Raw genomic sequence first — 72,089 nt, forward strand, 5'->3', positions numbered from 1 at the left:
TAAATAAGACACGTGGGTCCTTTATTCTCAAAAAGTGTGTTTCAAAGTGTCAAATCAATATAATACTTTCTCTTGAAATTAAATTAACAAAAATGCATTACACCGTCATTTACACAAACTAACAGGATATATCGCTTCCTGCATTAGTACTTACTGCATTGCAGAACTCTGTTTCCATCTTGTTGAACTCTTCGCTACTGTTATCTTTTAGTACATCAGTAAAATTGAATGTGTGGAACTTAGCGCTGGACTCGAAAGTTTCTGATAACAATAAAGAGCATACAATTACTATAGACTTTCCTGCAGCACGTAAGCAAATGGTAAGGGAAATAGTACTATACGTCATAAGTACATACAGAAAAAGATATAACTCGGCTTGTAAAAGGTTGTATAAAGGGAAGAATAAAAGGAATAAGAGTAATTCATTATCTATTTTCACTGCTTAATAGTTAATCGTTTTACCGATAGGAGCAAGGGCACTCGGTGATTTCTTCGGAGATATCGTTTGCTGAACAGGGATTTTGGTTGATTGAACATCGGATGTTATGTCAATAACTCCGGTTGTTGTACCAGAAGTTTCGTCAGTAATATTTGTTTCGGCTTGCTCTATAGGAGAAACAGAGACCGTACGAGCTGTAACATTTTCTGCTAGCAGTTTACTATCATTTGATGTCAATGTGCCGCTTAGAGACACACTTGACGGGTCTTTGACCTTATCAAGTATCGTTGTGGTCGTGTTGTCGCTCAGTGAACCGTTGCTTATATCTTCCAGTGAATGACCCGAGGTGATGAACGATTCAACCGATATTGCACTGCTATTTGGATTTGCGGAAACCATGGTTTCCAACGAAAACACTGCAGCATAATCCGTTGCTACGGTCGTATAATCGAGATACGTGTCTGAATACATTATATCTGCCGTAATGTCAACTACAGTGTTCACTTCCTTGGTTTTAACTGATGTTTCCGTTTGTCTCTATAAGGCCAGATTTTGAATCTAGAAGGGTGGTTGATGTATCGTTTTGAGTCAAAACTGTTGTTAAAACTGGCAGAGGTGTCTGAGTTGTATGCATCAACACAGTAACAGGTTCGATAAACACATTTGTCCTTGGCATTATTTCAGTTGTGAGGGCACTTTGACAGTTGCGGTAACTTGTTTGACTACAATTACTGCCTCGGAATTGTTTGCAATTACCATACGACTCAGTGAAATATTTTTATCAGCAGAAGCTAACGTATAATCCATTTTTGGTGTTGTTATAATAGGTTCATCGGTGAAACCTGGAATTTCCGATGTTAAGTCGGTGAGTACAATATCCGTCGAATCTGTTTTCCTTGGCACAATAAGTGTTGTGGTTGGTAACGTTTCTTTGTCGGAAACAAAGGTAGTCCAGAAGAAGCATCCGCAAACGAAGCGTTGGTTTTTGTCTTTGATTCCGTCTCCAGTGGCAAAACTTTTTCCGTTTGTTTTTTTATGTGTCAAATCGTTTGATGTTGTAGCAACGGTGGTCATTTCTTCGGTGTATTGTTGCATTGTTGTTTTATCAAACATTAAGGGTGTATCAGAAGTTAACTCCTTTAGAAGGCTTGCACTAGATGAAGTTGAAGCAATAGTGTCCTGACTAACAGCTAATGTGGAAGTTGGCATTTCTTCAGAAACATTATATGTCTTAGTTGTCGCAAATTGAGTAAGTGTAGTGTCATTTCCATCACTGGTTAATGAAATTTTAGCATGTTTCGTTTCATTGATAGTTGCATCAGAAACATTCACAACGGTTGTGGTTTCAAAACTTCGGTCCGGTGTTCTTTCTGTGGTCCCAGGTGTGATTATTATTTGTCGGTCTGCTGATTCAGAAGTTATTGGCGAAGGTACCGATTGGGGTAACTGCTTCGGTAGCTGCTTCTGATGAGGATAAAATTGATTCATTCAAATCTAAGCGAGCAGTAAAATTATGTGTCGCAGCTTTTATTGCGGAACTTTGTGTTGTTTCAATGACTGTTTTTTCTGAGGTAAGGTTCATTGCGTCCGCGGACGAAGAGATGGTCGTTGTTTCAGATGTTTCATTAATGACCGCTCCCTGAGTTCCTATGTCCCATATATCGGTTGCAGTAAGCGATGAATCAGAATAAACGGATGTTGTGTAATCAGTTAAATCTAAACCTGTGGTGACGGCATGCGTTGACGCTGGCTCTGAGATGTTAGTAGCAGTTTCAATTTTAGATGGGAGAGGAGACGTTTGTATTTACATATCTTGCCGTAGAGGTCTCATGATCTACATGTTTAGTACTTTCTGATACCATATGACTTTCTGTTGAAAGTAGGCTCAATGTGGTTTGATTCAAAATTGGTCCTGTGTAATTGTCGGTGCTACTTGCCACTTTCTCTGTAACAAGTAATGTTTGAGTGACAACAAAATCTGATGATATATCTGTATGTCCAGTAGTAGTGTTCGGTGTATCAGTTGTAAATGTACTGGTTGTTTCGTTGGCGATAGAAATGGCAATATTTTCAGTTATATTTGGAATAATATTGGTGGCTAAAGTGGTTTGATTGGCTTGATCTGTATTATCTTTTAAAATATCTAATGCACTTGTACTAGTTATTAACGTATCTGTATATGGCGTTCCCTCTTTCGTTTGTAATGATTTCATTACTTCGGTTGATCCTACAGTTCTTGTATATTCATCGATTATAGGTATATCTGTTGCGAGACTTGGGTCCCAATAATCAAGGCTTTTATCCACGTCTTCTTTTCTAGTTCTATTAAGTACTGGCATATCTGAAGTAGATAAACCGGCACTTATTTGAGAAATATCAGTTTTTGAAAATCACCTTTTGATGTTACAACATCTACCGACTGATGCAATTGTTATATTACGGGTAGAAGTATATGTTCCAGTGGTAGGAATAGTTGATGTTTCTTCAACGAAGCTTCTTGTTGATAGTTCATCTCTCACTTTTACTACATCTGTTGTTACATATCCTAGCGTGCCTGGGTTGGTATCTGCAATACGGGATTCACCAGTCGATTTGTCTGTGAGAGAAAGTGCGCCTACGGAGTCAGTTGTAAAAAAGTCTTGAAAGTCTACTGACGTGCTCAAGGAACCTGAAAAAAGCTCGAATCAGTTACAGTATCTGTCATTGAAGTCGTATTCGATGTCCCTGCTGTGGTTGATTCATTTGCCGCCAAAATCGCTGATGTTGTTTGCGAGTACTCAGACGTAATAGTTTGTGTTTGATCAACAGGTGAAGACTTTTCTTAATTGTACTTTGAGTGAAATCCGTAGAAACTGCGTTTGGTGTTGACGTTGCGTCTCTCAGCAATGATGTGGACGTCATTTCTTGTGTTGTTTCTAGACTGGTCACTGGCGAAAGAGTTGAAGCTGTTAAGGGCGGTACAGAAGAAATATCGATATCTCTTATCTCTGATGTCGTTGTGTCGTTAAATCTCTCTGCTTCATTGTGAATGGACAGCGAGTCAATCACTGCTATCGTTGCATTCAGTCTCATTAACCGAGTAATTATGTCAGTTTGGTTTCATTTGTAATGATAAGTGGAATAGGTGTTGATAAATCAGTAAAAGGCCGCCATTGCATCTGTTGTAACTTCAAAATCAAGGGTCCCATCAACTGGACTCGTGTTGATATTGAGGAATTATTCCTGACTCATTTGTAGACGTTGAGGTTACTGCATCTATTACTAACACTTTTTTCCCCGTTTGACATGGTGAGTTCTTGTGCTGTTGTAGACAGTAATGTTTGTGTCGTGTACTCAGTTGTCTGCTTTGTGCTTGTTTTGGTAAAGTCCGTGGGCGTCGGCTGACTTAATTGTTCAACTGAATCGACTGCAGTAGAAAGCTTCATGTTTTCTACTTTGGCAAACACTTGCGTCGTATTTTGCAACAAAATCGTTACTTCTGTTGTGCGCGTTACTGTTTCAGCTGTTATATCAACTGACATATCTGTATTGGAATCAGTACTGAACACAATACTTTGAGTAACATTCATAGTTCTTGTGGTTCCGAGTGTTTCAGTAATATTTTCTTGTACCGATTGGGATGACGACAGTGATTTAGTAGCTTCTGTTGAAATTTCAGGAATATGTGTTGCTTCATCTTTAATTATCTGTGTTGTGGGTGATATTGCTATATCATCTTGAGTTGTCCAAGGCCAGTCCTCTATTGATGTTGTAGTTTCAGCTTCTGTCGACGTGTTTATCTTTTCAAGCGGTTGTTCAGTTGTATGTTTTATCGTTTCAGAAATAATTGTGGTATGATCAGGAATCGGCCAACCTCCGTCGGTGATTTCCAATTTGGTAATTGTCGATTTTGTAACATTCTCTCCAAATAATTTGTCTGTAAAATTGTGTGAACCGTATTGCGTTGATGAAGAGATACTTCGTTCTGTAAAAGCTGATGATGCGGTTGATGTTTCGTCAAGAGTTCGGAGTTGTGTATGTCGATCGATTACGGATGCCTTTTCAGCTACAATTGTTTCTTCCATGACCTGCGTTGATGCGTCTTGTGCGGATTCAGATGATGTGTGCACAAACACGGATGTTGTGAATGTTTCAACAGGAGCTGTGGGGATACTTTCCGCAACCGAAGTGCTTCTAATGGAAGTCAAATTATCGATTGCTTTTATTTCAGATTTAGGGCTTGTTATGGTTGGGAATAAAGTCGTAAAAACTTCAGTATGTGTCGTTCCTATATCTGTCAATGTTGTTATGTTTCTAGTTGTAATTTCACTTGTTTCAGCTGTAACCGTTGGCGTTCTGGTTGTTTCTGTAACAACGTCTGGTACAGCGGTGATATTTACAACGGCTATCGTAACATTCATGTCACCAGTAATCGAAGTTGCATTTTCAGGCGTGATGGTCGTTGCTATGTCAAGCGCCATGGTATTTTCAAAGACAAGTTGCTTAAACCCTCGTATAAATGTTGGATTGAACTTTACTTTCTGCCAAGGACCTTCTTCCTTGACTTTCGCCGCAAAATATTCGTCCAGCTTCTTATTTATTCTTTCCTCTGCCTTAAACCCTTCAGAGCTTCGTGGTCGAAGTTTTATGCGATACTTTGCGATGATACTTCCGTTTCTGAAAGTCATATTAAATATAAGAATATAAGATGCATGAATTTCTAAAGACAACAACAATTAAACACCTATTACAAAATGATGCTGGTAAATGATCAGTTATAAATAATTAATAGGTTGCAAACATATTCCGTTTACTTTTGATTACAACAAAGAAAACACAATACGTATTCATAATTTCAACATTATACCAGATGCAAGATATACATTAATGTTTTATTTGATTGATTATTAAAGAAATACAACATGTTAAACAGTGCATGATTGGTAAACTTACATAAATTCGATGACCTCACATTCATGAAACTCGAGTCGTACCGGTGAATCATGATCAGTGAACATGGCTTTGATCTGAAAAGCAATAAAAAAATCAAATTACAACAATAGTACTAGTTTTTGTCTGCCAAGACGTCGGAAGCTTTTTTCATCTTTCGTTCAAAATAAACAAAACATGTTTTATTTATTTAAATGCAAATGTTGTAATATTATTGTATATGTCTTCATGTTCCATAATTTGTCAGAACATGGAACTATTTTTAAATTTTACATAGGTTTGAATTATTGTCACATTAATTTTTAAAGGTCATGTGAACTAGTGATCCAAATATAATATATGTTGATGGAAGGTTACACAAAGTTGATTATGTGTAATCTTAAAACAGGAATGCGTGTGAAAAAGGGATTGAATGCTGAAGAAAAACGTTTAATTTTATCCTAATGATACGATTTTACCTAGATGGGTTATAAATAAGACACGTGGGTCCTTTATTATCAAAAAGTGTGCTTCAATGTTTACTGACGACTGAATCTGCAAACTCAACGACAAAAATGTTTGATCAATATAAGACGGTCTCTTGAAATCAAATTAACACGAATTGCATTAAACCATCATCAGCCCATAGTAACAGGGTATCGCTTCCTGCTTTAGTACTTACTGCATTGCAGAACTCTGTTTCCATCTTTTTGAACTCTTCGCTACTGTTATCTTTTAGTGCATCGATAAACTGGAATTTGTGGAATTTTGCGCTTGACTCGAAAGTTTCTGATAACAATAAAGAGCATACAATAAATATAGGGTTTTTTTGTTACACGTACGCAAAGGATAAGGGAAATAGTACCATAAGTTTTCAGTACATACAAAAAAGATAAAACTCGTGATATAAAAGGTAGGATAAAGGGAAGAATAAAAGGTATCCTAGTATTTCATTAAATCTGTTTAATAGTTAAACGTTTTACCAATAGGAGCAAAGGCGCTCGGTGATTTCCTCGGAGATTTCGATACTGCAACGAAACAAACAATTTATATCGAAACCTGTCATAACACGCAGAACATAATACTTGAACAGTTAAATTAACCCATTTATGCCCAGTGGACTCTCCCATCCTTCAAAATTGGATCAATTTATTCCCAAAAGTAGGGATGTCTGGTATATTTATTTCTATTTTTAGAATATTTCTTACAGAATTTCGTTTAAGCAAACAGTGTAGACCCTGATGAGACGCCGCATTATGCGGCGTCTCATCTGGATCTACGCTGTTTGCAATGTCCTTTTTTCAGGACGCTAGGCATAAATGGGTTAATGTAATGCTATTAATATGTTTTCAAAAAGATACACAACATTGAATGTTAACATACTTAACTTATATGTTGCAGTTTTTACGTATACATATTATACAACCTCATTAGAATTACACCACCATATTTTGTTGTGATCGCAAAGCTTTTTTCAACAATAAGTCACAAAGTAAAAAGTGTAAGAAAAAATTTTTACACAAAACTGCCAGCGTCACGGCGGCTATGACGACGACTATGAAGCAGAATATGAGGAAGACACAGAGCACCACCCGGCAGGTGGCCCCGCGCCGGAAGCTGTCCCCACCGGAAGTGAGGCCGGAACTACGGGAGTCTCCGTCCTTGTACACTGGGCGGTTGAGATATGGGGGTTCCTGTAATAGCGGATTTCGTTAAATCCGTGTCTTTTAAACAGTGTCTTTCAATCAGCTTTAGTAATTTTAATACGGGTTTTTCTTTCAATATATGTATTCATGTAAATATATTCAAAAACTAAACAAACATCCTTTTTACAGCATCAATATAAAAAGCATCTTTATTTAATATGATTTTATAATTCCTCTCTCAGTAAAATTAAGTCCCGCAAAATCTCGGATTAAACACTGACTAAGAGTGCACTGTTTTTGTTCACAAACACCCTGCTCTTAGGTTATCCATCAACTCGAGCTTAAAATACATAGGTTTCCAAACAAAATTAATTAGATAAAACCCGTATTCTTTTCCTGAGCTGAACTTTAATAGAACTTATAGTGTAATCTAACCGCTTTTCAATATTGATTGACCCCTGACCTCTATGCTGAACTCGGACCTCAGACTGGGCTGGACATAGTATTTGTAGGCGCCGATGGGGTCGCCCCCGGGCTCGAACACGTTGTCCTGTCCCATCATGGGGTCAGGGTGTTTGCCCTCCTCGTCAAGGTGGTGCGTGCTGGCGTAAAGAGACGCCAGGTGGGGCCACTGGAGTAAAATAAGTATTATGACGTATTTTCATTTCAGATAAATGGTGGTGCCATTCGAATATATTATGTTTGAGTCTAGGGATGGAAAAACGAGGCCTAACGCATGTACGTTAAGTTTCGTCCCTTGTTGGACTGTTCAGTTCGCACAGGCTAATCCGGGAAGACACTTTAAACCTAATCTATATTTTCTTTAAACGAAAACCACATAAAAGCGGAAGCGCCTTCCCTAATTAGCCTGTGCAGACTTCACATGCTTATCAGGGATGACCTTGTAAGCAGATGCATTAAGCCCCGTTTTCCCAAAATATATGGCATATTTTTTTGGGATTCGCTGTTTATTTTCAGCGATCCATTGATTGTTTTAAATCTACCAAAGGAAAGGTGAAGCTGATAGGTATCAGCGAACATGAACGCCAAATTTGGTCAAAGGAAAATAGCAAGTTTGTTTGACTGCAAGTATTTCTTGCTAAGAGCAGAATATGCGAAATAAACCATAAATATGTATATCCCTTTCATCTATCACAACTTAAAGCAGCTGTTAATTATAATAAAGCATACTGGCTTCAAACTGATTATTTAGCGTTGAATAATACGTTTTTGCTGCTAGAGCATAAATATTAACTAGTTAAACCAAAGTAAGTATAATTACAAATTAAACTTTGAATCGGCAATATAAAGCAATATCTGCAAATGTTTATTTCGGCATCGGTCTGGAAAAACGGGGCTTTCAGTATCATCCCAGATTAGCCTGTGCAAAGATTAACGTGAAACGACACTCTCCGCCTTAACTGAATTTTCGCTACGGAGAGGTTTCCTTTAAGCAAAATAACACCATATAAGCGGAAAGTGTCGTCCCTGATAATTAACACCATATAAGCGGAAAGTGTCGTCCCTGATAAATAACACCATATAAGCGGAAAGTGTCGTCCCCTATAAGACTGTGCGGACTGCGCAAATTAATCGGGTACGCCACATCATGCACATGCATTAAAACCCTATTTTTTCCAGCGCATGGTTTATTTAAATGATATATGGTTATAAAGCTTTCTAGTTTATGCAAATTAGAATTGAATTTTAAACTCTGCTCTAGACTTACCAATTTGGTATCAACAATTTTGAATGTTGCGAAATAATGAACCCTCAGTAACAGTTTATAGAATTTTTAAATTAAATGCATAGAATTGCTATCTTTAAACAAACTAACAAGAATGTAATTTACGAAATTAAAATAAATAAGATGCGTTTGTGAAACACTATGTTTCCCATATATTTGACCTTAGACCTTGAAGGATGACCTTGACCTTTCACAACTCAAAATTTTCAGCTCCATAAGAGACATATGCATGCCAAATATCAAGTTGCTATCTTCAATATTGCAAATGTTATGGCCAATGTTAAAGTTTGACGCTAACAAACCAACAAACCAATAAACAGAAAGGACAAAAACAATAAAAAATAAAAACGTTCAATTTCAATTGTTTGATCGTTTCGCGTTTGTATCGCTTAAAGAATCAATCGATTTTAAGTAAAGATTACTCATTATCCAATATTTATTTAAAATGTGAGTCAACTTCATTTGTGTAATCGCGCTCTGTGGTTAACAATATTCTTATCATTTTTTGAATCTTTGACAAAAATATAGAAAATTGTCCGTTCGACAATTGTCAATCGACAATCTGTGGACGAGTCCCTTTGAGATTGTAAAATCAGTTTAACCAGCTATTTTCGTATGGTGCATACAATCTGGTATTACAGGTTGAACTTTTGATCATTTTTTGCGAGTAACTTTTAATTTACACAAATACGAAAAAATGTAACATAGAAAGTGGGAGGGCAAATGCATGACACACGTTTTTATTTAAGTGGGAAATCTAAAAAGGAGATTGAGAAAAGGGTATTTTAAACCAAACTGTACTAATACTAATTAATGGCGATAATTTAGTCACATAATGGGTGTGCAAAACACAGACGTTTTCGTGTATAAATTAGCATACATAAATATTACTCAATGTCTCGCTGTCCAAATGTCATCTGTCAAATGTTTGTATCTAGACAACAATCTTGTTACGCCTTCAATCAAGCACATAATTACGAATTAAATCATCTTAACTAATGATGTCTTCTGCTTCTATGTTTGTTAACAAGCGACATGCGTCTACTGCATTACGTTAGGTCGATTAACAAGCGTGAGGACGTTAGATCTGACGGCATGTCATAACGAATGACCTGTGCCAAGGCGCACGGGTCAAACTGATATGCTGTGCACCTTGTCTTTCCGTGAAACATGCGGCAGTTGAGTGCTTGCCTTGTTTTAAGTACATTATTGTTCAACTTTTTTTAAACAATAAAAAGTTATGACATTTTCGGTTCTGTGATGTTAACAATACTAGTTGTGGTGGTATGTGTGTATCTCTCTAGTATGAATATGTATTCAATGAATCAGAGTTCCTATGGAATGGTATTCAATGAGTCACACTTTACTATAACAAGTATTAGGCCTGATCAACTGAACAGTAGGATGTCAACATAATACCGAGATGCGTTGTCTATTATGTTTACTTACAGGCGTGGTCGTATGTCGCAAAATTGTTTATTTTAGTAATAAGTACATTTTAACGAGATCGCTTTGCCTTATAATATGTTTTTTTGTTAATAACAACTGGTGATATAATTTGTATGTAGCTATTATGTTTCTTGCACATTTATTAGACTCAGATCTACGGTAAGTGGGACTTTAACCCTTATAGCGCTGAAACCGAATTTTAAAGGCTTTTGCAAACAGTTTGGATCAAGATCAGACGCCACAAAACGTGGCGTCTGATCTTGATCCAAACTGTTTGCTATTCTGATAGTGGTCTTTGAAAAAAGTGACGAACATGATGATTTTAGAAATTCAGCAGACGACATTTTAGCAGACGACAAATTTCCTAGCATGCAAAGGGTTAACATATGCAATCAGGCTACTGGAAGCAAAACTAAAGCCCTCCATATGCTATATTTTTCTTGCAAAGAAATTCATTTTCCGAAATCCTATTCTAACAGATTTTGAGTAAATCAACGTTTTTTTTCCATTTTTTTTTTTGTTTACAACTATCAAGTTTACTTAATTTAATCTAAAGAAACCACAAATCACTCAAGATGAGTTTTAGCGGAATATCTCTTATATATACAGAATCAAGTTTGCGGTTATGCAAATTTTCAGTAAAATGAAAAATTATTAATTTATATTGTGTTGTCTTCATTTCTGTAAAGCCCATTATCATATTCAGTTTTCTCCGTGCCCATGCATGCTGTCAAACATGGCGTTGACATTTTTTTCTCATTTGTTTCTTTTATACGTTATTTTCGGTACACTTATACTACTTTCTAAGTGATAGAGTCCAGTGTATTAGCAACTTTGGACATAACCGTTATTCAAAAAGCATCTTTTGTGTATTGTTATTGTTTATTTAGTAGTCGTTTTTCTTATTTTTGATTTTCGCTTTGTATGTTTTTTTAATTTATTAAAGAATTACATACATATTTTCATGGGAAGCTTTAAAAATATGACTAAAAATTCCAAAACAGTTTTGATTAAATAAAACACTTAATATATTTCTGGAATGTGTGTACAGAACAGATAAGAACGTTAGAAGTTTGATCATGTAAATGTCTTATATGCCGGCTAGCTAAGTTGGTAGAGCGCTGGACGAATCCGGGACAGATCCCCGCCCCGCCAATATAAATTGTGTTGAAATTTGTAACGACATTCTTGCTGCGGCCATGAACCCTACCTCTAATATGAGTAAGGCAGTTGTCAGTAACAAGCCTAAATAAGTACACATAGCGCTGGTAAACCAACTAACCACAGAAAAGTGTGACTTGATTCGATGACCGTCGTGATTTTATTGAGATACTGTTGAAAACGGCTTAAAAGTACATCTAAACGAACACAACAAATTTGCAAATTATTACTCATCATTTCCACTCACTTGGTCATGCCGCGTATTATAAATGATTAAGTTAAATAGCAAACTTTACGGAAATATTACATGACCACCATCCCACGTTTTCAAGTCATATCTTGCACCAAGCAATGATCCCTTATATTTGCCACAACTGAAACTTACCTGATTTGATACATTTGTAAATGTGCGGATGCTGCAGGAAGTGAGGAATTAAATGCCATGGCAACAATACCGCTACGGCAAACATGCATCATGTATCTAATGCAACACCGGCATATTTGAACACCGACTAATACCGGTACCGATAGGTTGCCATAGAGGTGTATAAAATGCTCTTTTGGTTAGGCCCAAAAATTGTTTTTGTTTCATTCAGCATCTCCAAAAGCGTTGTAAGGTCGACCAATTTAGTTAGTTGTTTTGTACTATACTGAAGTCATTGCCCACTTTAACAAATATGTAAAATTGCAGAAATCGTCATAATATATGTCCAACTTCTTTTTCGTTTTGCTTCTTTTTGCGTTAAGTTTGTTCAAATATTATACTTAATTAGTGTCAACTTAAATGAAGATGCTTATTTGCAAAAAAACTTCACATTATTGGAAAGAAACGAAACGTTTAATGCCATTGGCTGTTTAATTACTTACCGGTATGTGTTAACACATTGTCCGGTGCGTATGATTTTTTCCAACGCTGGAAATATAAAGCGCCCACACTTACAGTGAAACGCTGGAAATATAAAGCGCCCACACTTACAGTGAAACGCTGGAAATATAAAGCGCCCACACTTACAGTGAAACGCAAAAGTGTGTGCAAGACGTAGTTTACTACATGTACATGTATTTCAAAGTTTTATTTCATTAATAGATTGTGCCTTTATTGGTCATTTGTATATTTGGTTTGACCTTTACTTGTATTAAGGGCATGGTTAAAAATAATACTTAGTAATTGTACATGATCTGATGCCCTATAATTTATGAGAAATCTCTATACTCATTTCCAACATTTTATAACAATATGCACCGCAAAACATTTAAAGTCAGTTATTAAACCCAGTTGTGTACAAATAAAGATTTTTACGTTTGTTTCATTGATTAATAGGTCAAAAAAGCTATTAAAATAATTTGTTTGTATTATGCAAAGGTACTCATCGATCTTTGGCGACCTTCATTGAACAGGTAAGTGGTTTGTTGTTAAGATCATTTAATCGCAGTCAGATACATTTTGTGACGTCTATTTAACAAAAACAAAACATAATGAATTGATTCCATTCGCATCTATTATCTGATAGCCCAGAAATAAATCACGCGAAATCTCGGATATGTTGTCATTTAACCGCACGATATAAACATGTGTTCAATCGATGTAAAATTGTGAAAAAATAACATTCTAATGATTTATTTTCATGCATGAAAATTTATTGGAAAAAAAAACCGCATCCGGTTATAAGAATAAACATGTCAATAGAGTTATTATACAATGAAATTTCGATATAAGTATAAACATATACAACGTTAACGAGATCCCTGTATGTAACATTAGATGGAAAAGATTTTCAGCGTTGTTTAGCCATTATTAACGATGGGGACGACAATAGAAGTCGTAAACAGGTTTGTTAGTCAAGAACTACTTTGTAATTGTGATCTGACGAACGAGTAGTTTTTGTGATCTAAATATAGCCAAAAAAATATCGCGTATTTATTTCATTTACTGTAAAAAAAAATATGCGAACGAAAGAAATCGACAAAAAACCACAAAAGTTAAAAAATTCGTAATGTTAGGGCAAAGACAAATAAAAATGTTTAAGAATATTTTGTTGTTAAATTAGTTATTCCTGTGAAATATTTATGTCAACATATTTTTTACGTGTTTATAGTGTCATGGAAAATTTAGAAGATTTGACATCTCTATATACAAAAACATTGCAGTAAGTGATACAACATTTATTGAACAGTTGAACTTTTTGAAGTATTTGACACTTTAACTGTTGAATAACAACGATCACTGACATCTGTATTGAAATGTTTCATTTATCGATTGTCATACAAGTTTCATATTTGTCATACAAGTGTCATATTTGTCATACAAGTGTCATATTTGTCAAAGACGGTAGATTTTACGTAAGATGATTGGCAGGCAAAGAATTGTGAAAAATAACTTAATACATGTGTATAAAATGCCGTCCATGATTAACCCTTTCAGTGCGGGAACCGAATTTTGAAGGCCTTTGCAAACAGTTTGGATCCAGATGAGACGCCACAGAACGTGGCGTCCCATCAGGATCCAAACTGTTTGATATTCTGATAGTATTCTTTTGAAAAAAAATCAAAGAAAATACTAATTTTAGAATTTCAGCAGACGACATTTTAGCAGATAAAAACTTTCCCAGCATGCAAAGGGTTAAGCTGTGCAGTCCGAACACTTAAAAACAAATCAGCGTGACAGAATCGCCATTTTCAGTAGAAATTAACAAAAATAGTACAGCTAACTTAAAAAGCATGCTTCTTTTTCCTAAAATTGTATTACAGTTTCATTTTTCGCAGTGATTAAGCACATGTTGAGTTTTTTATATTCCAAACAACCACAAAATATGGCAGATGTCATCAGATAACATAAAAAAATGCATCATACGTAAAACAAAAGTACGAAACCGAACTTCAAAGAATATTTGCACGAGAAAATGAAAAAACTAGGAAGGTCACGCCCTTTAATGTCACCCTCGGGACATGTCATGCAAATTACCACCTGTTTTACCCAACTGCTTAAAACCATAGCATACACAACATTTGTTTCTTCTTTTTCTTATCGGCTTACATTCAAAACTAACCTTTGTATGAATCCACAAACACGAACATTTTGACTCAGGTAAAAAAATAACTCACGTTGCAAGTAAATTTTTACGTGTTTTAATTTACAAATAATGGAGTTTTGTATTGGCTGAATGACAATTATTATACACTCTACACTTTTGCTAAAAGACATGCTTACTCATATTTATTGTATCGTTTAACCCATTTATGCCCAGTGGACTCTCCCATCCTTCAAAATTGGATCTATTTATTTCCAAAATTAGGGATGTCTGGTATATTTATTTCTATTTTGAGAATATTTCTTACAGAATTTCGTTTAAGCAAACAGTGTAGACCCTGATGAGACGCCGCATTATGCGGCGTCTCATCTGGGTCTACGCTGTTTGCAATGTCCTTTTTTCAGGACGCTATGCATAAATGGGTCAAAATCAGTGGTCCTTTGCCTAAATGATCACTCGAAACGTTCAAGCTAAATACTATTAAATTTTATAGTTTTAAATAGTATACGTCTGTGATCAGTACGCAACTAAAGGTTAGGACAAGTGAAACTTGTAAAAAAAATACGTAATTATTAAAACCGATGTATATACAGTTCGCTTCTTAACAAATGTAATCGAAATGTACAATAATAGAGCCGCGTTTTCGGAAAACAGGCCTTAATGCATTTGCGTAAAGTTTCGTCACAGATTAGTCTGTGCAGTTCGCACAGGCTAGTCAGGGACAACACTTTCTGCTTTTAATCTTACGTTTACAAAAAGTATCTTAACGTAAATACGTATTGGCGGAAAGCGTCGTTCCATATTAGCATGAGTTCACTGCACAGGCTTAAATGGGACGACACTGTACGCAGATTCATATAGCCCATTTTTCCCGGAACGAGGCTCAGTTAGTAAGACGTGTCCCAGGCTACCGATCATTGTTTAAACTTCAGCACACTCCGTTACACCTCACGACTTAAAGACATAAATATCTTTAAAACAAACAACCGCCATCAATCACGTCTCGTACTTATTAATGTCCTATTTGCTTACCATCTGATCTAATTTGCATATTCACAAAATGAAATTTTCGACGAATTTAATAGCCTTTAACGAAGTTTTGGAACACCCAAATGTCATAAAATGATTAGAAAGAATACGTATTACATGTACATATGAGTCGTGTTCTGAGAAAACTTTGCATAATGCATGTGCGTAAAGTTTTGTCCCAGATTAGCCTGTGCAGTCCGCACAAGCTAATCAGGGACGACACTTTTCGCCTAAATTGGATTTCTGCTAAGAAGAGACTTCATTTTAACGAAAAATGTCATTACAGCGGAAAGTGTCGTCCCTGTTCAATCTTTACGGACTGCACAGTCTAATCTGGGATGACACTTTACGCACAAGCATTATGCCCAGTTTTCTCAGAACGCGACTGAAATAGTCTGAATTAACGCACATTTAACCAATGTGCTAATTGTTCAGACGAATTTTGTTTGAAGTAAATACTGTCGTGCAAGTCATACTGCCATTCATTTGACATCTACAAGTTTATCTACGCTGATGTGTATTCATATATGCAGAATTTATTAAACAGCTTGTGAACATTTCATTTAAATCACATGTATATTGTTTTCGTAAAAATGTTTTATTCATATCAATTATTATTCAAGTTCAAACTTTTAACTTATCTTTTTTTATGTGAAATAATATAAATAAATATATATATATATATATATATATATATATATATATATATATATATATATATATATATATATATATATATATATATATATATATATATATATATATATATATATATATTGTAGCATTGATTTTTCCGTTAAAAAATAACACAATTGGTTTAAAAGAAAGTCGTTAAATTACGTATGCTATGCACTTAAGACCATTGTTAAATTATTTAAATTATATAGAGACTTTGACTTCAGTTCGAAACACAACAAAAAATAATAGTATTTAGTTCAACACAAATACTAGCATACTAAAGTACATCACTGGAAAACGAAAGTAAATAAATAGAAACAACTAAACAACAATTTAAAACAACTAAAATGTTTAGATGCCTTAAAAAACAGTACCTTGTCGTGAAAACGCAACCTCCAGGACGCCATAGTAACAATGTTATATCCAAAGAAACACTAACATTAAAGTCTAACTAACGTAACGCAATTAACTGGAAAAGCGTAACGCTTTGAAACCCCAAGGAATGTCGCTTTTTTCACTTAAATTGTCACGATATTTTAACAATAAGGGCGTTGCCTTTAGACCATACCCTTATGGATATAATATCCGAAATTATCAATTTTGCACATAATAACGTAAACTCCTCCGAAAAGGACACTAAGCCGTAACTTCGAAAATAGTTTTTCTGAAAATGTTCGATTGTAAAGTTTACGTCGATTCAAGTTAAATTGTAATTTTCGTGTGTGCATTTGGCGAAACGCCTTAAAATGATGGATCGTTATAAGGCCAAAAAGCTTTACCATAAAACCGGTTTTCGCTTCAAGCACCGTAACGTAACAGTTCACGGTTGCTCAACGCTCCGCTTACGTAACATACGTCACACCGTTACGTTGACGGGATGCTATTTTAAACAATAGGCTTCTATTATGAGCAAACGGCTTATTTCAGACGTTTTTGACAGCGCATAATTTACGAATGGTGTGTGCTTTTCATTCAATGAATTAATACGTCTAGCAAGACAGGCGAAACTAAAGCGATGCTATACCGAAAATAGAATAACAGTGAAACTTGTAAAAACCGAACGGTCACTCGGTCCCGAAATTTTTTTATGTATTTTATGTACACAAAAAACGTAATTAACCGAATCCTGTTTAAAGCGAAAACCGAACGCTAATATAGGAACATTGATTCAGTCTAGAGAAATATCGTTAAATCAAACAATGTGTTGTGTAAAGTGTGAAGTGCGATACCGCACAGGTGACACTATCACACACAGTGTGTCCAAACATCATAGCGATATCCGGACGGATTTGAAAAACAGATAAGTCGGTTGTGTTTTATGCTGCAAGCGATTACTTTTTCAATATTCCACAACACTTTAGTTCATTGATTTCAAAATATACAATATGTAAAAAAAGACTTGTACGTTATTGACAATTTTCTAAGTATTTTTGTAATAGTATTATTGATCGCAACTTTAGCGACAGCACGTCTGAACCCTTCAGTAAATCACAAAAACATTTTTTAAATTTTATAATCGTCCTATTTTAAAAATAAACATTTATTGCGCAAAATAATAATATAACACTTATCAGAGTATTAACCAACATACGGTGAATAAACGCATAAACATGTCAATTCTAGCTGTTCACAGAGAAATATATAGTGCATTTTGCCAAAAACATGATGATCAATTTATAACAGATAAGAGTTTCACATTTAGAATAATAATTATTGTTGGTGTTTATATGTTGGTGTTCTTTTAGTCTATATGAATGTATTTTAGTGTAAATGTCTTCTCATTTTTTTTAATTTGAGTTCAATGTCCGATTGCTATCATTGTCCATTGACGTTAACTAATGTTTGCTGACAGACGACGTAAATCAAACAGAACAATTCTGGTCATATCTTGACACCTCAGCAGAATCCCATCACGCGCTTGATCATTGTTTCGATTGACGTGCATGACAGGTGTTATATTTTTTGGCGTCAATCTTACGAATGAGGCGGGAAAATTGCATGTCAAAATTAAAGCGTATTTTTATTAAATTTCGCGAATATATTGCTTTTTGCACAGTAAAATACAACAAAGAAGTTTAGGAAGAAATAAAAATAAAACGACTGTCTCCAGCTATTTCGTTTTTACTGAAAGATATTTAGTTTTTGTGTTGTCTTGTGGTGTGTGTAGGGGGAGGAAGGAGCCCGAGAACCCGATTGAAATCCTTACTGTCCGGTATGATGACCATGATCCAAGATCACATGCGCCGGATCGAGGATTCAACCCGGGTCGCCTAGGTGACATGCGCGTGTACCAACCACTATGCTATCCGGACAGACACCAATAATGGTTGCAAACAATGTGATAAGCTGATACATTTAAATGAAAATAAACATATCTAACATCCTAAAGTTAAGTACCTGGTTCATTTCCCACTGACTTGAACGGCGAAATCCAATGCGAGGTTCTGGGTAAAGCGTGTGGGCCATGGAAGCGTCCAACCGTTCAACTAGTGAGTCCACTGCCACAACGGTATCCCTGTCAGTCAAGTTTCTGATGTCTGCCCAACTTCCGTCTTAATAACTAGTAATCCGGTAATTAAACACCACTTTTAATGTTCAATTGTGTCTAATTGTTGCTAAGAGACGCGAGTAAGGCGACCAAAATGTTTGTCAATTTAGTTGTTCCATCCAATTCGGTAACGCTGAGATATTGATCATGAATCATGATGGTTAATTCATAAACGGTATTAACATTATTCTGAACGCACACGGTTCTTTAAACATTCAACTTTAGTTTACAGTTTCCGAGCCCTAGTATTTTAACTGTTCAAAGTTTCTCACATCCAAAAACATCCCTGAACTATTGCGCTTCTTTTTGTTTTTCTTCTTTTAACACTTGTCCAACTGTATAAAACACAGGTATGTAGAAAAACAAGCGTTACTACAGTTTGAGTTAGGCGCCAATCGTGTATCACCAGATTTAGACACGTTTACAGTCGTCTTCAACAGGTTTTCCAAACATACATTGTTTATCTGTTTCTTTTTGTATTTTTTAATTACTCAGACAATTAGTTAAAGTTGAACGCATTGGACGAAATATGGGTCACCAATTTTTATATTTGAACAAATATTTGCTTTAAAATAGTACGCAAGTAACACGCACACACAACACACGTGCAAGGTAAGATGTACTCGCCTCTGTGATCTATGAACACAAATATGGATCATATATTCAACACATCTGTATAGATTTATTGGTTTGTGGTGACCATGCCATCAAACATCGATGACAAATATTAATGACTTGCCACGTGACAAACTGAAGCGTTGAAAACTTCAACCAGAACCTCGTTAGGCCGCCAATGACGTTAATAATGGCAGACGTCCTAAATATGTGCGTTTATGACCGCAAGGACAGTTTGATTCGTCTGGTCAAAGGCCGCCGACTTTCATATGAAATTATTTTTTCACGTTTGAGAAATATCTTGTAACACGTCTATGTAAAGAGCAATTTGACAAAGGTTAGACCACAGTAAAAATGTGTGTTTTACGTTACGACACTGAAATCACTACTGATAACTGTAATTAATTGTGTGATGTGTCTTGATTAAATGTATGTTATTATCGACAATGCACGCTTTAGACCATTGTAACCTGATGTAATCCCCAAAAGCTTATTATTTTAATTAAAGCTGCAATTCGAATTTTTTCTCAAACGATGCCATCAAAATATCAATGTATGTTTTGCGTAATCATACATGAAACATTGGGTGTGTTATGTTGCGTCTAAGCGATTCAGTGAATGGGCTATAACTTATAATACGTTTTTCGATGTGGCGTTAGAAAATAGTACTAAACTCTCCAAACAGTCATTGCGCACGCATTTATCTTTGTAATTGTGTTCAGTCATGACCTCTCTCGTTCGTTTGTTTGTCCGATCTTTTTGTCCTCTGTTTTAATTCATGCGTAATTTAATCAATGTACTCATGCATGTATTCGCCCAATCATTAATCCATGTATGCAATCATATGCATTTAATTATTCATTTAAATACATACTTATTGAATCATTTTATCAACATGTAATCATTTATTATCTAATAATTTCTACCAGATTCATTCATGTATACATTCATCCATCCGTCCATTCATTCAACGTTCATTAATTCATCATTCATTCAATTACCTATTCATAAATTCATCCATCGAAACATCCATCCATCTATCTATCCATGCATCCATGCATCCATTCATTCATTCATTCATTCATTCGTCCAATTAACTATCCATACATCCAGTCATCAACCCATCCATTTATTTATTCCTTCATCCATACATTCATTCGTATTTGTGTGTTGCGAATGAAACAGTTATTTCACAGGACAGAGCAAACAGAAAAAAATCATTTGAAATTCTACATTTATTTTTTGTTCTCTGTGTTTCCATAATTCCTTATACGACGGCTATATGCATGACAATACTGTTTACTATAACGACTGTTTAAATAACATCAAATATACATGCACATTTTCCATGAACATTTATTATTTGCCAATTAGTAATGTTTAGTACACTGTTGGATTCATGAAGAAACGACTATACAAAACATACCTAAAGGCGCTTTCAATTACTCTTACAGAGAAATGAAAACAACTTATTGTACTGAGCTAGAAAGACATACACTGCTATCATACTTGTTGAATGTAAACATAACCTTGCAAGTAAACGTCTTAACACAATATTCGACTAATTTTGAAAATGAAGCATATTATATTCTTTCAAATTTCAGCGACATTCATTTTCACGAACACGCATAATATAAATACACATCTATTATGAATATCACACAACTCGTCACATACAAATATCACCGCGAATTTTAACAATCGTACTTAAATAATGCCGTATATCACATACTTTATTTTGGCATACAAACTTAAATGTAGAAGCAAAGTGAAAAGTAAATTTGGCACATATATTGCTTAATAAATTAAATGTTTGCCATATTAAGAAGACATAAAGCATGGTACATTTAGGCACACTTCATCCCAGATTTCACTTTTCACTTTTATAGTTTTCGTTTAAAGGATGTTTCTTCAAAACAAAAAATCAAGTGTATGAGGAAAGTGGCGCCCAGATCAAGTGTATGAGGAAAGTGGCGCCCATGATTAGCCTATGCATAATCCGAGACGACACTTTACGCACATACATTAACCCATTTATGCCTAGCGTCTAGAAAAAAAATGCCTTGGCAAACAGCGAAGACCCAGATGTGATGCCGCATAATGCGGCGTCTCATCTGGGTCTGCGCTGTTTGCTTAAAGATATTTCTGTAAGAAATATTCTAAATATTCTAAATATAGAAATAAATATACAAGACATCCCTAATTTTGGAAATAAATTGATCCAATTTAGAAGGAATGGAGAGTCCACTAGGCATAAATGGGTTAAGTCCAGTTTGTTTAGAACAAGGCTCTATAAATAACGTATTGAAAAGCAGTCAGATATGATTGCAATATTCACTTGTTTTCAGCTCGTAACATTTTAGTTTAGACCATCCCTCGTATGGCCCGTGCGTAATTTAAATTCAAAACGCTTTTTGTTTTACTTCAATACGCTTTTCTTTTTCAACATAATGTTATCAAGCACAATTAACGTCGACTTATAGGGAGTGACACCAACCCAATACGGACGTGTTCACATATGAAATTGTAATGCAAACAATCATTTTCTAAACATACATTTGCTAAATAGTGTACGTTGTATGTAGCGCCAGTTGCACATTACCGTATATCCACCATATCCCGGTAGATAATACCGTATGCCCACCATATCCCTGTAGATAATACCGTATGTCGGTAGTTAATACCGTATTTCCACCATATCACGGTAGATAATACCGTTTTTACACCATATCACGGTAGATAATACCGTATTTCCACCATATCACGGTAGATATTTCCAGACAGTGTCAGACTATTTTTCCAATTACCTGCCCTCATCTATTCAAATTGCAGATTAAGATTTATTACTATACAGGCGTATGAAGCCGTAACAATATACCAGAGCGGTTATAGCTAATTTATTGCGATTTTTAACAACAAAAACACAAGAATGTGTCTGCCATATAACCGACACGTAGTTATATTGTACATTCTGGCATCGGTTCATATTTAAAACACTGTGCCAGTATATTTATTAACTAAATGAAAACATAAACAAAAAAACATGCTTACAATCGGGGATATTTTGACAGACTAGGAACAGGACCTAAATAAGTTACAAACATAGCTAAAGTACACTTGAATAATCGCAGGATCCAGATGTATGTTTTCGATCAGTTCTGTCACAATGTCAACCACAATTTTATTCTGCCGAAAACATAGAAATGATCTGCATATTCCCAATATGGCTCTGTGTCCGCATACTGAGATGTATCAACCATGCTTAAGTTCGTCTTGAAATATCACAGGATCTAGATTTTTCGGACGGACGAACATACCGAAGATCGGGAGAGAAAACTTAAATATCGTGTCTGTTGCCCCATAGAGAAAACTTAAATATCGTGTCTGTTGCCCCATAGAGAAAACTTAAATATCGTGTCTGTTGCCCCATAGAGAAAACTTAAATATCGTGTCTGTTGCCCCATAGAGAAAACTTAAATATCGTGTCTGTTGCCCCTATGACCATATATCAGTGTATGAAGTTTCATCAACCAAGCTAATGTACTTTGTGAGTTATTGCAGAATCCATATTTTGGACGGACAGAGAGACGGGCGGACTAAGCTAAATTAACGTACATGTACATATTCCACATACGACACTGTAACCATATAATTGTGTGTTTTATTGCAGTATCTAGTTTCGGACGGACAGACGGCCAAGCGGACGGACCGGGAGTAAACTTTTAGTCCACCCACACCCCGATTTCAACGGTAGGGGACTAATATATAATTTATTATAAACTCCATGAATGTCATTACTTTTGTTATAAAATGCTATAAAGCTCGTGTTTCGCCTGTCAAATAATTGTTTCGTTCATAACACATTTTCATGTATTACAATTCTCATAATATTGAGCTGTAACTACTTACATCTGAGCCAGAAAGCTCATTAGTATTTCCTTCGTTTAAACATATACGTATCTATCAATATCTCGTCAGTTCGAAGAAGCGAAGGGATAATCTTCCGATGTCACCGGCAATTCTTCTTCAATGTCGTCCTCGTCTTTTACAGAGCCGTTATGTCCTTCTTTTGCTAATTCAGATATTTCAACTTTTATCACATCTTCAACTGCATTCAACCGATCGTCCCCACTGTTATCCTCAGTTGGTTCGTTATTTTCAGAATAATCCTCAGTATTACTTTCTGTATGTTTAACGTCTTCAAATGATTTGCCATTATCAGAATGTGATACATCTTCGTTTTCTTCGTTTCCCACATCTTTTTCAGTAACGAAAAATACCACGTTTTCAGCATTTACTTCGTTCTTCTTGTCTGAATCTTTATTATCAGCATCGTCAACTGCTGATCTATTTCTCTGAGAGTCATCATTAGCCAGGACATCGTTGGACTCAGTTGGCATTTGTAAATCACTAAAATTAACTTTCTTTACAGGTCCAATCTCCATAGATTTTCTATCAGTCAGTTTATTCTCCACTATTATCGTTTGACTAATGACTTTAGGTTTGTCTTCAGATTTAATCTTGATAACATCAACATTATCGTGTTCATCTTCCATATTTTCGTGGCCGCTATGAACGACGTCGTTATCTTTGCTGGAACGTTGAGGCGTCTTTTCCATTTCCTCCGCCTCGTCTTTGACATTTTCATCGATTTGAGGTACGGTTCTAGTAGCGGTGCTGGACAAGTCCTGCTTCCCTCTACTCTCTCCACCCGCCAGGGAGGCATCCACGGGGGTAGGTGGGGGTTGATTCATCAACATGAACTCGTCCACGTGGTCACGTGACTTGTGGCTGATCTTCGGTAGAGAGATGCCGGTCACCCTTGGCAACTTGGAATCGATCGACTCCATAAGTTTCTGGCCTCTTAGGGTTACATACACACCGCCTTTGCCTGAAAAAGAATAAATGATATAAGTGGGGTATATTTCATAAGCTTAAAGCTTAGTCAAGTAACAAGACAAAATACTAATACAATTATGCGCGTAATGGCGTAAAATGATACAACGCCTCGTCTCTTAAAACCTATATAATCTATCGATGACGCATTCAGATGTATCACATAAGTTGTAGTACAAAGTGACCGGTTAAACAATCATTAACTTGCACACAAAAAAACAGAACGTTACTACTGAAGATTTATCCGAAACTGGTTCGAGTTGATACCTTTGTTGATGTGATCCGGCATCTCAAGTGTCACCTCGCTTGGAACCGGAAGTTCTCGTTTCGGACTCTCGCTTGGACGCTGTGGCAGCGACCGAGTACTGCCGGTCTCGCTTTTAGGCCGCGTCGATGAGCCGCCGCGTAATTTTCTAAAATAAAAGTTACTCACATAATATAAATATGTTTTTGATTTAATTTTATTTTTAAATATCTACTGCGACAGGAAGGTATATACTTATTACACTGTTTGACTCGGTTAACATTCTCAATCGCCCGAATAATGGGCCACAGTTTATTCTCCACTATTACACGCATTTTAACAACATGGACGCTATCGACCGGGCAAGGTGCAGTTTCGCTTTAATTTTATAACATATAAACATACATCCAGTGAACTAAAACAAAAACAAATGTGTGGTTTCATAAAAAAATATGGCAATAACAGAATTAAAGCGCTCAAGCACATGTACAAATTAGTTGAATACTTCAACTCAATTGGCTCGTTTTGACCCCTTTTGAAACAAAAGATTCAAATATGGCATTGATTGTGTCAAGATAAATATTATGACTATGTTTCATCTCGAACAATTTATAAATATGGCTTCTGAAGTGGAATCAAGTACTTTTCTCTGATTTGACCTGGTCCGGTATTCCAGAAACATCTTAAGTCATTTCTTAAATATTTTCACTTAAGTTCAAAATTATAACGTTTTCTATTTCTTTACTAAATAAAGACATGCATGTTTTTTTTGGTATTCCTTAAATAACATTGACATAATGATGTTATTTTGATGTTATTTTCGATGCCTAACTATTGCAGTATGAAATGAAACCCTTAAGAGAAAAATTACCAATTTAAGGATAAGCATACAGTTTAACTTAAGATGCTTCTGGAATACCACCCCAGGTGACCTAGCTTTTGGATGGGTATGACTCAGATGCTAACTAGTCAAGATAAACAGTCGGGTCTTATTTTATCAAAATTGAGTCCAATATGTGACTTTTAGACCGGTAACGGTGATTTTCTAAAATTTGACCTAATGACCAAAGGTTAAGATCCAAATTTTAACTAAATTCAGATGTTATCCAGATAAATATTATGACAACGTGAAATCAAGATTTGGTAAATTGTCGACGGAAGCGCTCGACACGTGACGACGTGCTCAAAGTGCTCGCATTTTCTTTCTAATTGGATATAGAACAATGTGTATTCGTGAGAAAAAAACATGAGCCATTAATTTTTGTATAGACATTTTTCAACCTTCGAAGTGGCATAGTGGCATAGTCCATTTTTCTAAACTGTTAATGTATGCATAATTTCATGGGGGGTTGATTTCAAGAGTCCTCCCTCCTGAGGCCACGGTGATTTATTACAGTTTTAAACAAAGTGGGTTGCCTGTTAAATGATATGCACGTTTCAGTGGCCGAGTTAGAACAACACATTGGTTTAAATACTGAACTTTTTTTATTTTTTAACTGATTGAGTATTATATAAGAATGTATATAGAATTCTTCATCATGATTAAATTATATAAAGGTAGGTATAAAGGATCGGATACGAAAGGCGTAAACGAAAATAATATGTACGTTTGTATTGATAAATAGTTTTGTAAGGGTTCAAACTTTAAAATAAACTAAGAGGAAATCAAGCAAAATACCTGAAGTGAATTTCTTTAAAAAAAATAAAATATATATATATATATGTATGCATGTATATATATATATATATATATATATATATATATATATATATATATATATATATATATATATATATATATATATATATATATATATATATATATATATATATATATATATATATATATGTATGCATGTATATATATATATATATATATATATATATATATATATATATATATATATTCACGAAAAATTACACAATAAAAACGATAAGGGTATATTGTTAAACGATTTTTTCTATAAGCTTGTGATAATTTGGCCTGCTATATCACTAAGTGTTTACATCATTTTAACTATGGACTTTTTCCACTATCTTGGACTTAATGCATTATAATTCACCCACATACAAATAATCAGTAGTTGCTTACATGTATACCAAAATAAAAATATCGATATGGTGCAAAAACGATGTTGTTTTTTCTGATGCACGGTGAGGCTTAAAAAGCGGCAGGTCATCTATTGATGCAGCTTGTATTCTTTATTCCATTATTGATAATAACATTAATATGAACAACCGTATGTTTTCCTGCTTTATTGACACTAAACGTCACCTTTACTCAATATATGCACAAATAGATGCAGGTAAAAATACTTCTGTATTGAAAACACTGATTACAAATTAATAAAATCCAGTATGTGTTTTGTCTTATATATACGAACTAAACTGAATTACTAAAGCCTGTCGAGATAATAAATAAGGCTTTCAACCACCATGAAATCATTCATGCTTGGACGGGAAAAGGAGAACTATACATAAGCATACAATTTGACCCCTGTTAATTAGTCTGAAGCGGTCTTGATATACAATAATCAGTAATGCAAAGTCATGTTCGAACCTGTTTGAAGGCGGTCTTGAGGACTGTTTGGTTGTCGGCCTGTTGGAACCGGGTCGCGACGAGGTGTGGTTAGCACGCACCTGATTGGCGTGCTTCGATGACGCAGGCCTTGATATCACGGGGGATGTAGGTTCGTCGGTATCGGACCGCGGTGAATCTGAATTGAAGAAGTGAACAAAATTCATGAACATTGGCATAAAAACAAAAATGATGACAGTAAGGTCAATGTGTTTGTAAAAAATATCATTGTTTAATTTTGTAATCTGTGTATATTACATATCAATATCGACTATTCTAACTCAGCATAGAATGACGATAATAATGATAATAACGATGATAACCATCATCATCATTATCATTATAATCCTCCTCCTCATCATCCTCCTCCGCATCATCATCATCATCATCATCATCATCATCATCATCATCATCATCATCATCGTCATCGTCATCATTATCATCATCATCATCATCATCATCATCATCATCATAACCAGCATCAGCATCAGCATCATCATCAGCTTTAGCATCATCATCATCAGCAGCAGCATTATCATCAACATCATCATCATCAACATCAACATCATCATCAAGTTCAACTCGATCAATTCAATCAATTAACCAATCAATTTAACCAATCAAGTTCAACTCGATCAATTCAATCAATTAACCAATCAATTTAACCAATCCATTAAAACCGATCATTGCATCAATAGATATTGTTGTTGATCATGATAATAATGATGACGCTGACGAAGCTGATAGTGTTGAAGTTGATTAGGACGACAACGGTGTTGACAACGACGACGATGGTGATGATGATGACGATAATGATATTGAAGTAAACGAATAAGAAAAAGATGATGATGTTGACGACGACGTAGACGAAAAGAAAGAAAGACAAACAATGAACACAGAAATAAGAAAAAGAAAAAGAAGTAGAAGAAGAAGAAAACAATTAATTAGAAGAAGATGAAGAAAAGGAAGAAGAAAATTACGAAAGAGAAGAAAAAGACAACGAAGAAGAAAAAGACGAAGAAGAATAAAAAGACGAAGAAGACGAAGAAGAAGCAATAGATTATGATAATGATAATGGACATTATTATGACACTGACCAGGGGGCGCTGACGGGATCTCATCCCCTACGTCCCTCATGCGTCTCTGCCCCGTGATGAAGCACTCGGTAGGATTCTCTCTGGGCATGTACACCCCGTACACCGTGAGGCCCTTCGAGTCCAGTAGGTGGGCCCTGAATGAGAGTGTGTCGACATAAGGCCCGGTTTCTCAAAGTGCCTTAATTATGCATTAATAATATTAATATGCATTTCTAAAACCGCTGTTTGCATTAGTTCGTGTTATTAATTTGCTCGTATTACTATTTAAAAGTTGATTATATTTAAAAAAAAATAGTATTTATGCTTATAATTATAAATACAATTTTCATATTAGATTTGTCATATTTTGTAACTGAACCATTTGCTCAATGCATTGCAATATGAAAACATGTTAATATAGTTTATAAGTATGGACCAAGTTAGTTACGATATCCTGATTCGAACGCTGTTAAAAACGCAGGTACTATGCAACAATACAATATTTTACTTTTTTTTATTTCTCACACGCAGTCAAATTTTAATGGCCTTTTAAATGCTTGCATATTATTAAAGTTTAATGGTCGCTTGTCCCATCATGGCGTTCGAGCATTGGGCGTTGTTTTTTAAACTGTATATTACATGATTCCGTATATCTTCGAAGTGTTTGTATGCAGGTCGCGATGTAAACTACTTGTAACGCTCCGTTAGGTTATGTTCACCGAGCCATGCATATGTACAGAATGTAACCTCAGTATGTGATGATTCATTAAAACAGTTTTGCAACGCTTGTTTATGAGCAATTCAAGGTTTTTGGTCCACAATGCACGGTGTTAAACACTAAGAGTAAACAAGCACATCGATGTAAAGTCTCATTCAAAACAAGACATAGAGTGGTCAGGTTTGGGCGTGGTGTCGAAGCTACGACCCTGAGTTCCGAAGCCAGTGTTTTACCACAAGAACACAGAACCTCTCATACAAATAAACATCGCCTTTGCTAAAGCTATCGCCTAATATTAGCCTGTTCAGTCCGCACAGGCTTATCAGGGACAGCACTTTCCGCGTTTAAGGAATGTTTAGTTTAAAGTGATATTATGGGCATGTCTCTTCTAAACATCAAGTGTGGGCGGAAAGTGTCGAACGTGATTAGACTGTGTGTACTGCAGTGTGGGCGGAAAGTGTCGAACGTGATTAGACTGTGTGTACTGCAGTGTGGGCGGAAAGTGTCGAACGTGATTAGACTGTGTGTACTGCAGTGTGGGCGGAAAGTGTCGAACGTGATTAGACTGTGTGTACTGCAGTGTGGGCGGAAAGTGTCGAACGTGATTAGACTGTGTGTACTGCAGTGTGGGCGGAAAGTGTCGAACGTGATTAGACTGTGTGTACTGCAGTGTGGGCGGAACGTGTCGAACGTGATTAGACTGTGTGTACTGCAGTGTGGGCGGAACGTGTCGAACGTGATTAGACTGTGTGTACTGGAGCCGTATTCATCAATAATAAACTCAAACTTGGACTCAAACTCAGACTTTGACTCAGACTTAGACTTACTAAAGACAGACTCAGGATTCGTATTCACGAACGCATTTGGAAATAGACTTCAATAAGATTGTGTTTTTTTAATGACGTCACGACTAAGCGAACTCTCAAGTAGGGAAAACGCGCCAAATAGTGTCAAAAATAGTAGCGGACATGTTTGATATAACTTATTGAATGGAGTGTTTGGCAGTTGAAGACAGCGAAACGAAGCGCCAGCAGGTCCAGATTGGTCCGAGCCAGAGTATGTTTTTAATGCGCTGGTTCGGGACCGCTGGAGCCTTCTATCGGCGAGTATAAGTGGCTCGGAGCCGAAAAGATTTTGGTTATTCGAAGAAAAAAATGGGACGAGGTGTCGAGCAGAATATCAGTGTAAGTTATATGTTATTATCGTATCTGTCTTGTAGTTGTAATATTTTATTTAATAGCTTACTTTTGGATTTGCTACCGATGTCGTTTTTACTAGCGCCGAATATTGCACTATGTATACAAGGGGCATAACCACTCAGCAAATTGTACTTACGGATTTCGGATGTGATTGTGGAATGTGTTTTAGTTTCAAACATTTGTTATGATTTATGGTACAGTTGCACGTTCTTTGTTTCCAAAATTTGCACAAGTGAATTGTTATTTAAGTATTAAAAATGAATATTTGTGGTTTCACGGATAAGTTTACCATTTAAGGAGGTCTATTGTTTTAGTTTTCATCTCGTACCCTGTTAGATTCGTACCCATGTGTGTTTTATTCGTATCTGATTACAATCTGCACATTTCCAAACGAACTTTTCATTTACTACACGTTTACATTGATAACTATAACCCTGTATGTCGTTTATATTAAACTAATCGACAGTCATGATGTCAAACATGAACTGTTATGTGTTTCATAAATATTGCTATACATCATACAATTGTTTTAATTAAACTTTCAGAGAATTTGGTGTCGCAAAAACTGGTGAACAGTGCCAGAAGAAGTACCAAAATTCCAAGGCTCGGTGTAAGTTAATTACTTTTTTTTGTTATGCTTTCATTTAATTAATTTTGTTGAAAAACTTATCAATTGCAATTAGTTTGTTTCAATATTACTACATGTCAAACCTAATAAATTTAACTTAATAATAATTGTCTAAATGCGTAATTGAATTAGTGTTATAAAAAGATCTGACACTTGTCAATTCATATGATTATGATTAAACTCATCAAGGAAATATGTAGGTAAGCTCACCAAAGGTGCACTAAATAACAATATTCATGAACTCGTTCACAGATATATGGTATGAATTGGCAACTTGTATCAGAATCTTTGTTTGTTGTAAATATAGCAGGGTTCGGTATTAGACAATTAAAATAAAACATTAAGATCATTAATTTTAGATCGGCAAATGAAGTTTGTGCATTTAAGGAAGTATTTCTATTCCTTTTTGTTAGATACTTTAAATCTCTTGACTATTTCAATTTTGTTGTTGAGTTCATTTATTCAAGGAATGAGTGCAAATACAAACATTGTATTTCTTGGTAATCAACTAATTATTATTATTAATGAGCATAAGTGTATGTGTGTAAGTGTTTTACGAAGTTATATGTTTGAATTAATTTTTGCGGTTAATTTTTGCAGCTTCTTCATATGCTTAACAAAGCAGTGAGCGTGCCACAACAGCCAGCAGTGAAGAACATATGGTAAATAAATAGATTATCATATATATGCAAACCATTAACCATATGTATAGAACATTGAAAATGCAAACCATATGACTTATATTGTATGCATCACATTCAACACAGTATACAATATAATAGAGATTCACCCTTATATAAAACAAAATAAAAGAAAAAAAACATGCATTTAATTAACATTAAACATTGTGTTTGAAAGTTAACACTGGGATTATTATACATTAACTTAAGTATAGTATATTAACATTAGTTGTCCATTTTATTGCATTGAAAACATCACTGGATTAAATTAATTTAGATTTTTTAAGTGACACTATATTTTTTTCATGTGATTTCAGAGTGTACCAGTCATGAAAGTAGAGGCATGAAGTGGAAAGAATGTAAGTTTTGGATATCTTTTAATTTAGATTTCAAATTGTCTAGAACAAATCTTGAAAATTAAATATTGGTAAACTTAACACTTAGATAGCTCTAATTGAAGGTATTGCAGTGCATACAATTTATTTAGAGTTAATAATTAACTTGCATGGATGGAATTCCAGTTCTTAAAACTATACTGACAATACTATCTGACAAAGCAAGTACTGTATAATATGTTATTATGTAATATGCAACAAAAGTCATGCATTTGTTGAAACATAATTAGCATCAAATATGTTAAAACTAAGTACCAATGCATAGTACCAATGCATACATAGATTATGTGATATATATATGTATTAATTTTTTAACCTTTGAAGATCATAATATGAGAACAAGTCCATTTATACAAATCACACTTTTTATCCATTTTTGCAGCGCTCACAAAGAAGACCGACAAGAGATCACAAGCCGATACCTTAACAAAACTTACAGAGAAACCGATGGGAAATAACTAAGAAAAATTAGAATAAGAAATACAAAAGTTGACTGTAGAAATTGAAATAATACATTTGGAGAAAAAGATGTGTTTAGTGTCAATACGTGACCAAGTGCTATAACTCTGACATGTAATATACTAGTAGTAGATTTATTCCCCTTTTTGTAATTAAAAGGATCTTATTATTTTTTGTGCAACTACTTCATAACTCTATTATTTCTAAAATAGATAGTCTATATTAGAAATAATAGAGTTATGGAGCAGTTGCACACAAAATAATATAAAAAAAAAAATAATTCAAAAAGGGGCATACTAATATTTCTATGATAAAAATATGATTCTATCCCTTTTTGTACTTATAAAATTCCAGTCAATATTTGTGTGCTTTAAGAAATGTAGGTTAAATATTACATTGGTCATTGTTTTATGTTACTGACAGATAAAATACATTCTACATTCAAAGAGGAATATTAGTTGAATGCGGTGTCTTGGGACACTTCTTGATATTATTTGCTTACAAGATATACATCATTGATAATAATAAAATTCTTCATTCAATGAACTGAATGAAATTCCAGAATAATGGTAGATACAGTAATGTGAATTTGAAATTAGACATCAACAAATCCTGGCATCATGCTTTCGCCCTGGCCAACTGGCAGTGAACTTGAGTGAAGCTCGTTATTCTGTAGCTGGCATCATACACAGCCTGTTAACATAAAACATGTTATATTACACTAACAAAATAAGACATATTTTTGTACATTTTTTCTTAAGTATTTGATAAAATGCTGATAAAATGTTTCCTATTTTGCTAATGACAAACTGTTAAAATAAACATACAGTTGTTTCATTAAATATTTGTGTTTAAAATAAAGTTGTATCAAAGAAAAAGGATTGCATTTAGACTTGCACATAACTGACTGTTAAGCCATACATGAACGTTGATGGTGGGAACGCCCTTTCGCCCTATGTAGACTTCTACATGGTTCACTGGCTTCTTGATATGCACATGCGTCCAATCGATGCACCCCAAAGTACTTGTAAAACCGGAAAGTTGATCATTTAAAATTGACCAATTTTTTGGAAAACTTACGATATTAATAAGTAAATAGATATTGATATAAATGGATTGTGATCGGTGCATTTATGTGCATTATATTGAATGAAAGTTCTGCCTTATGTCAGAAGTGATGCAATATGCTGATGTGTCTCAACTTGATAATCAAAAATAATGTCATCGTTTTACTATTGATTGAAAATGCAATAATATATGCATTTGAGAATAAAATATTATTTCTGTTGTTGAGTGTTTTATTAATTTACAAATAAAGTGCATTACAACAATGCACTTGCCATCAACAAATGCATATTCTACAGCATTTGTCGCTAAAAAACATTTTGTATTGGAACTCAATTACAACATAGACAGACACAAGGACAGATGCACATATGGATTCAGGTGTACCCTATATCTTCTTAGCAGGGTGTATAATATACACATTAATCATAGCACCTTTTTTAAAATTAATAAACATTAATTCACATTACATTAAAGATCAAGAATAAAAAAATAATTAAATAATCATCATAATTTATATTGAAAATGTTTGGAGAAAAAAAGGTCCCCGATGTAATTTCGAACCACCGAATAGTCGGTGATATATAATCACGAGCACCGATGCGCTACCAACTGCGTCATGGCACAGTGTAACTTTTGTCGGCATATACATATCTATAGGTAAACTCCTACATCTATAAATAGATTTGTAATAGTACTGAAATCAAAATTTATGCATAGTAAATGTCTTGTAAACGTTTTCCAATAGGTTTCCCTTTTTAGAGAATATCCATTATTATACTTTATGATACATGCAAATTAAATGTTATTACTTTTTCATTCAAACAACAAGTATTATCCATAAAATTAGTGCATGTTCTCGTTCATTAAGTTTGGAGATTATTTTCACGAAAGACAACAAACAAACGCGGAGAATTATGAATTTGACAGTTGTTTACAATAAATAAGAACAATTGCAAAATGCACACATCGCAAATGACTCACGTATCAGCGATCGCACAAAGTTCTTGTTTTGCACGAACGGCGTCGTACCAGCTGGAAATTTGACAACTTCAACTCCTTAGCTGTCAAAATATTATTGACCTGTGCACAGGTCTACATAGTTCTGGCTACCATAACTTTAAATGCCGCTTTTTTATGATTTTTGCCACGTTGCTCGGGAAAGTACACACTGCCAGGGCGACCGGAACTGGCAGAATCCGCATCGTATTGCGGCTCAACTATTCCTTGCAAATATTGCAAATAAATACGATTCCCGGTCGGGTTAAACGATACCGTTTGTAAAGCTCAATATCCCTATAAATCTCCAAAGCGTTGGTACGATCTAGATACACTCTTTCAATAATATTATTATTACGCAAGTAGCTCGTGCGGCGGCCATTTTGTAAAGTAAACGCTCAAACGACGTTACGTCATGATTGTATAGCGTAAGTCTAAACATTGTAGACTTAGCATTTGAGACTTATCTTACTGAGTCTGAGTCTAAAACTAACCATTTTATGTTTCGTGAATTAAGTTTTTTAAGGCTGAGTCTGAGTCTGAGTCAGAAACTGGAGCTGAGTCTAAGATTTGAGACTTACGTAGATTGGTGAATACGGCTCCTGCAGTGTGGGCGGAAAGTGTCGAACGTGATTAGACTGTGTGTACTGCAGTGTGGGCGGAAAGTGTCGAACGTGATTAGACTGTGTGTACTGCATTAAGACCGGTTTTCCCAGTGCGCGGCTCAAATGTACCAGCCGTTTGTGTACCTGTTATAGCGGGCACCTGTGAGGAACGAGTGCATCGTCTCGCCGTCAGTAGCGAAAATGTTGATATACCTGGAAAAAGAACAACATACATAAATTCTGATCCAAAATTTCAAAAAAATAAGATAAAAAATAATCCACAACACTGTTTTAAATGATAACTACAAATGAGATTTAATTACTTGTTGCATTAATATCCTTTAACAAAGATAACATTGTTGTTTTGAAATGTCAATGTGGCTTGATTCAGTTTTATTATATTTATTACAAGTATATGTCTGCTAAAAGTTATTGTTTGTTGAAGTTTGTTGCAGAAAACAAATAAAAGGAAAAAGAGAAGCTTTTAATTGAAATCTGCAGCCAGTTAGTCAACGAAAGAGATACACGGGTAAAATATATAGATACCATGTGCTAAAAAGAGAGAACGTAAACAAAGCAATAGATCGGTTTCAAGATGTAGGTGTAAACATAGCAAAGGGAGAAAGCTCGAGAAAACCCTGTCACCGTTTGTACCTGTAACTAATTCGAGTTTGTTCCCTTTCAAACACACTAAAAAGAAGACATATCAACAAATTAATGTTAATACAAAACGCATAACCAATTCAATCTCTCTTGCCATTTTTTCAAAAACAATTATACGAAATTGTATGTTTTCATTTAATTTTATACTGTAACAGTTAAATACTGCTATTTCGATTGATGTGACCGTCAAAATAGTACTCAGAAGAAAAGGTCCAAATATATTTTGTGATAATAATTTCTGCATTAAATAATATACTGTACATTAAAGAATTCCTTTACGATTATATCAATCAATTTGTGTAAATATGTCTTGATCACGGACATGAAGGAGCGAGCATTAACATTGTTAGTAAAAACTTATACACACATTAATTTGGTTTTGAATAATAAACAGGTTTGTGTTTTTGCATTAAAACGCATTAATTTATAAATAAAACTCACAGCAGATAAACAAAATCGCATTACTGGATGCACTTGCCATATGAAATGTTATTGTTTTCTTTAAATTCATTTATGAACAAAATATATAAAACAATGTACTTACTCTTTCGATGTTTGAAACAAAGAGTTGTTCCTTATTTCTTCAGCGCCTGAAAAAATATCAATTAGAAAATAGTTATCATTTCATGACCCACACAAATGTATTGTTAAAGTATTCGAACCATTACAAGCCCTTTTAATTCCGGCAAATTTCGACGAAGACGTAACCATGGTAACCACGCACGGTTAAATCTAATAGTTTGCATGAGAATCCATGAATGAAATGAAATGAAAAGTATGAGGAGTTTAATATCTTCATATATTGCTTTTGGGAGAACATTCGTTTGATTATATGGAAAAAAAAACTAATAAAGGCTGTAATGATAAGAAGAATCATTTAACAAAACACGTAAATATCTTAATGCATTCTGTCGAATGTCGTTTGTTGATGAGCTATGGTGGATTTTATTGCCGACACCGTTTATTTTAACAATGTGTGTATATGTTGCTGCAACAATCCGTTTTGGTTTGTGTTACGGTGGAGTAAAATTGTGCTATATGTTGTTATGGTTAACTACGGTCATATGATGTAATTTGTGTAACCAATTAATACTTTCATGCTATAAGTACATTGCCTGGATTATAATATAAACAGTGAAGCTAGTTTCGCTCGATTGGTCATTGTCGACTCAGGTGATACTTAAAAGTACCACGGGTACTCTTACGTATACTACAAAGTACCGGGTACGTTAAATACAAAAAAGTACCCCGGAGCGTAGTCGGTGCCTCTTAGCGTGTTTTCCGTTCTCGTGTTAAATTGTAGAAAACTTAAGCGTGTCCGTGGTACTTAAAAGAGGTACATGAGCCGACAACGACACATTGAGCGATAGTTTCATATAAATCATATGATGTTTTTACCATAGTAATACAATACGTACGCTTGTTGTTTTCCCTTCGAAGGTCATATGCATTTACCGGGGCTGAGTGGGTCCTTTGTCGGGCCCGCAATAACCTGCAAATCAATAAAGGATGATACAATGAGACGCGTTGTGAGAAAACGGTGCTTCATTTATGTGCGTTAAGTGTCATCTCTGATTAGCCTGTGTAGTCCGCACAGGCTTATCAGGGACGACACTTTCCAATTGTATGGCATTTTTCGTTTAAAGGAAGACTCTTCTACACGAAAATCCGGTTTAGGCGGAAAGTGTCGTCCCTGATTAGCCTGTGCGGACTTCACAGGCTAATCTGGGACGACACTTTACGCACATGCATTAAACCCAGATTTCTCAGAACGCGACTCCAATTTTCCTTTTTCTTTTAGTTCTTAATGATGGATTGTACCGAATAAATAAGGTGTGCGTATTTTGATTTTTTTTAATTTTGTTTTGCCTTGAAGTTCATTTTACTTTTACATGAATTTGTCGCATTGTGGCTTATTTTGAAATCGTATTAAATATATATCGATACGTAAAGAACGTCTCGAGCACCTCCGATAAGATTGAGAATCATTTAGAAATGTGTGTAATGTACATAAAATTATTCAAGATAAAAATAAAGAAGTCTGGTTTTGGGTTTCACAAAGGATCATATTATGATTTTGTTTGTATAGTTTCACCGAAGAGCAAACTTTAAATGAATTGTATTTGTTTAGTTAATTAACAGTTGAAGATATTGTTGATACAATTTAATAATATTTTCATAACGGTTATACTTAAAAGTGTTATTTGATGCTCAACTTAATATTTAATATGAAATAATACGCTTGTGAAAATTGATATTTATTGATTTGATTGAAACAAATGATTAAAGTCAAATTTAAAATGTGCTTGTTTAGAAGAACCTGTCTTGCTCTAACAATGGCCTGACATGTGAACATTTGGTCGAGTTTTTTTAATATTTTGATTTTCACGTTTTATGATTCACGTGTTTTTCAAAATCATATGATTATACACGTGGTTTTGCTTTGATATCATTAACTTATAATAAATGTTTAAATATGCTGAAATTAGGCAAATTGCTATAATTGTTTTTTGATTTAAAATCTTGATATGGACCATTTTCAATAAAATTAATATTAAAGGCCTCTCTATAAAGCTATCTTCGTCTTGGTCATGCTACTTGAACGTATACCTCTACTTTCAGAAATGCAATACTTTGTGCTAAAGCGTAACATTATGTTCTCAATATACACATGAGCCGTGATTTGTAAAATGAGGGTTTAATGCATGTGCGTTAAGTATCGTCCAGGATTAGCCTGTGAATTCCACACAGGCTAATCAAGGACAATCCTTTCCGCCTAAGCTTGATATTTTCTTAGAAGATACTTTCTTTTCACATAAAGTATCATAAAAGCTTAAAGTGTCGTCCCTGATTAGCCTGTGCGGGCTGCACAGGCTAATCTGGGACGACATTTTACGCACATGCATTAAACTCCCCTTTCACAGAGCACGGCTCATATATATGAACTCAAATACACTCTGATCTATACCAGACTGACTATGCGTTTTGTAAAACGTGCATGACCAATTAAACATTCGACGACGTGCAATGTGCTAGTCATAATAAAACATATGTTGTTTGAATACAAATGTTGAGAATGATTGACAGTGCATTTTGACCTGAAAACTGTTTCAATAAAACCTCATTCACGGTGATAAGGCGATTACCACAACTATTCCGCTCACCGTCAAAATTGTATACTTTTGATAAGAGCACCGTATCCTTCTGACGAAAAGAAACATGTCGGACGAAGCAATATCAGGTAAGTGGGTGACAAAATGTTTTATTATAAGACACTGCAAAATGATTGCCACTTGCGAAGCTCTCCATCGAATTTCTGAACCAATATGTCATCTATTTAAAAGTTTACCAGTCATGAAATATTTAGTATGAGTTTGAAATAGTGTTTACAAAAAGTCGTGTTTTTTCGTTCTTGTGAGAAAAATGTAAGAATCAGATGATTGTCGATGTGTCAAACCTGATTTGACAGACTTAAATCATTGTATATATAAAAAGAACATGTCATGCGAGCCTGTTTGCTTTAATATCTGTTAAAGGCCTAATTGTTTGGTGAAAACATGCATCACTAACACAAATATCGATGCACCGCGCAACACTGATTATAAACACCGTATTTATATTCCGTGTAACTGAAATTCGTGGCACCGCTAAATTCTGCACATGGTTTTAAATGTTAAGCTAGAAAGAGCCATCGTGAGCTAAATTTATTTACGATAACCTTCCATTAATAAAAGTTACATGTCCCAGAATTGATCTTGAAAATGATGGCATGCTTGCACCAACAACGGTTCACCGGGATCGATGGTCTTGCTTTCCAGTACGTGGAGGGCACATGTTTAAGTCTCATGTTTCAATTTATCTATATTGTTGGGGTTTATATACAATCATTATTAATAATTATTATTTATTGATTTCAGATTCATAATCCGAAAAAAGATCTCCAGCTACGATTATGGTATATTAGCAAATGTCGGTGTAAAACTAACCGAAGGAAATAATAAATTTAGTTATGTATAGTGTACAAAGTAATGTTGCATTGGTTAAATTTACTGAAATATGAATTTGGTGTTTGTGGCCAAAACCAAAGATGCCTTCGACTACTTATATCAGAAACAAAGGGGTAACAAATATATAAAAAAAACTTATTTGAGACTGTCTATAGAAGCTTGTGAGTGCATGTCTCCATAGATAAGACATTATAGCGCGGTACGTTTTAACGAAATGTAAAAGTTCGAATCATATATAGTTATTTCCGTCAAGTATTAAAAGAACAATTGAAAACAAATATTTTCAAAGTACACTGAACTATTGCTTTGAAACCGTTTGTACACTTGTTAACGTCTCTTCCTTCTGAAAGACAAAATATCAGAATAAAGCGGTGCCAAAAAATCATAAAGACACGGTGCTTTTACGGACATTGTTGAGCGGTGTCCATATTTCTATAATGTCAGTGTTGAGCGGTGCATACTTGCTAACACGTGTAAATGTAAAAATCACAGTTATATTCAATAAAGCATGCCATAATGTGTTGTAAATTGATTCTTCTACCATAAAATACAGTTTAACAAAAACAATATTTCATTTAAATTGTTTAAAATCTGCAAAAAAATACAATTTTTCGCGTCATGAAAGTCACTTCTTTCACGACATGCTCAAATTGTTTTCACTATTTTGAAGTTAATAGCGACTCAATTTTGATGCGGTAAACGGCAATTAGATGTAAAGTATGTACTTCGTTCGATGGAATATTTTTTATCTTCAACTTAACTTCATTTCTCGTTTTTTTCTTTCATTTCTAGACTCGCCAAAAAGTTTGCGGCCATGTTTTTGACAGAAGGATACGGTGCTCTTGTCAGAAGTATAAAATTTCGACGGTGAGCGGAAAAGTTGTGGTATTCGCCCTATCATCGTGTCATTAGGAACGGAGCGAAAGCCAAAAGCAATGTTTGAAACTCAACACAATGCATAAAAATATCAATTCAACTCGTAGACACATTCACACCAACCAATGAGGTCTTATTAAAACAGTCCCCGTGTCTACTTACGTGGTTCTCGTCGGACGGCCGTATTTCCCGAGAATCTCTTCGTTTTCGTTCATGTTCCTCAAGTCTGTCGCCGACAGGTATTGGTGAGTGCTGTTCGGACGATAAAACTCCCGACGGCCGTTCAGGTGCCGACGGCGAGGTGCTGCCGTCGGACGCCGTCGGCTGCTCGCGCTGCTTAGCAACGCGCGCTCGAAGTTGATTACCCCGTGCTCTTGTTCAAACTGTCGGTAGAAAACATGTCTACGTGCTTGTAGGTTTCCATGTGTACCTTATTCACATTGATTGATACGATAATTGTACGAATGTTTTAAACAACAGACGTACACTTCCGTGTTTACGTCAGGATTCAACTTGTGTGACCTATCCGGACGTACTTTTCGTAGGAGGGACACCCAATTCGGTACTTATGCTTTGACAAAACGTAGTGTTCTATAGTCTAGTGAGCTCAACTGAATTTAGTTGCATGCAGCCTTCCGCTTCAGAAGTACCGAAATTCAAATACAATAGGTAAGCTGGGTATCGAACCTGAGTGTCCGCAGTTATAAGTGGTTGTAAAAAACATGATCGTTAAAGGGGCATTAAAATGACATTCTTCCTATCTGACTAAAAAAAATACATGTTCCTGACACAGATTATTTGATCCAAAGAAAACAACGTGTAAACAAGCATATATACTAAACATTTTATAGATTCGATCGGTGATCAAGTGTCTATAATGCATAAAGGGACCGGAGCATGATACGGCCCCAAAATGTAGAACAAAAGACGCAAACATGGATCCAGTTCTAAGGGAATGTATTTAACTCTTTCAGTGCTGTAACCAAATTTTGAAGGCCTTTGCAAACAGTTTGGATCCAGATGAGACGCCACAGAACGTGGCGTCTCATCAGGATCAAAACTGTTTGCTGTTCTTATTGTATCCTTTGAAAAAAATCGAAGAAAATGCTAATTTTAGAAATTCAGCAGAAGACATTTTTGCAGACGACAAATTTCCCAGCATGAAAAAGGTTTAAGCTATCAAATGAGCCGCGTCGTGTGAAAATGGGTTCTTATGCAATATGAGATCAGCGTAACCCCAGCACAGCCTGCTTATTTGCACTGACTGGTCAGTGGCTACCCTGTCTGGTGATGTGATCGCGAAACCTTATTTAACATTATAGCAGGTCGCTCCCGACCAGACCGCTGAGGCTGACCCATATGGCATAAGACCCATTTTCGAATGACGTGTCTGAAATACAAAAGGCTGTCCTATGCCCTCCCTGGGTACCTCTTGGGTCAGTGGAAACATAAATATCGCAAAAATATTGGAAATATTGTTGCTTAAATTTTATCTTAAATTGATCAATTTAAAAGCGATGAAGTACTTATTTTACAAATGAGATGTTTGAGTAATTACTTTAATTATCCATTCATGCCTAGCGTCCTGAAAAAAGGACATTGCAAACAGCGTAGACCCAGATGAGACGCCGCATGATGCGGCGTCTCATCTGGGTCTGCGCTGTTTGCTTGAAGGAATTTCAGTAAGTAATATTCTAAATATAGAAATAAATATACTAGACATCCTTAATTTTAAAAATAAATTGATCCAATTTAGAAGGATGGGAGAGTCCACTAGACATAAATGGGTTAAATAAAAAGGCGTCTTCAAACTGTTCCAGTTTTCGCCTTGTCTTTTAGAGCCAGCACAGTGTCCGTACCCCAGTCGATTTCATTGTCAATCTTAAACTGATTTATCCGAAGTTGACAGCCACTTTAATGATAATACAGATGAGTCTTCATTTATAATTGGCATACAGCGCTCAGAGGAATTTGCCGTTTACCTTTAAATACTGCAATGACTTTTATTCCAAACTTATCCCACGAAAATCTACTTCAACACAAAGTCGGGCTTCAAAGTCACGGACACGTTGTGCTTATCCACGTCGTTTAGCGGCTTTTTATTGATCTTACGCTCTTTCAATAAACCTCAGACAAAACAACGGTTCGGTTAATGAATTCGTTAATTAAACAATACATCCATATATAATGTGAAACGGTCCATGGTACACGAAAATTTGACGCATTCAAATCATCGGTTTGTATACCAGTCTTATCTAACTGGGCTCGAGCCAAACTAAACGATCTCATATACACCGCCATTGCATTTTTGACTTCATTCACAATCTGCATATACACAGTACTTTGACGCGGAACAGATGACTTATTCCTTCTTATTTGTTCATTTGGTTAACAGGAAAATATTACTCATTTAAAACTGACGATTTGCATTTCCAAACAGTGAATCATGATAGATAATTTTCCCTGTCTTGACGTTATTGTTTGCCTCGAATTTCTCCAATTAAAAAAAAACAAACAGTGAAAAACATTACTAAAACAACCTTTTATTTTTTCGTCAGTTTATTATTTTCCTTAGAGTTGTATTCACACGTGACTTAAAATCGATAATTTACCCCAAAAAAACACAAATATTGTACGTGTATTTGCCCTCCGAAATAAATCAAATATTTTACATACATACGTTTAGCAGCTCCGTTCACTACCGGAAAAGTATAACCATTTAAGATTGTTTTTACATTACGCCCATCGTATCCGTAACAATAACCAGCATATCGTACATGATAATAAAGGTAAGACAATCTTATTGATGTATGACCATCCGCAATAATTTCAAAACGAACTGTATTGAAAACGTAGTTACCGGTAAATCTATTAAACTATATCAATAATGCAAGCAAGGACTTAAAGCGACAAATGCCTCCCTCTCTCCAAAAACAGGTATATGCTTTTACATAATGCATTAGACGCATCGGTTATGTCAATATATGAAGTGAAATTAGAATACGTCAATACAAATACATTAACGCCCAACCCCCGCCCCCATAGGAAAAATAAACAAAAGGTAACAGTTGTGTTTCCATGAAATAAAATATGGACCTGTACTTTGCACATCCCATCAAGGTCACTAATTATAATTTAATACTAATATAAATTCAATGTTTCGCATTTTTCTTTCTACAGTCACAGAATTCTCAGACGGTCTATATGCAACCAAATTATTTTCAAACTAGACGAATTATAATAAAGAAAGAGGTCATTAAATCATCAATTAGTCTTTAAAATGGTGACAGAGATCGAATTTAAAAAATATCCGAAACAAGTCAAATATGTCCAAAATTTTAAACGTAATTAGTATTATACAAATTATGTTTTTAAATATAAACAAGGTCATAATACCTTGCCGGTAGGGAAGAGTTTATTCGTAAATAACGGTGACTCCCCGCTATGAGTGACCTCCCTTTGAACGTCGGATACCCAGTAGGGGGCGCCGTGCGACTCAAAGTTCTCATTGTTGACTAGAATGCTGTAGGCCTCCTCAACGTCCTGTTGATAGTGCTCGTCCTTGTTGAACGAAAACTGGCCCGGTGGAAGGGGCTTAGCTCCTGGAAATCAACATCTACATGTTAGATACGAGTACAAGTATAAAAACAGTAGCCCTACGGATAATATTAGTAAACAGTAGACCGAACGAAATTAGTTAGTTATTAGGAAGTCCCTTTTTACCAAAAATCTAGTTTAAGCGGAAAGTGTCGTCCCTGATTAGCATGTGCGAACTGCACAGGCTAATCTGGGACGACACTTTACGCACATGCATTATGCCCCGTTTTTTCAGAACAAGACAGATTTATTTACCATTATCCTCCGCTTTAACAGTATTTTAAAAGTATTACGTCGGTAGGTCATCTCACTTTTCATGGCTAATCTGATTTAAAAGATCTATCGCACATGCTCGTGCCAAAACTTACAACTGTCCCAATTACATTAGAGGTTTGGGATAAAGGTCGCATAACTAATTTCAATACCAGTATCCCCATCATGCTTGCGGTATGGCTGGGAATCGAACCTGAGATTCTGGGATTTGTGGTCAAGCGCTTTATAAAATTAGCAAAATAGCGCTGCGATGGTCAATTAATTTGACGATACTTATGTACACTTAAAACCACCCATTATTATGTATTTTTTTTACCATTGATTGTGCTTACTATCACGTTTTTTTTACAAGACGGATTTGTCGAGCATTACATTTCTAGCTCTCTGCCAGAGTTTTTGAAAGGCTTAACATGCTCCAATCAACCTGTTCCTAAATGTAATTGGGAAAAAAGCACGTTCAATGCCCTATGTACTTTATTTTCATAATCGTAAGCATCAATTGCTTTATACGACGATATGGTAATTACTCTGTCATTACAGATTAATAACTACCCTTTAATTGAAAATGAAAATATGATGTTGATCCCGATCAGTTTGTTTCAACTCACAGCTAACTTCAAACATGAACCCTCGTTGGTTTGTATCACCGACGGTGAGTTATCCATCAAGGTGAGTTGGTTCAAAACTGTACATAAGTAATGTTCAATAAAATCAATACCGATTCAAAACGGACGGCGTATTTTCCTCTCGTTACTAAAATATGCATTTTCCACTCGACATAAACTACACAAACGAAATAAAAATCGGAGCGCGTGTTCTGTGTGTGGTTTCAGCAAGAAGGCAGACGCATTTTGATTATTATACTCGCTGTTTGACAAGAAACCATTGTTTAAGTACGCAATAAAAATACAATGTATTTGAGCGGAGCATTATAAAGTGAATTTTTCGTCTCAACTGCAACCCTGTTGTCAGAGAATAAAAATAATTTGCTTGTGTTTTACGCATTTCCCATCGGGCAACAAATTCTAATAGTGCTCATACATGGATATTGAGCCACTCGGGCAAGCACTTTCAGTTTTTATCAATTCCGATCCGAATTAGAATTCGTTCTTTATGAACATATAAACAACAATTAATCGAACATTATCTCCGAAACATTTAAAACTTAAACCTATTTATGCCTAGCGTCTAGAAAAAAATGCCTTGGCAAACAGCGTAGACCCAGATGAGACGCCGCATGATGCGGCGTCTCATCAGGGTCTGCGCTGTTTGTTTTAAGGAATTTCTGTAAGAAGTATTCAAAATATAGAAATAAATATTCTAGACAATCCCTAATTATGGAAATAAATTGATCCAATTTAAAAGGATGGGAGAGTCCACTAGGCATAAATGGGTTAATAAAACTTCGAAACGCCACAAACCAATTCGTGTATAAAATAAAAATCGGAGCGCGTGTTCTGTGTGTGGTTTCAGCAAGAAGGCAGACGCATTTTGATTATTATACTCGCTGTTTGACAAGAAACCATTGTTTAAGTACGCAATAAAAATACAATGTATTTGAGCGGAGCATTATAAAGTGAATTTTTCGTCTCAACTGCAACCCTGTTGTCAGAGAATAAAAATAATTTGCTTGTGTTTTACGCATTTCCCATCGGGCAACAAATTCTAATAGTGCTCATACATGGATATTGAGCCACTCGGGCAAGCACTTTCAGTTTTTATCGATTCCGATCCGAATTAGAATTCGTTCTTTATGAACATATAAACAACAATTAATCGAACATTATCTCCGAAACATGTAAAACTTAAACCTATTTATGCCTAGCGTCTAGAAAAAAATGATTGGCAAACAGCGTAGACCCAGATGAGACGCCGCATGATGCGGCGTCTCATCAGGGTCTGCGCTGTTTGTTTTAAGGAATTTCTGTAAGAAGCATTCAAAATATAGAAATAAATATTCTAGACAATCCCTAATTATGGAAATAAATTGATCCAATTTAAAAGGATGGGAGAGTCCACTAGGCATAAATGGGTTAATAAAACTTCGAAACGCCACAAACCAATTCGTGTATAAAATTTAAAATACCGAACTACTCTAACCCAATCCGGTCACTTACCGAACCATTCGTGTTTATTTGGGAACACAAATTTTCGCCGCCGATTCATGTTTATATCCAATTGGTTATGTATAAATTTCTAAACCATTTCTAATAATATTGGTTGAACTTTCATCTGATAGCAGCCACAAGAATAATACAAATTAAGATAAGATAGCTAAATTTCTGATCGCTATAATTATAAGTTTACAATAATTTTCTATTCTTCAATATACATGTATTACTATTTTCACTTTTAACTTTCAATTAATGTCAATACAAAACTAATTTCTAAAAAGATTCAATTAAGAAATGTTTAAACACAAATGATAGCACAAATAATATCTTCAAAATCACTTTAAATAAAATGCACATGTGTACTTTTAATTACATCTACTTCAAAAGAACACAATTTCTATCACACAACTTCCTAATTCTCCAGCAAAACAAAATCACAAATGCTCTTTACTGAAACTGTTCAGGCCCTTCAAAACTTCAAAACTATTACAAAATTGAATATCGCCGAATTCGAATATTCGAATAGTTCTGAATTCTTCACCCAAAGCTATGCGGTGCCCGGGTGTTCGCATGTGTCTTATGTGGCTATCGGCAGTTGTAATCTTTTTGGAGGACAAACATGTCGCAAGTCTTTAAACAATATCTGTAAGAAGCGTTTTGGCTCACATGATTCTTTTAAAATGAAGGTAAATATCTGATATAATAAATGTTTAGCGAATCAAAGATCAAATACTTGATCAATGCTTTGTTGCGCGTTAAGATGACCTGAGCAATTGAAGTTGCTTATTGAATTGTTCATTTCAGTGCGATAACTGAAAATAAAATACATTGATTACGTTGTTTGATACAAGCTTTAAACAGAATGATGTACGCGATTATACTGCACAAATAAACAGCGCAATATGTGTCAAAACACTTTATCATTAATTAAATCGATAGCATGTTGATGTTTTGCTGGAAAATTCAAAACTATTGGAACTATTTTTGAGCAGCTAAATTAAAATCGGATGTTATGCGTGTAATGTGATTAAGATGATTTTCCGTGGTATCAACCTTAATAAAATTTTCCAGACAATATAATAAAATATAAAATCATAATTCATTTTTTACCGTAAACATTGATTAACATCATTGTTTTAAATCTCGTTAAGCATTTTATTTGGTTTAACTAAGTAAAATGCTTTACGATACACTTAATAATAATAACATGCATTGCATAAGCATAACATCTGAAATCTATAGTTTATGTCTTCAGCTCAAAAGCTCTTCAAAGCCAAAAACAAGGCTGGTAAACTCTTCCGGCTTATACTATCATTAGTTAATGAAGCAAAAATGATAAGCCTATGTGGACAGAAGATGGTAATCCCTTCTGGTTCTAAATAGAACAAAATGTTCGTACATAACCATATTCCCAGCATTCCTTATGTATATTTCAGTATTGACCATAGGAAGTGTCTGGACGTGCACAATGTTGTCAGCAAAACATGATGCTGCTGGCAATTAATCATTTATCAGAAAATGCATTTTTTATTTGAACGTTTGAACGTTGGATTAATTACGGCTTCAAAATATTAGAAGTGTACATAGGGATTCAAAGTTAGGTCATGGCATTTTGTTATTTTATCTTCATTTATTACGACCAAAGGTCTTTTGTTTCTAATTAAAAACTGCCGGTTAATAATGTTAGAATTTATGCTGACGTATTATTAAAGCAATACTGTGACATATAAACCACACAAACCGTGTCAGGTGAATTAATTAATGAAATGGGTATACAATTTCATTTCGAGTAATCTGACGAAATGGAAATCACTTTCTCCCTTTAACATAAACAATATTTCTTTGTTCATACAAGGTGCTTACTTTAGAATGGTGTAACCCGACTATCTATCGGCTCATTACTCAACATAACCAGCGGCAAATTATTATTAACATTATTTCAAATTAGCTATAACAAACTATAACACAATCGTGGGTCTTCGATAGACAAAAGAGAAGCAATAAACTGTTACAGTAATAATATGATCGCCAAATAATTTTGTAACCCAATACTGCCATTTTCTACCCACACTTGGTATTGAATTTGCAGTGACATAGTTGAGATAATATCATTATACAAAACTAGTTATCTGATTTTCGAAACGTTAGATTACTATAGACCGTATACTAAGTGTGTCGATTTTGTTCATGTGCATCGACTTCGTTCAAATAAAAAATACATACACTGGGGTCTAAACACACTATTCTGCTTCTAACATAAATATTGTATGAAACCCTTAATATATTGTATATTTATTACTTGTTTGTTCTTACCGATTGGTTTAGTAATTCATACACTGTTGTACATGTATATGATGTTTAAACACCTATCATTGTATCTATTAACATAATAGTATTTTTATTATACTGATGAACTTTTAATATATTGTGTTTATCTGTACATCATTGTCGATCGGCGTTTAGCCGGTGTTCCAAAAAAAAAACTTGAGACTGGAACATGTTTATAGAAGTTTGCTATCATATAATGAGTTTCCAGATACACATCTGAGAGAGGTATTTGTAACAACATGGCGAAGGAATCAGAATTTCATTTAAAAAATAATATATTCCGCATAATTCTGTTAACACGTCTAAGGACAAGACTCATTGGTTTAAAAAATTAAATAGCATTAATATACTTTTAAATCATGATTAAATCTGGATCATTAATTATGAGTAAAAGGTCGCTGATCTGTCATGTTTTTTTCAAGTAGTTTTTTTGAAGATATTGCATAGTTCTAAGTATTTACTTAAAGGGGCCGTTTCACAGATTTTGGCATGTTTTAAAGTTTTCCATTAAATGCTTGATATCTATCAATGTAAACATTCGATCTGAAAAGCTCCAGTAAACCAAATCAAGAATACAATTTAAAAAAAGAAAAAAAGGTAACCCTCATCAGAACTCGAGCCACTGACCCCTGGAGTAAAAAGTCTTGCGCTTTTGAACACTCGGCCATCCTTCCTTTTACAATCATAGATGTATTTTATACTTCATATAAGCGATCCTCGTAGTATCACAAAATATAACGACATCAACACAATTCTCCAAATTATTCAATCGTTTCGCGTTGCAAGGCTTTATAATTTTCAGGTTTTTATATCGTCAAAAGATGCATATAATTTTTGTCAATTTACCCAAACGTGAAAGGCCCCTTTAACATAGGACAGCATACTTTTATAAGTGCGCAGTAAAGACGGTATAACAAATATACGAACTTTTAAAATAAGACGAATACTGCAAAGTTGCGTGCATGTATTAGTTGCATGTATATCAGTATCAGTGATGACGTTGGAAATATATAGAGGATATTTGTTGGATTCGATGGAATATCGATTTTATTTCACGAGTGATCATATAAAATAATATTTTCACGAGTGGCGCATGTATTTTTTATAATCACGAGTGAATTAAAAACGATATTCCATCGAATCCAACAAATTTTCTTTTTATTTTATGCTCTTTTCATCGTTTATTTACATTGGAAAAGAGTTTAAACTGGATAATTTCGTCGGAAAAATGACGTCATTTCACAGTAAAACAGTGAAAAATATCGTTATTTTTCACTGTTATTTTTCACTGTTTAAAACAGTGAAATACCAGTTTTATTTCACTGATATTTCTCTATAAACCACCGGAAAGCATAAAATAAATATATATATTATATATACATGTACTTCATCCTAATTGTCTAGTCGTGATTGTTGTTTTAAATCAACAAAAGACTGCCAATACCAATAAATACAATTCTTCGCTAATAATCATCGCACTCTGTGCGTTGCTTGACTTTCGGTTATATGTACCTGCGTTTAAACACCTTATTTCGTTTATAAAAAGTTAAAATGAACTCTTGAAACTTAATAAAAACGGCATGCAGTTGATTTTATTTTTAATTCCATAAGCCTCACGCTCTTTCAATTTCATAAGCCTCTCGCCCGGTGCATTTGCTATTTACTTTTTTATCCTTGTTACTTTGTTGCCAAGAGGCTATCGGTGAGTAACAATGCAATTATTAATAATCGCCTATTTATGGAAAACAAATATTCACAGGCGCTATTATGATGCATTGCGACAAGCGAGGACGAATTATGTAGATAATTGATTTAAACCGACATTTCGAAAAGGTACTTTATTTAACAATTGACATCTAGAAGCCTACATAAACCTAACGTAATGCTGTTTTGTATTGTTATTGGTAACACAAAGAATAACAGATGCATAAAATACAAATGACGTGTAGTGGAAACAATAATCCACGTAAAAAAGCAATAATAATCGATAAACATATTGCCATGAAACAGGCATCTTTATGAGGGGTGCAATTGATGTTGTTGTTTTTTCATTTAACTTAGAACTTTAACTTAACTTTCTCACTCAGAAGCAAAGTGACAGTGGCTATGTGCAAACAGCCTAAAACCAGAGCAGCATGTGAGTAACTCGCTTCCTGTTCAGGTTCAATACTGTTTGCTGTTCATCAGTATCTAAGGATTGGAAATGAAGCCTTTAAAACTTGAATCTTTAATTGAATTTAAGTTTCTAAGGGACAACACATGTATCAAATGCGTATCTAAGTGGGAAAGGGTTAATTCGCCCATAAATCAGCCTACAATCCCGTCCATATCAGATTAGTGCGATTTTCAGTTTCGTCTCGCATCAATGACGCTAAATCCAACATATTGCTACGGATGTCAGTTCCTCATTTACATATACCACTTAGACTTACTTAACCCATTTAAGCCTAGCGGACTCTCCCATCCTTCTAAATTGGATCAATTTATTTCCAAAATAAGGGGTGTCTAGTATATTTATTTCTATATTTAGAATATTTCTTATAGACATGCCTTTAAGCAAACAGCGCAGACCCATCATGCGGCGTCTCATCTGGGTCTACGCTGTTTGCCAAGGCCTTTTTTTCTAGACGCTAGGCATAAATGGGTTACAGCTTGAACACATGGTGTATAGTGGAAATCTTGCGCCATTTTGGATGTACCTTGGCAACAATCTTTGATGTATCAAAACAAGAAACGTTATTACTTTTCGTGCACACGTTAGCTAATGATTTACATGACAAAAAATCGTAGCACTTCTAGTAGCTTTATTGAGAACTTTTTATATAGGGCAATATTTCGCCGAAAATAAAAAGAAGTCATACAGTCGCGTTTAACCTCTTATTTGTTAGACGGATATAAATCTTATCATAATATACTATTCAATTAAGCTACAGACACTTGTTGCAGATCTGTTGAATCAGTTAAATTAAATTCATGAACAAACCTCTATAAGTTTTTAACAATGGTTAACCGGACCGCTGTAGTGACATGTCAAAAATTATTTAATATCCCAAACAAGGTTATCTATTGAACAACCATACCTATTTCAAAATGAAGTGAGTGAATTTGTGTAGAAAGATTTGCGAATATTTACTCCGTAGAAATTTCATAAGCTCACTTCTTTTTGAGTGGTATTTGAGGTCTCAAAGAGTAAAAGCGTGGGTTCTAACAATAAGTGGTATGTAACCGGTATGAAGCGGCTTGCTATGCAATGTTTAAGCTTTCGATTGTTCCATCACCTTACTGAAGATTATTGACGGCCTTCACATAACTCAATGCGTTAGTTTCAACAAAAGATTTAATACTTTTCCAAACAAACGTTATTATATTACTTTATATAGAATTTATGGTATTTACATGGATAATACAGGGTGATTTCAATTTGTCTCCTCGACAAACAAACAATGAATTTGCAAATTTTAGATGTCAAACATGCATTATAAGATTGTTTCGAAGCCAAGAATAAAAAATTGAATTGAATAACTATTATGGTGATGCTGCTACTGATGGAGTTGCCGATGGTGAACATGCTGGTACTATATCAACTGGTTCAACTGACAATTTTATTTTTCTCTATTTAAATATTGCAAAGATCGAATTTAAATCAATAAATCAATGAATCCTTTTGCAAATGCTCTATCATGAATCCTCGGGAAGACGTGCGTATAATAGGTGGCTATGATTGAAAATTTATCTCGGCTCTTTACTACTTTCATAAATGAGCCGTCATTCCAACCTCTATCAGCACTATTTGCTTATTTGCTGAATGAATCAATAACTCGGAATAGCTTGTAAATCAAATGTGTCGCCAGTGTCTCATAATATGAATGAAGCTATTCACGTTTAATTTTATTGGGGTAAAGTAACCTGTTCAATTGCATGATTTACAATATTTTGCAATTTATTGAGATTTCCACTCGTTTGTATCAGGAAACAAATGTGATCATATGTTTATTGTTTCAGTGACTTTTAAAAATCAATCGGACAGTCAGGGATAAACGAGGTCGTATAAAAGATTTCTTTATCTACGTGTTATGGTTGTGTGACAATATAATGAAATGAAAAAAGATATCGCATACGTAAGCCTTTCTCTCGCACCACGCTATTCATAGCACATATTATATGAACAAAGACAAGTAAGAAACACCCAACTTTTATATGGCCACAGAGTCAACATTTAACCCATTTATGCCCAGTGGACTCTCCCATCCTTCTAAATTGGATCAAATTATTTCCAAAAGTAGGGATGTCTGGTATATTTATTTCTATATTTAGAATATTTCTTACAGATATTTCTTTAAGCAAACAGCGCAGACCCAGATGAGACGCCGCATTATGCGGCGTCTCATCTGGGTCTACGCTGTTTGCAATGTCCTTTTTTCAGGACGCTAGGCATGAATGGGTTAAATTATGCTTTTTTGTTGTAGCATCCCACACAAACAACCTCGAGGACAACACACGGTAATTATATTGGACTAACCTTGTTTCAAATACGACGTTTAAACACGCACAGATCAAGCATTTATAACTCTTAAATGCCCTTTAAGTATAGATTTTTAGCAACAAAATATCAGAAGACTTTCTGAGAAATCCATCGCGTGAAACAAAGAAGCAGTATTGAGGCAACAAAAAATGTCCATTGACAACCGTGAAGGAAACCGTTTCAATTAAACTTGTGTTTCAATACGTCCATGCGCGTAGCCAATCTCTTCGGCTCGGATTAACTTGTCGGTTTAGGTCAGTTACTGCAGATCCATTGAAATCAAACCCACAGTGTATTCATAAAAACCGAACGGATTATCACAACTTGCATATCATTCGAAAGCAATTGCATTGCTTAAAAAATCACATGTAAGGGCGACATACATTTCTACAGTCTGTTATAAGATATAATTATAAGATTTAATAAAGATGACGTTCAGGGTTTTACCACAAAACTATTTAAGGTTTACTCTATGTATTGGATCTCCAGAGGGAGGAAATTATTAAAACTTCAAACATTTACTCTTTTATTAAATATTTCGGCCAAAGGCCTTCTTCAGTAAACGATTACTAAGACAAACTTTACATAGCGTTTTCTTCTGTTGATCATAACGGAAGTAAATACAAATAAATCAAATAAATTTTTATTTAAGTTTTACCCACTTATTGTTAATTTCATTTGTGATTTGAACGCTTCATTCATTTGTGATTTGAACGCTGGTATTGAACGAATAATTACTGTTCAGGTGTTTTTCATTTAGAATGAGCCTCGCTCTGGGAAAACTGGCCTTAATTCCTATGCGTAAATTGTCGTTCCAGATTAGACTGTGCGGTTTTATTTCTACAAAGAAATAAAAGCTAAAACATTTTATTCAGTATTGCACATTATTTTTGGACATGTGAAACCTCTCTGATATAGTTTAAATGTTGACAGACCCTTAACAATATGTTTGATTCAGAGCTTTATTAATATATTGAATCAATCTTAAATACAGCCGAAACAGTCTAATATTATTGTAATTTCATACATAAAACATAAGTATGTCTGACCATATTATTCAAAGTTTACGGATCCATTAATAGTTTTATTAAATGTATCAAAAGTGTGTTTGTTATATGTTTGAATTCATATTAATCATCACCGACATAAGTAGTAAAAATTGAAAGTAAACTTGATAAAAGACAGAAGGACAAAACAACTGACAATTAAATACTAGAACATGGATTTAAAACAAGCGCGTACTGATGTCGAAGTATATATAAAAACGCATCAATCGTTGTTTATTATTCGATAAACATAAAAAAGCTGAAATTATTATTATAAATCAACTGTATAAAAAACGCATTTTAACCCCTCGTTAAATCAGATCAACAATAAACTAACAAACAAGTGTTTAAGTTAACAAAAAAGACGAATTCCCCTTGAAATAATATTGTGCGACTCACGGAATCTACAAATGTACCGACAGCAATTTCAACAGATCGATACCCTCCGATCACAGTGTGATAGGATTATGTAAATAGAGACAGGTAGGTCAATATAATACCCACAATGTTAGACAGGAGACGTCAATATAATGATTACAGTATGTATACAACCACTGCAGTTGATACCATCTCGCATACCGTTACGGCGGAACAATACTAGCTATTAAAGGGACTCTATTCATTTCAGTACGGTCACGATACTTTGACGCACGATTCAAGAGTCATTTTCAAAGAATAAATTCGTGTTACAATCGATTACGGTAATGCATTACACATCATGTTCTGGTATGGAACCGAACGGTACGCTACGGCAACGTACGGTATGGCACGTATAGTACAATTCGAATAGGTACTACACTTTCTCCCGGTACATATGATATAACGTTGAAAAGATTCGGCACAGCATGGAATTCAACAGGATGCAGTGTTCTACAGAATGACACGTTAGGGTACGGTCCGTTTTGTATGACTGATCGATATCAATTATTTAACGACACATGTTTATATGAAATATGCAAAGCACTATAAAGTCACTGACCTCTATACCCGCCATGGGGACGTATCCCATTATGTAGTGCCACTACCGGCGATGGGGGCGGAGCCTCGTCAAAACACACTTCAACACGCTTCAGCCGCGGCCGTTTGATTTCCGTCCCAGCGCTATATGGGCGTACATAGGTTCTATTTGTCATGGCGTTAACGCTTTAAGCCCTTTAACGTTAAATATTAAAGGTTTGCTTTTCTTCTGAACGTTTTCCCCGTCTCTGTTACTAGAGTCGTACCGTTGCTCTCTCTATACTAAAACACTTTATATACTAGGAAATGTAGATTTTCGTACGTTTGTGATAGCATTTTTTTCCAAAGCAAAAAGTAAGTAACGGATATTTCAACTTCCACGGTATTTTCAACGACGTATGTAGTGTCAGATCGAAACATAAGTATATATTGGATTCCGAAGACTGTTTGGACAAGGTACTTCTTACACGAAATCAACTCTTCTATTATGCAAATATTAGTCAAAACATCAAAATAAATCCTGTTTTAAGACTTGAGAAAAACTTTTGTAGACATTGACATTGACATAATTATCTGAATAAAGTATTTCTATGGTGTTTTTTTACTTCACTTTCTTTTTCTCCAGTTGTAGACATGCCGCTTTAATATATAAGAGGGTATGTGTTACATGTACCCAATCTACTGACGTGCTGCAAACAAACAGCGTAAACTGTTTTATTTCAAGTCACAAAACTGCATTTACATGTTGATCGCTTTGTAGAAAAGGTATCATTCTGTACGTGGATTCCGTTTATTGACGAAAACAGAAGTAATTCACTGGTGAAAACAAAAGTAATTTTATGGTGAAAACAGAAGTAATTCTCTGGTGAAAACAGAAGTAATTCACTGGTGAAAACAGAAGTAATTCGCTGGTAGGGACGTAACTTAATTCTTCATAAATTCTATCTTTTCATATCCGAATCATTGTTACCAAAGCATAAATCTCTAACTGATGTCCCCACTTTGTAGGCTAAAGTCTTATTTAGAATAGGCTTTGTCCTTTTTTTTAACACAAATTGATTTCAGCCGATATTAAAAGAAAATATTTATACAGTCATATTTGCGATACTTATCTTATCTCACACATTCGCCGTTGTATTGTATTCCTTTGGCACACTTTTTATGATTGAATTTTAACATTACTCAAAGTGGGCTTAGTATCTTTTGGTTTCTTGTTTTCAAAGAAGTTATCTTGAGCGATTCATGTCTTTTAAATACTCCTTTACCAGCGATGTCCTTTAACATAAAAACAATTTAAAACTAATAGTGTCTACAGTTCACGTAAACCTGTATTGTTAAACCACCGTGCAAATATATTTCCCCGTGACCTTAAATAAATAAGTTAAGTTCTACCGCAGCCGAATATCCAAACACGAGATAGTAAAAATATATTGAAAATGATCGATCTGTACCGCCATGTTGTTTTCGGTCGGTAGTCAATGGCACACACGCAAATTTTAAAATGAAAGCATTTATAGATCGAACTAAATTGTCGAAGGCGGGATTTGTAGTAGAGGGGGGGGGGGGGGGGGGGGGGTAATACCAGAGTTCGATCTTGAAAACTAATCTTTTACGATAATACGGGATAGAATACCGATCGTTAAAATCTAATCTATTAATCTACACTGCCATTACGTTTCAAGTGTAGCTCCATAGCCGATACTCTTCGATTTAATTTAATGCCTGTTTTATTTTTTTACAAGTCAACGCTTGTTTACCACAAAAGAAAATCTATTGGAAAACATGTGGTTAACGTGTAAATCAACTTTGATAGAGAGCTGCGACATTAATGACGAATTAAGGCACTCAAAGCTCAATTAATTTCCCATTCAAGTAAGCTGTTTTCAGCGAGTATAGAGCAGTGTCAGCATAATTTACTGTGAATGGAATTTCAAACATGCCCCAGTCTCAGGACGGTTAAGTGCAAATTAATTAGGAAAACAATTACATCAATGCATTTGAATCTGAGCATATATGTGACAGGAACTTAAATTTAAACAACACATAACAGCAACAAATAAATAAACAAATAACAATATCAAACGCCAAAGTATCGACACCAAAAGCGCTGTTAATCGGTTATGTTTCATATTAACACTAAACCCGTTTATCCCTAGGGGACTCTCCCATCCTTCTAAATTGGATCAACTTATTTCCAAAATTAAAGATGTCTAGTATATTTATTTCTATATTTAGAATATTTCTTACAGAAATTCCTTTACACAAACAGCGCAGACCCTGATGAGACGCCGCATCATGCGGCGTCTCATCTGGGTCTACGCTGTTTGCCAAGGCCTTTTTTCTAGACGCTATACATACATACAGACGCTAAGCGCCGGGAGTAAGCAATTGAAACCGTATCGCCTATTCGAGAAGCGCGGGTACCAACGGTGAACAATATCGTTTATCGGGCAGTTTTGGTAGCACTATACAGTTTTGAGCCTTAGTGTCGAATTGGCAGGGGGAGAAATTTCTAATAAATAGGGATACAATAAAACTGAGCAGCAATAATAGTGTTTTACAAGTTTAAAGTATCAGATTTGAGTGGTGGTGGTTTGAAATGCATGCTTAGTGAATTCGAAAATGTGTCCAGTGCCTAGCCAGTGTGTCTGCTGGGCAGTCAAGGTTATGAAATACGTACATGCTGGTTTCTAGCTCCGAAGGCTAATTTTGCATGAATTTTAAAGGTGCCTCCACTCAACTGAATTTCTGCAAAAAAACGCGTGGATGACCCTAGGATTCTTCGGTGTCGGTCAAATATCTGGTTAGTGATGCAGTAAAGCAGAAAGTGTTTAATGAACTGGCATTTGCAGTTTAGTGGTAAATTTGTGTTGAAAATCACAGAAATGGCCTCGAAAACAGGTGACATTCAGACCCCTAAATTGGCTGATTTTCCATGATGAAAAATATACAGCAAGTGGGTGCACCATGGCTATCCATGTATTTTCTTGAAGACATACCCCCAACAATACTGAAGATATGTTTTGTATGATTTCAGGTGTAGACGTTGTGTTAGCTGTGAGGACGGACAGTGCCCCCACCCCGGCAGCCAGTAGCCGATTTGTGAAAAACTGTAGTGTGCCCCCTTTACTAAGGCAGCAGTTGGTACAGCACTTCGTAACGAGACTGCCCAGGGGAGAATACTTAAGTCGTTATTCTTACTGAACTTTGAGTGTGTTTTTATTTCCTCCACCACTATAGTGGGGACATATTGTTTTTGCCCCGTCTGTTGGTCTGTCTGTTGGTTTGTGCCAAATTTTACATTTTGCAATAACTTTTGCTATATTGAAGATAGCACCTTCATATTTGGCATGCATGTGTATCTCATGGAGCTGCACATTTTGAGTGGTAAAAGGTCAAGGTCACCCTTCAAGGTAAAAGATGAAAAAAACTAAATCAAAGCGGCGCAGAAGGGGACAGTGTTTCTGACAAACACATTTCTTGTTTGTTCTTAATTTTGAGACGAGTTTGACCATTTTACTCTAGTTGGTGTCCACGGAAGTTTTTTTGAGTTTTGCGTCTAAATAATTCCTGAATTTGAATAGGCATAAAAGCATATTTGTATTGCTATGCGAGTGTTCGCGGGTGACCGAAATTCTCAAAACGCTGGTGAGTGGAAACTCAAACATTATCTTCTGAGTCGAATTCCAAAAATGAGAATGTTCATGATACTGGACCTATGTTCGATCTAACACGGAGTGTGTGGCATTGGATGGTGGTCGGTGTTAGTTATACCATCGGATACGTCATTTTGCTCCGGATATTCCGGCATCCCCCCTAAAACAGAAGACTACGCTAAATTTGACACGCGTTGGCACCTTCGGCGTTAGGGAAGCTGAATTTCCAACACTTTAAACCCGACTTTCGACGATTGGATATCGACGACATGACAACCTGTCCGACTAACATTATTTCTATATATCGGTCAACCAATCCGAATGAGTGGAATGTCTTATCATACAAATTTTGACGGACAAGCTTGACTTAGCTGATGATATCCTATGATAACCTAGTTACTTTACTGTTTAAGCAAGGACATATCAATAAACAAGTTAATAGGCCTCTGTTGATGAACACTCCATTCGATGTGTATTAATTGTTTGCACTTTCAAAAGTGTAAAATTGCATGACCCGCTTTTCAATAATGAATAATGACTTCCGAGACATTTTAACGACCCAATCTGGGACATGTAACGTTGCTGCAGTGTCGTTTATGTAATAAGATACGTTAGGCAGAAAAATGAAAGCACCCTAGAGGACACGATTGTTTTCATTAAGAGTCGTGACTTTATAGCAACCGGTTTAGCCACAACGAGCAGGTAAATCAATACAAGCAACATTAATTTGAAATACGAAAACACAATTTATTGCTTACTGGATGTCAGAGTTGCCTAATCAAGAACAGTGATTCATAAAGAAGTATTAATGGCGTTAATTGCTTTTCGGTTCTGCTTGATTTTTCCCGTGAGTAAACCGGGTCGTTGGCGGAAATCACAATACAATGTTTTCACAGAATACATGCGTCGCGCTAGTGCGTGGCGGAAATGGGAACTTTGCAGACGAAAAATTGAATTGGAAAAAAAAACAACTCTCGGCGAAAGACACACGGGCTTCAACAGTTTGAATTCGAAAAGTATCCGAAACAAAAGTTTTAAACGATTTTGGATAAAATAAATATGTGTATTAATGTCAAGTATACATCGCAGCTGGATTTTAATTTACCAATATTGACTGACATACAAGAATTAGGAACAAGGGAAGTGATTAAATTGAAGAGATACTATGATCAGAAATAGAGCACAAACAAAGTTCGCAAGAAAAGACTTCCGTCGAAATACACTCGCGTGGGAATCGAACATGAATCATCGGGCAGTGGACGCGTCATTGAAAACATTGAAAATCAAACCGATCCGTGAAAAATCCGGAACCGCGTATTCTTATAATTGTCGCTGTCAGCGCAGTGTAAGAGAGGACGACTACTCATCGAGTCAAAAGCGCCCATCGTTGTTTCATCAAACTCAAGATTCGGCGAAAAAAACCGAACGGCGCCGATCTCATCCGTCTTTTACGGACAGCGAACGTAAATGCATGAAATATGGATGCACAGCATACAAGTGTGAACAAGATAAGAAAACTGACAGATTTATGCACGAGAAGCAACCCGATAACGCGAAGCAATATAGTGAGAGCAGAGAATCGAACGGGGTTTGTAAAACCGGAAAACGATCCAGTCAAAGACCCGTAAAAAAGCAGACGACATTTGACGACTTTGTAAGCTCGATTGCAAAAGAACAATCGGTTAATAATTCCACAACATTATCACCTGACTCAAACGAAACACAAAAAGACGCATCAGCTTCTCATGAAAACATTACCATAAAAACATCGATAACTAGCGAAAATGATACACCACGAGTAAAACCAAGTATCTCTGAATCTAGCTCGTCTAATACGCAAAGCCATAAAGATAAAGCGTCTTTGAATGACAATACTACGGTTACAGAAAAGAGTTTTCTGTCCATTCCGAAACCTGACAGATTCATGCCAGACAGCAGGCGACAAAGTGGCACAAGTCTGCTAGGACCCGCATCAGTCTCGCCGTCGAGAACATCTTTCACTTCCGCTTCCGATGTATCTGTGACGTCATCGACATCGGTGACGTCACTCGCAGACCGGATAATGGAGACGCGCGTCTCGCAAAGGCAAGAAGTGGCGCGCAGCTCTAGAAGCCTCGACTCGGTTGACGAAATGGAATACGCGCTGCAGAATCTTAGCATCAGGAGACAGTCACTTAACCCGGAGCTGATTAAAGAAATTGAGACCAGAACGATTAAATCAGACACCGGCTTGCATTCGCCAAGTAACGGAAGTGTTTCTTTAGATTTATCCAGAAGAGAAAGCCGGGTTTCTCCCAAAGAACTTAACGCTCTCGACGACCTTGACCCTTTGAGGAAGTTGTCAGTAAGCATCACAAGTGATGTCGGTGCAAAGAAGCATCTACCGGATGTCATGCCGATGGCTGGAGAAAACTCGCTCCCGATTGTAAAGCGGCGACCCGGAAGAAGGATCATACAAGAGTGACATGTAATATATATGTAATATGTAATAACACGCGTTTAAACAAATATAAAAACGGTACTTAAGCTAAATATACCAAGAAGGCCATGTGGACCGTGGGGTCTGGCTTTCTTACCCCAGGGCAATCATGTAAACAAACTGTGTAGATGACCCCTTTGTAAAAGTTAAATATCAAACATTTAACCTCTAAACTTTGCGGTTTCTATGACCTTTTAAGTTCCCGTTTTTAACATCTGTATTCAGCTCTGTGAACATACATATGCAGCGGCTAGGAACGATTTAAATAACTTTGAAAGAGGTTTATACAAGGATCTTTTCTGTTAAGTTTCGTGATACTCCGCATAACGGTTCAGTGAATGTCCTTTGAAGTAAATCGTTGACGACCAACGACACACGACGATGAGCGCCGGAAATGCACCTTCCACAATAGCTTACAATGTGCTCAGGTGCGATTAACAGTCGTTTGTTTCCGCTTAGATCTCTATTAAAAAACGGGAATATAATTTTACGTTTGTATATGCATTTTATCATTCAGCATTCTTCAATTAGCTTTTTATCAATACGAAACCGTTCACGTCAGCATTATTAGTTTGGAAATGTAACGGTATTCCATTGTCCCCACATCGACCCACATAAATACATGTACAACAGAACTGTCAAAACATTTGAACTGTATGCTTTAGGATGAAATTTTATTTATAAAAAGATTATATTATACCAAAATTTAAAATCTGACTTAAAAGTGAGACTCTGAAATTCGAGAACGGTCACAAAAACTACGTGATCAAATTCATTGTTAATGCAACGGCTGTTACTTTTGCTAGTAATAGTTGACAATAAATGTCTGCTTTCAGTTTACGTTATGCCCTTATATTATGAGGTTTCTTTTTAAAAACTATATATAGATAAATGCTTAAAACAGTGTATAGAAACGCTTAATAATCTTGTTTGTGATCAAATAGATTAGTCGGTACAATCTAAAATATATACATTTTAACGAGTACACCAGGGTTCTCTCCCACACGACAATGCCTACCATAAGATATGGTAGGAGGATCACTGGGAATCGAACAGTCTACCGGAGAGGAGCAGGTCCGGAAGAACCTGTCTCTTCTATGCGGATTGAAGTAACGGTAAGTTTGAGTGAACCGAAAAATTGATTCTGCATCATCAAACTTCCGTGGCCAGTATGCAGAGGCGTATTTAGGTGGGGGGGCTAGGGGGCTAAAGCCCCCCCAGCTGGCTGGCTAGACATGATTTTAAATAAAAATGAGCCCCTTACAGTTTCAATTCACCTGTGTATTTCCTGTCATATGTCCCTAATTAAGCCATAAACAGCTGTCGATTTGTGTGATTAGCCCTCGGGCATGTGTACAGACGATCTAACCTTCGTCAGCTAAAGTGCACGGTTCATTGACTGTAGGTAATAAACTGCGCTATTTGATTAGCTGAAGAAGATACATTCAACTAATGAAATTCATCCATACATTTAGCTATAGATAAATGTTTACAAACGGCTGCCGCATGAGACTTGTGAAAAACAACATTTCAATTTGTAGCAATTAAAGAGTTTAGACGAACGCAATGGACAATCATAATTATTTTTTCGGTAATTTCTTTGATGAATTTAATTGGTATTAGCTCTTTAGAGTGATAATCCTTTTGATTAACAAGTTATTGCCAGTGAAATTCAACTGCACACTTAATGAATGGCAATTTTTTTTGTTTTGTTTTGGGTTTTTTACAAATCGGGCTAACTGCTTTGATGTTCATCCATAGTTTTTAAAATTAAAAAAAGACTCAAAAATGAAGATTTACTTTGCTATATGAAACTAAATCATTTTATTAAAGCGTGACAACATCGAGGCAGCAACACCCGAATTAAACTACACAAGAAACCTAACGACTCCCTTTGTTGACACTTTTTGAACGAAATGGACACCCGATTCAGTGATTTGCAGACTAATGCAGCCATGGGATTGAAGTTTATACCTGAACAAATGTGCTCCTCTCCTGTCAGTGCTAGTGACCTTGAGTGGTTCAATTATGATCTCCCTTCCCCTCAGTCCCTCCCTGCCGAGTTGCACTTTATATGGCAGGCTAGGTGGAAAGGTGTACCCAACCCACCTACTTTCCTTCAGGGCTCTGTTGCAGATTGTGATTCCCAGCTGTACCCCACCATTTACACTGTTTTGTCCATATCATGTGTGTTCCCTGTCACATCATGCGAGTGTGAAAGGAGTATCAGTGCCCAAGGACAAAACTAAGATCATCAATGGGTCAGGACAGGTTGTCCGCTGTGTGCCTGCTTTCCATTCATAGGGACATGGACATAAACATTTTAATATTGTACCTAAGTTGACCTAGTAGGATATCCAACAAGGTTAAATAGGAGGTCCACCCATCTAACTCCGTTAAAAAAGTTATGGATAAAGATAATGTCTCCCACCACTTTAGTGGTATGAGAGTCATTTGATTTACCCCTGTGTGTCTGTCTGTCCGTGTGTCTGTCACACTTGATGTGTGAACTCAAGTTCTTATTTGTTTTACATGCACTTTTATCATGCAAAATGCTGATTAGATAGCAGGAAATCGCATCATTTCAAGGTGCCATTTCAAAAAAAAAAAAAATCGACGACGGAAGGGGACACCCCTCCCGCACCCTCCCCTGTTCAGCACCCCCTCTGAAAATTTTCTGGATACGCCTCTGGTATGTGACCACAAGGCTACATAAATATTTATCGCGTAAAGTGTTATTGGCATATTCACAATTTAATATTTCGAGTTTAAAAAAAATGAAATCATGTCTTTAGACAAATGGCTTGCATCTTGCTCTAGGATAACATGGTAAAATATCGGATTCAGAAGTAGTGTAAATAAATATAACATTTACCAGTAGTTACAGGGGCGACCAGGGGCGACAAAAACTTTTCAACTTTTGAACGGCGCGACTTGTCGAGCGTTAACTTAACAGATTGTAACATTACTTTACTTGTTTGTGAAATGCGTAAAAATATATATGTAAAATCGTATAAACTAACGAATGTTAAGACAGTTTTATGTAAGTCACTAATGAAAGGCTTGTATGCATGCCACAGCGGTGACTCAACATGGTCCGTCCTCTCATCGGCAACTATCGTAAATAACATCTGTTTTATGTATGTGGCAAGGTTTATGCTATGCCAGGGACCGTTTCAATAAACATCGTAGTATCAATTTACGATACAATACAATATTCGAAGATCCATTATCGCTAAATTTCATATCATATGATAACAAATTATCAATACTTAATTAAAATTCCTTGCCTTTTCTTACGACGTATATATTTGATAAGTATGACGATCAAATACGTCTACATCTTGAGATTACAAAATACTCTCGTAAGTTAAAGTTGTCGTACGATTGTTTATGAAACGGCCCCCTCTGAATTTGTAAAACCTCAATCTGGATGTAAAAGGAAGTAAACTTGTATTGTTCACTTTCCACCCGATGTATTTAGTATCGTGTCCGCATCATCATGACATCTCTCTATAGCTAGATTTCAGTTTTGATCATTTCACCAAAATCCCAACCCCGTCGCGCCAAATAATACATAAATAATAATGTGACGGTACATAAAATAGTAAGGAGCTTTTTCTTCATCATGGTCTGCACTTGATAGGATGGCCTGTGTATGATAACGAAAGGCAGTGTCATGCGTCTTTCAACAGCTTCCTTATGACATCTCGAGAAATGGTGCTTTTAAAGTTAAATATGACATCCTTTTAGTCGTAGGCAGACGGTCGTAACGAAACTGCCTTCAAATTTGTGTTTGATATACCCTCATCGCTTGCTGACAGACACATCAGAAACAGCGATCCTCGGACAAGCTCGTAGTTCAAACATTTTACATTTGAAAAAAACACCTTTTTTCTTGATTTTTCCTTCCCGATTTAACTTTTAAGAAAGTCGAGATGATGTGAATTGCTTTGGAAAATCAAGAAAAAATGGGAAATAAACAGTGAAAACTTAAATATTTAATTTGAAAGATACAATTTTACTAATCACTTCAATTATCAAACATCTGATAAATATGCCTTGAAAATGCGATATGATAAAGCGATTTTGAATATTTTTTTTGAATTGATAATCTAAATAAGCAGGTTTCCAGAAGCTTACGACCTCTAAAATAATTGTTGGGAAAACTGTAATGTCTTATGGACAATGCGTATTGGAAGAAAAAGAGTGGGTTCATAACATTAGCCTGTATACTTCTACTAGCAAGCAACAAGCCAATTGTTTTACTTAACACTGATGTATGGTAATCATTAGCCAAGGTAATATGGCACAACCATGGTTGAACTGAATAGTGTCATCTCTTTATTTATCAAATGGTCTATAGGATTAATTAATAATAACAAAATTCAAAAATCAAATGTAAATCAATAATAAACACTCTCAGATATAACAGGGAAATAATATAATGGAAGACATGGCTTTGGGTGATAATTATACATAAATAATTATATTATTTGTATAGAAATCAAAACCGTTTCAACAGCCAGCATGAGCTCTGTAAAGAAGCATTCTACTGGATGATTCTACTTTCAAAGAAACTGTCTCATTGGCTGCTATAAATAGAATTGTTCCACGATGCACTGCTATCCCAGAATCCACAAAACCACTTCCTGTGATGCAGATCAAAATGCTAGCACTGTCCATTGCCTGAAGAACAACTGGTCTCTCACTTTGAACACACTGAAATCACAACAAAATAAAACAATTATTTCCCGCACGAAAAAACGCAAAATTTATAGGATTTATCTATTACATAGCACTAGACAAAGTATTTTTAAGAGTGTTAGCAAATACAAATTAGCCACAATCAGCTATCATGTTGAAATAACAGAAACATGACGCTCAAAATACATGATTAACATGCTATATTTTGTATAACAAAATTAAATGTTTATATCTTGCCTTTCTGAAAATATTTTTGGCAACGAGAGCATTTAACAAATTTCAGAAAACAAGAGGGCCAGAGGATCATGGTCGCTCAACTGAGACTTGCGGGAACTGAACTGCTTGCTCTCTCAGTGACTTTTGAGATGTTTCTGAAACCATTTTCAAACTTGGCCAAAATATCAACTAGAGAGTTAACACGGTTTTATTATAGCCATACAAGGAAAAATGCCTTGCTCCCTGGAGGCCATGTTTTTTAAAGAACTGAAACCAAATTTTAACTCAGCCAATATATCATTAGAACAAATGTTCTGACCAAGTTTGGACTAAAAATGTGACTTCAACTTAAAGACTCATAATTGACGTAGAGTTAATTTTACAAAACAATTGTTTTGTAAACCGTTTCAAACAAATACAAAAATAAACACATTTTCAACATTTATTTCATTATAATACAACTATCGATAGCAATAAGCGACCACTATCTTGAAGACCACCATGGTGTGAAAGCCTGATGAAATCAATAATTAGCCAATAAATCGCTGATAAGGTGTCGTAAACAACACTGGTACACACGATAAGTAGAATCGGATTGTTAATTGGGGGCAATAAAGGGAAAAGCGGGGGTAAGTGTTAGCGAAACAGAGCTTGAATAGCGAATTTTATTGGGAACCTATAGACCTTACATCGTTTTTTACGAATGTCGGGACAAATCGTCTCATATCGGGACGGCGGGACAAAGGGCCCAAAAGCGGGACTGTCCCGCCTAGATTGGGACGTATGGCATGTATGCTTCAAGAGTGTTACCCCCCCCCCAGGCCATGTTTTTCAACCAACTGGAACTATGTTCGAACTCGTCCAAGATATCATTGGGATGAATCGTCTGACCAAGTTTCATGAAGATCAGACAATAAATGTGGCCTCTACAGTGTTAACAAGGCAAATGTTGTTGACGCATGACAACACACAAAAGGCGATCAAAAAAGCTCACCATGAGCACATTGTGCTCTGGCAAGCTAAATTATTTAGAATCTTTAAGACTTTAGGAGAGGTTGCTGAAACTCAGTATGTGGATAGAGTGCCAAAAGGATAAATATGCATGTTTTTCATCCTTTCAAGAAATGTGGTTGTTATGGTTACATACATGAGTGCAGATTAAAATCTGGACCCTGCCAGTTTAAAAAACAACTTACACGTAGTTAAAGAAACTTAGTATGTGGATATAGGGCCACATGTTGAATATGCATGAATTTCAGTGTTTTCATAGGAACAAAATCGTAGGTACTATGGTTACAGAAATAATTAAAACTACAAGAGCTGGCCACAGTAGTGCCAAATCCCAGCACAAATGTGTTTGCTTGTATGACAAATTTTGTTTTAGATAGTAGAATAATATTTGTAAAAACAAATAAAGGGAGATAATTCATTATGCTCCAGACAAAAATTTACTTTGAAATTAAATAAAGAGAGATAATTCAAACACTAAGGTAGATAGAGTTATGGTTCTTAGTCACTGCACTTCTCCTACTTGCCATCTGTTTATATTTTAAGTTTCAAGTAAATCCCTTCAGTATATTTAGAGTTATGCTCCGGACAAAAATTTACTTAAAAATTATATAAAAGGGGAGATAATTCAACAACTAAGGTAGATAGAGTTATGGTTCTTGGTCACTGCACTTCTCCTAGTTGCCATCTGTTTATATTTCAAGTTTCAAGTAAATCCCTTAAGTAGATTTAGAGTTATGCTCCGTACAAAAATTTACTTTAAAGTTATATCAAAGGGGAGATAATTAAAAAACTAAGGCAGAAATAGTTATGGTTCTTAGTCACTGCACTTTTCCTACTTGCCACCTGTTTATATTTCAAGTTTCAAGTAAATCCCTTCAGTAGATTTAGAGTTATGCTCCGGACAAAAATTTACTTTAAAATTATATAAAAGGGGAGATAATTCAAAAACTAAGGTAGATAGAGTTGTGGTTCTTGGTCACTGCACTTCTCCTAGTTGCCATCTGTTTATATTTCAAGTAAATCCCTTTAGTATATTTAGATTTATGCTCCGGACAAAAATTTACTTTAAAGTTATATAAAAGGGGAGATAATTCAAAAACTAAGGTAGATAGAGTAATGGTTCTTGGTCACTGCACTTCTCCTAGTTGCCATCTGTCTATATTCTAAGTTTAAAGTAAATCCATTGAATAGATTTGGAGCTATGCTGCGGACAAAGTTTCGGCCGGACGGACGGACAGGACCAATTACTATATCCCCTCCGAATTTTTTTTCGGCGGGGATAAAAATGTATATGCTGCCATAACTAAAATGTCTTTCAGATGGATAAGTTAATAAACCAATGAAGATTAGGTCTTTATCAGACAACATTTACCCTAAGGGTAACTGCTGTTTTGTCTGTGACAAAGTTCTTGCTATTATTGGCTTTATCTGACAAATCTCATAAAGATCATGAAAATTAGTGGCCATAGTCACATAAATAATCCCAAATCCAAGTATGAAAGAAAAGTATCAATTCATTTACGTAAGTACCTGTATCTCTGTAACTGCAAAGTCAGGAATGGGAGGGGTAAATCTACGCAGTGTGCAGCCATTTTCCTCCGACACAGCAGGCTGAAACTTGTTCTCTGCAGCAGGTTTCCCGCTGTAGTTTAACATATGCAGGAGCGTTTCGGTGTCGATGAACTTGGGCGTGAGACCCGCACGCACAACATTGTCCGAACATGCCATGCATTCCATGCAGTCTTCAAACAATAATGTTTCTTTTTGAAGGGCTTATTATGTATTGAAATAAAAGCAAATATGTGTGCTTATAAAATTGCCAGGGTGGAAAAACACACAAGTTTGGTGACATTTTCTAAAATTGTGCTATATTCAAGGAAATTAATTATCCAAATTGCTGATATTTATATTTATGTATCATGACACAGGATGACACAGGATCGTCATATTTTGCACAAATTTTTGTCAGTAACATTTGCTCAGAATCTACGCCTTAATGTGAATAATAAGTAGAACAATATGACTAAATATACCCTCAAACCGCTATGTAAGAGGCTTAGCCGTTGTGCCCATGGGAAAGTTCAAGGACACATAACTCACGAACATGTGGATCACTGATCAAAATTGTTTCCTACACATCTTTACTTTATAGTGATGATATATTGCACGTTTTAATTCAGTTGCTTGAAAAATGTGAAAGCAGATTGATCCACAAACTTGGAACCATTAATTACCCTGCCATAAAAATGACTGTCTTCAAGGACATACAACTCAGGAAAGTGGAGATAACTATGCATTATAAAAATTATCTTGCACATCTACAATCTTGGTGAAGACATAGTTTCATTTCAATCCCTTGAGAAATGCAAAAAGGGTTCTTTCAACAAACCTAGGACATTTAGCCTGACACAAACACAGTGTTACTCCAATATATCCCTTGTTAAACGGATTTTTTAGTTACGAGGTAGAAACATGTTTCAGCTGTATGATTTAGGAAACTGCACCCATTACTGGTTCCACCAAACACATTATTTTCAAAAGAATCCTGCAAAGTTAGGGACTAGACAAATGTCATCAGCTGAAAGTTGGAGTAATCAAGCATGCTGTTACCTCCTGACAGGTAGGCGTGTGGAAGGTTTGCTCCAAGGTAGATTGCCTCCCCTTCTTTAAGCCTCATCACGTTCAGAAAGTACACCGCAAAGCCCCCGACATCCCCTGGGAATTCCTCGTCAAGTTTTAACAGAACATCCCCAACAAATCTGCTTGTGTCTTCACCAGAATTTGCTGAAATAAGTGCATAGTATAATATTGTGTGACAGAAATATCAGATATTAATACTCCGATATTATTATTTTAAAGTGGATACCAAATATGGTTCGAACAATGACTATAGTTCTGAAAATATGAAACTGGTAAATAATTTGTTTTCAATATTCGAAAAACAATATGCATTTGATCCTCTTAAAACTAGAGCTTTGTCACAGACGTGACGTATACCCCCACATGGCGCATTGACACTGTATATTTTGCGTGCTGTCTTAACAAAACAAGTAAATTTAATTTATGGCAACTTTTAAGATTTATTATGCCATTATCATTTATGGCCATAGACCTTTGATCTTTTGAATTCTTTCGCATGACACGCCGTCCAATGACAAAATTAATGTACAGAGTCAATTTAAAATCTCACAATGAACAAGAAGAAGGGATTTAATAATGGAAGTTTAATTAAAGATTGGCAATATAAGGTTTGACAATGTATGTTAAAGACATTGAAGGAAGGTTTTGCATTATTATTATTATTATTATTAAATTAGGTCAATCGTTTAAATTACACTTAGAAATGGTACAGTATACAATTAATGATACTAAATTAAATGTATTTATGTTGCAAGGGTTATACTTGACTTTACAGTATAAAATAATAATAAGTTAGTAATATGTGATAAAACATAAACCATGATCATTTAGCCACCTTGGAATATAGTCATCAAAGCACAAGCTACACGGTAAACGAAACCACTTACTAATTTGTTGTATAGGGTCTATTTAATCCACCTCAGGAAAATAAGACACACACTAATGCACTTTTCACTATATAATACTTTTATTCAGTTATTTAAATAGTTCACACAATACTATACTTTTCCTCTATAAAACCAAAAACTAAACTAAACTGCTAGTGTATCAAAGCTTATTTTAACAGGTTTTTAAATGTCAAACATCTATTCAAAAAATCAATTTGCTGCAGTATAAACAAAAGCATGGTAAAATTAATGCTTTTTCAACAGAGTGTTATTAATGTAAACAATCTGGCAACACCATGTTGTTGTTTTTACAAACTTGATGGTTAAATGCTAATCAACAATTTCCCTTCAATATTTAAAACATAATCCATACCTTGTTGTGAACTGTTCCTAGGAGAGTAATCACAGGAAAGGTGTTGATGTCTGATCATGATACTTGTTTTTATCTTCTAATTAGCATTGTTGTGGAATAAAGTTATTTGTTTTTTAATTTTTTGGTTGTTAATTAAAAAAAGTTATGCCGACCTACCTACAGTAATTTTGGGGGCGATTATCGGATATATACATTTTCAAAAGTGAGCTGCAATGTGATTGAGAAAACCAATTGGAATGATGCATACTGCTACATGTTATTGCAATCTATTCCAAATGACAATCCCAAGTGTGCCCTGTTGAAAAGGGAAACACAATGAAACTAAAATATAATTACCTTTAGATCAGCTACCATTAATAGTAAAAAAACCTGCGTGATTGCTTTAAGTTGTACAAAATGAGTGTGATGATCCGTGTGTACCAAGTCGGACAAGCTCATTTATGGCCATTTTTTACTTTTGAACTCCATATGTGACCTTGACCCTAAAGATATCGACGTAATTCTTTCGCATGACACACCGTCCAATGATTGTGAACAAATGTACAGAGTAATTTAAAAATCTCTTACAATGAATGACATAGTAATGGCCCAGACATTATCATTTATGGCCATTTTTTAACCTTTGAACTCAAAGTGTGACCTTGACGTTGCAGATATCGACATAATTCTTTCGCATGACACATCATCAAATGATGGTAAACAAACGTGCCAAATGATTTAAAAATTTCACATTGAATGACATGGTTATGGGCTGGACAAGGTCATTTATGGCCATTTTTTTACCTTTGAACTCAACGTGTGACCTTGACGTTGCAGATATTGACGTAATTTTGTCACATGACACATCGTCCAATGATGGTGAACAAATGTGCCAAATGAAATTAAAATCTGACAATGAAAAACATAGTTATGGGCCGGACCAGGTCATTTATGGCCATTTTTGACC

The 72,089-nt window shown here is 35.3% G+C and overlaps 3 protein-coding genes and 1 long non-coding RNA gene across 8 annotated transcripts in view; 1 reads left to right on the plus strand and 3 right to left on the minus strand.

Moving 5' to 3' along the window:
- LOC127834200 (uncharacterized) overlaps window positions 1-3,632 on the minus strand; it is a 5,436-nt gene extending 1,804 nt beyond the window's left edge. The window contains exons 1-2 of the mRNA XM_052359848.1: window positions 463-3,632; window positions 155-261 (exon numbers count right to left, since the gene is read on the minus strand). Of these exons, the coding sequence (XP_052215808.1) occupies window positions 155-261; window positions 463-910 (555 nt within the window). The 5' untranslated portion in view covers window positions 911-3,632. The remainder of the gene's footprint in view (window positions 1-154; window positions 262-462) is intronic.
- A 16,837-nt stretch (window positions 3,633-20,469) lies between these two features.
- LOC127834094 (uncharacterized) lies at window positions 20,470-56,673 on the minus strand. Of its 3 annotated transcripts, none has more exons than XM_052359695.1 (11): window positions 55,197-56,673; window positions 43,734-43,939; window positions 40,500-40,720; window positions 36,873-36,946; window positions 35,999-36,044; window positions 35,446-35,481; window positions 34,936-35,004; window positions 28,065-28,198; window positions 26,950-27,106; window positions 24,413-24,558; window positions 20,470-24,140 (listed from the first exon to the last, which is right to left on the minus strand). In XM_052359695.1, the coding sequence occupies exons 1-11, from the start codon at window positions 55,348-55,350 to the stop codon at window positions 23,224-23,226; spliced, it is 2,160 nt and encodes a 719-aa protein (XP_052215655.1). In that variant the 5' UTR covers window positions 55,351-56,673; the 3' UTR covers window positions 20,470-23,223. The 3 variants fall into 3 exon arrangements, with proteins under 3 accessions (XP_052215655.1, XP_052215657.1, XP_052215656.1); XM_052359697.1 differs by lacking the exon at window positions 55,197-56,673 and adding an exon at window positions 46,325-46,820; XM_052359696.1 differs by lacking the exon at window positions 35,446-35,481.
- LOC127834095 (uncharacterized) lies at window positions 30,051-33,410 on the plus strand. Its single transcript, XR_008027806.1, has 5 exons — window positions 30,051-30,154; window positions 30,506-30,570; window positions 31,189-31,250; window positions 31,586-31,627; window positions 32,046-33,410. It is a non-coding gene; the product is annotated as an uncharacterized LOC127834095 (long non-coding RNA).
- An 8,965-nt stretch (window positions 56,674-65,638) lies between the features above and the next one.
- The window catches only part of LOC127836198 (mannose-6-phosphate isomerase-like), a 244,469-nt gene continuing 238,018 nt past the window's right edge, over window positions 65,639-72,089 (minus strand). For 2 of the 3 annotated variants that reach the window (XM_052362683.1, XM_052362682.1), the window contains 3 exons: window positions 69,854-70,027; window positions 68,774-68,985; window positions 65,639-66,031 (listed from right to left, as the gene is read on the minus strand). In XM_052362683.1, the coding sequence (XP_052218643.1) occupies window positions 65,828-66,031; window positions 68,774-68,985; window positions 69,854-70,027 (590 nt within the window). In that variant the 3' untranslated portion in view covers window positions 65,639-65,827. The remainder of the gene's footprint in view (window positions 66,032-68,773; window positions 68,986-69,853; window positions 70,028-72,089) is intronic. The other variant, XM_052362684.1, reaches the window with a different exon arrangement.

The sequence above is a fragment of the Dreissena polymorpha genome, chromosome 6, assembly GCF_020536995.1.
Source record: "Dreissena polymorpha isolate Duluth1 chromosome 6, UMN_Dpol_1.0, whole genome shotgun sequence".
Classification (NCBI taxonomy): domain Eukaryota; kingdom Metazoa; phylum Mollusca; class Bivalvia; order Myida; family Dreissenidae; genus Dreissena; species Dreissena polymorpha.

Coding starts and splice junctions, on each gene's coding strand:
- LOC127834094 (XM_052359695.1), bottom strand. CDS start 55,350: ATGACAAATAGAACCTATGTACGCCCATATAGCGCTGGGACGGAAATC. Junction 40,721..43,733: donor AACTCTTCCCTACCGGCAAG/GTATTATGACCT, acceptor TTCTACCGACAG/TTTGAACAAGAGCACGGGGT. Junction 28,199..34,935: donor ACAGGTGCCCGCTATAACAG/GTACACAAACGG, acceptor ACTCTCATTCAG/GGCCCACCTACTGGACTCGA.